The sequence below is a fragment of the Mustelus asterias genome, chromosome 9, assembly GCF_964213995.1.
Source record: "Mustelus asterias chromosome 9, sMusAst1.hap1.1, whole genome shotgun sequence".
Classification (NCBI taxonomy): domain Eukaryota; kingdom Metazoa; phylum Chordata; class Chondrichthyes; order Carcharhiniformes; family Triakidae; genus Mustelus; species Mustelus asterias.
The window spans coordinates 95,555,930-95,628,018 of NC_135809.1; the positions used below are offsets into that span (position 1 = coordinate 95,555,930).

Sequence of the window (72,089 nt, forward strand, 5' to 3'; positions counted from 1 at the left end):
ATTATCTTACCCATACCCCACTTACAATCCATCCCACAATCTCTTCTGATTTACAAGCACAAACCTCTTGCCTTCCAACCCTCCCCTCACTACAACCTGATCATTATGCTTTTCTCCTTTTCCATACCTAAGAACCTCAACCATCCCAAGCAGTGGTGAAAGGGGGCGAAAAGCAAATAGATAGCGATGAAGAAGAAACCCTGTCAGTCACTCTCACATTCTCAGCCACCAGCTCAGATACTGACATGGGACATTTTTTAGAGGGTAGCTTCGAGGCAGGATCAGCTGATAGCGAGATACCAGACATGAGGTGGCACAGTGGTTAGCACTGCTACCTCATAGAGCCATGGATCGGGTTTCAGCCTTGGGTGACTGCGTGGAGTTTGCATGTTCTCTCCATATCTGTGTGGATTTTCTCCGGGTGCTCCAGTTCCCTCCCACAATCCAAAGATGTGCAGGTGGATTGGCCATGCTAAATTGCCCCTTAGTGTCTCAAGCTGTGTAAGATAGGTGGATTAGTAGGGTAAATATGTGAGGTTATGGGGATAGGCCCTGGGTAAGTTGCTCTGTCTGAGACTAGGTGCAGACTAGATGGGCTGGATGACCTCTTTCTGCACTATGGGTATTCTATGATTCTATGAGTGGCAGGGGATAACACAAGTGCCGATCACTGGAGGGCAAGGTCACATGCCAGTTTGGCTTTTACGGATTCAGATGAGTTGGATGATGTACGGAGGAAGTCTGATGTGCATGCACAATGAAATGTTTGGTACCTTGGCAAGTCTGTCAAAGCCCGCTGTCAATGGGAAGAAACATGGAGGAGTCCCCCATCAACTTGGAACTCAGAGCATAAGCAGATGGCTGCATTAGAGAAATGGAGACTAAATTCACTTCTGAGTTTCCACAGAAGTTTCCAAGTTAATACCAAGGCTGTAGTATTTTCTGTTTTCCTTTTAAGAGTTCCAGTATCTGCAGTAGTCATACTATTGCAGACATATTTAGATATGGTGTGAGGATAGGGACAGGATCAGGATTGGCTTTAAAGTTGACCCAAATTGAAATCACCTTGTATGGTTCATAGCATCAACATGAGAGGCGGCCAGTTTGGGTGATGTGGCGGAGGTCCACTTGCGCTACTGGAACAATTCTGCAGAGAGAGGGGCATGTGTAGGTGAGGGCGTGTATGGGTGGGGCATGAGAAAAATGGTGGGTGAGAGGGCAACGCCACTTGCTACAACCAACATAACACACTGCATCAAAGCATTGCCTCACACCTCATCCTGTACCAATTCACTGGTAAAGGATGATTCCCAGCCCAATGTTGCATTTGGAAAGAAATTGATGTGATTTTGATAATTTGAGCAAGGTGATAAGGAGTGACCTTGGAATCAGGAACCCAACTTCTTGGGGAACAGCAGAAAGGAATTCACTGAGTGTTAACAGATTGTGTTGGTGAGTCAGTCACAGGGAATGACAGAAGCAAGATTTTCATTTGAAAGAGAGGCAGACAGGGAACCATCTGTTTATAAAGTTACCCACTCTAGTGATTTAACAAATATAACTAACAAGAGGCTTGTGCATACTTGACATCATTTAATTTAAGGCTCAAAAAACATTGTCACATTAGCACTGGTCTCAAAAAACATTGTCACATTAGCACTGGTCTCAATAAATTGAATCGTGATGCACTTTACTTCTTGTTGGGTCGTGATTTCATGCATTCTGTCAAATCTGAATTGTAAATAGTGTCATCTGTTTGAGTAAAGTGAAGCTTAACCTTTTGGTGATAAGGGAAGGGTTTGTTTAACCATTTTAAATATTGGTTGCAGAAAGTATTCTGAGATGCACTGTATGCATTTATAACGCATCCCTTGCCACCTTATGCTACCCTGAATAGAATTAGGTAGAAAAACAGATGTAGTGACTCCACTTTATATGTTGTCAATGGAATCAGGTTGTGAGTGTGATTGTGTCATCCTGCTATCCTGGTAAAAGTTACACCTTTGATCAGATAGCAGAAGTATGCAGCTTTAAGCTTAATATTCTTTCTCCCATATTCTACCCTGCCCTCTTAAAAACACTGACTCATCTGGCACAGTTCGATAGGCAGCTTCAACCTTCAACTATTCACATGCTCAACAGGTTATTTGGCAATGGGGAGGTATCCCTCCGGGCAGTCTCAGCCTTAGCCAACATCCTGCAAGAGCCCCGTTGCATCTGTACCACACATGAAGAATGGATACTTAAATGAAGAACCGCACTATAGCTGATGGTGTGGTTAGCAATCAATAGTAGCAATGCTGCTTGATTTCTTCCCACAGCTTTTCCTCAGCTAGAAACATTGAAGACAACTGTAACACTACAGTTGTTGCCCAGGTTTCAGAACGGCCAATTCAACATAGGTAAGTGTGGAGCTTTAGTTATCTTTTGAATGTGACATACCAGGCATTAAATGTGAAGCCTTCAAAAGAGCTACATGTTTCTTTACATTTAAACATTATACAGATAACTGCAACAATATTTGGCAGTTAAAGAGACAGCTGTGTTCATACAGTAGGTTAATAGAGCTCCTGTGCTGTGTGATTTTTCAATCTGTCACCTGTACCTGTGATTAATCTTTAATTGTCTCAAAGATACACAGCATATGTTGCAAAATAGGTATTCTACTCGTTTCCCAGCGCTGGGGCTGTCATGGGGGAAAATCCCTCAGTCTGTACCCCTATTTCAGTGTTAATATCTGCCTATTTAAATCCAACACATCTGGAGCTGAAGCATTCTAAATCATTTGGGATTACTACTCTCCATGGACAGACATTTTACAGCAGGCTCTAGTGCCATCTACTGAGAAAGAGGTGTACATCAAACTAAAAACACTATCCTCTAAAACAATTCTTATATTTACATTAACCAAAGGCAGCATCTTTTTGTTGCTTTTTAATAAGCTTTCTGAAATTCTGTCTCCGAAGGCAATAACTCACTGAGATATAGGCCGTGATTCTCCCAAAAGCACTGAATTGGCGGGAAAACTGTTATGGATCCCGACTGTTTTGACAGTTCAGCTTCTCCCCCGAATCTCTGCACTCTGTGCACTGCAGAGGTCCCAGTCATGAATCTCATTGAAAAGCACAGAGGGTGGGGCCTATTCAAGCCAGAGTTTGACAGTTCTGGAACACTGCGCATGCGCAGTGGCCTCGATCTGTCAGTCTCCCCATTTATTGGCCAGCTCAAACGCTGGCCAACCCGAGACCCCTGCAGTGCTGCCTCTCCAGCACCCCTCACGGCCCGATCGCAGCCCCCGACAACGATTCCTGGGCCAGCCCTGACCACCCCCCCCCCCCCCCCCCCCCCACGGTCCCGGAGCGCTCTGATGCACAGCCCAACCCCCCCAGCAGTGGCGATCCTCTCCCGCTGACCCCTTCCTGGGGTCAGACCCACCGCCCCCGCCCCCCCCCCCCCCCCAGAGGCAGGCCCCCCTGGCAGACCACCACCACCACCCCCTCCCGCCCCCACAACCCGCCCCAATCACTGCCCTCGCTCCATCCCGAACCAATCCTGTATGCAGAGTGGCAGTGGGACCCCCCACCCCCACAGATCACCCTAGGCCCCGCCACAATAGGCCCCACCTCCTTGACACTGCCCGATGCCTAATGGGCAGTGCCAAGTTGCCCCCTGGGCATGGGCACTTTGCCCCTTGGGCAATGCCAGGGGCAGGCTGACACTGCCAGGGTGCCCATGTCCAGAGGCACCATCTCCCCGCCGCCCAAACCCCTGGGGAGCCCCGATTGCCCCCCTTTCATTCCAGCAGGGTCTCCCACTAGTTCCCCAAATGTGGGGACCTAGTCTGAACTCCACTGGAATGAAGTACTCCTGCCGGGATGGGAGATTCAATTGGGACCCAAAAGTTCCCGATAATCACATTTAAAATACATTCAAATTACTTACCTGCCTTCCCGCCGGTTTTCAGCATGGTCTGACCGGTAACTGTTCGCCAGCTCTGGGAGATGCGCATGCATTCCCAGCGCATGCGCAAATCCCGGTACAAGGCCGGCAATGCGCATCTCCCACCGCAACCTGACAGAAAAGTTGCAGGTCACGATGGGAGAACCGCAGCCATAATTTCCCAAATACATTGCTAGCCCAAGTAGTTATTGTGCAACTTTGAACCTGTGCGTCGGCAGAATATTCAACGGGAATTAGAGTCAAACCACAGTGGCACAGTAGTTAGCACCTCTGCCTCACAGCGCCAGGGACCGGGGTTCAATTCCGGCCTCGGGTAACTGCCTGTGTGGAGTTTGCACATTCTCCCCGTGTTTGCGTGGGGTTTCCTCCGGGTGCTCCAGTTTCCTCCCACAGTCCAAAGATGTGTGGGTTAGGTTGATTGGCCATGATAAATTGCCCCTTAGTGTCAGAGGTATTAAGAGGATAAATATGCGGGTTTGCAGGGATGGGACCTGGGTGGGATTTTTGTTGGTGCAGGCTCAATGGACCAAATGGCCTCCTTCTGGCCTGTAGATTCTATGATTCAAATCCTGCCCTCGTAGGTGTCAGTCTTGGTTCAGCGGTAGCACACTTACCTCTGAATCAGAAGAGTGAAGGGTGAAGTCACATTTCAGTGACATGAGAATATCAGCTCACCTGCAGGAAGGTTACACTGTTGGGGTGCCATCTTTCTAAATCAAGGCCTATCTGTCCTCTCAGGTGAACTCGTTGAAGAATCAGAGTAATCCTGGTTAACATTTATCCCTCAACCAACAGAAGAGATGACCTAGTCGTTTACCTTCCAGCTCTTAGTGGCATTTTGTGGCATGCAAATTGATCCTTACATTCTAACAGTGACTACACTTCAAAACACTTAATTGACGATGAAGTGCTTATAAACATCTTGAGGTCAATGAATGCAAGTTCTCTCTTTGCCATTGACTGCACTGAAGTCACCGGCATTTCGACTGATACAGAATCTGTATGAGGTCTGTAAATGTTTCCATTGTATATTTCTCCAGCAGAGGTTGCTCTGTATCAAACCCTTTTACTCTTAATTAACAACATAATTTACCATTAACTAATAGGACAATTATTTTAGTGCTAGCATTAAAATCGGTGTGGTCATGGCTTTTGAGCAGGTTGTATCTGTCAGCCTGGCTCACTTCATGTGACTGTAACCCTGAAGTTCACCTCTTTTATATTCATGAAATTGCGGGTGTTTATCACTTAGCAGAGGCAATATGTACCCTCTTCTTAAAGGGACACCACTAATCAAATATTGCGAACAGTGAATACTTAAAGACAACCACTCAAGGGGACCATTGCCAAGTCAAAATAATTTTGAATGTTTTATTAACCAATAATGATATGTTTTGAATCAAACATTTTGGAATAAAACAGAAATATTGACCTATAGAAAATATGTCTGCCCCTGATGTTTTGCTGACTGAAGTTACATAAATAATTCTATTTTAATCTTCCGCAGATGACAGCAGTTCAGGATGTTCCTTGTCAACCTTATTTAAGGAAGGATGTAAATGCACGGGAAACAGTTCAGAGAAGTTTTACCCGACTAAAACCTGGAATGGATGGATTGTCTTAAGATGTTAGACAGGTTACACTTGTTTCTGTTGGAGTTTAGAGGAGGAAGAGGTGACTTGATTGAAACATATAAGATCCTGAGAGGTTTTGACAGGGCGGATATGCAGAGGACGTTTCCTCTTGTGACCTGACTTGTCTTCGATCTCATTCCAAAGGTGCCGCCTCCTTCACACACATTTCCAAGGAGGCAATCCCATGACTCCAGTATCACATCACAACTTCTGTAATGGAGTTTGCTGCTCCTGCCATCTCTCGGAAGGCATGCTGCGGCCTGCACCACTGAACAACATGAAGGACTCTCAGGACATTGAAACAAAATCATGATTTGTATCTTTACCGGAGTTTCAAACAAGGAACATAATAGGGTTGCTACCGTTACGCAAAAACAATACATAACACTGATGAAATAAAAGAATGTCACCCATGATAACCCCATCTTGTGCTGATAGTGCCTTAAATTTACACTTCGAGTGTTGCTTTTTGGTGGTCCCCATTCTCACTGACAGCGACAGGTGACCAACTCTGTTACTGTGTTGACCCTGATGACCGTGGCTGTTGCCCTCTGGCTAGCGCAGCCGTCCCAGGTACCAGTGACATTACTGGTCACTCTTCAGTCCTCATGACCTCAAAATATGTCACAGTGACTGGCAGAAGGGTGGAGAAGCTGCTGCCCTTGTCCAGAGCGCAGTGAGAGAAGCCCACAGTGAGAACAGGCAGCTCGTTGCCCAGTGTGAGGCAGGTCTGGACCTCCCAGCTCACTATTAATAGACGGACGCCTAACAGAGAGACTAGGTGCCTCATCCATCTCTCACACTGTCAGTGACCTCCTGAGGTCATTGCCTGTGTGAGAGTTTGCAGGTCTGAACATGATTACAGGAACCCTGATCCTGTTCCAGGAGCTATCTCTCCATAAGAGTCGCCACTTTCTCAGTGGAGAAGGCCATCCGCTTGGTCAGGGTCAAGGCAAAGCTCAAACTTCACATGGACTCCTACAACACAGAGACTATGGCATGTGGAGCCTCAGGAATCGCCACCAGATCCTCCGGAATCTCCACCAGATCCTCCGGAATCTCCACCAGATCCCCCAGAGGCTCACCATTAACTTCGGGCTCAGTTTCATCCTGGGCTTCACTACTCCTCCAACTGGACACTCCCAGCCTCCGCCAGCTGTTCAAATGAGTGTACCATGCCCTCCCCACAGTTCACTACCAGCTGAGGCTACAAACTAAAGCCCACTGATGGGCTTGTATCTGAGCTGATGCCTGGTAGCGAGAGAGGATGTGATGTGGGGGAATCTATGTGTGGCTCGTGCTCCCGTGTCAGTGGGGAGTGTTATTTCATCAGTGTTATGTACTGTTTTGGGCATCAGGGTTCCGGTGCCTCTGGAGGATGGTTCATCTAAGAGAGGAAGACAATTGCCAGAATTATACCGCCTCGAGGCCAACAGAGAATGCTGTTCCGCGAGCCTCGCCCGCCCCGATGCCGGGGCAGGTGGGGCGGTAAAATTCCGCCCAATATGTTAAGGATATCTATCATCACACTGTGAATGCTAGGTGACCTGGTGAGACTGTGGACCACTGTATCATCGTGGCGTCATCATTGCTGGATCATTAAAGTCTCTGGCTTAGAACCTATCTTTTGAGATGACAGGACCCCACATTGTTTGTAGAATATGCCTGACCCACAATATCCACTGGACTCTTACCTTTCTCCGAGGCACTTGCCTCTCTGGAACCTGACGACCTTGGCGTGCTCTCGCACTCGAGCTCCAGGGTGTCCATCTCACATTTGCTGAGGATGAGCAGTTGGCTGCCCTGCCATTCTTGTGCGCTCACCGGCATTGTGTTTCCTCTTTTCCTGTACAGGCAAAGATGCATTCATTACTCCACCCTCTACCTGAAACATCATACTGTACTGGCACTCTCTCACCAACCTCAGGAACCAGGTTGAGGTGCCCATCAGATTTGCACACCTGACCCATATATGATTCCACGGCTACCAGTCTGATCTCCCAGTCTTAGCAGGCACAGGTAGATGTGCCTCTAATACTCCCCGAAGGAAGGCTTTTCCACACAGCACCATGCCAAATCGGTACTCATCCTTGCCATGCACAAAAAGACAAACCTTCATTGATGGTGAATTGTTTCAGGCTGCCTGAAGACATTATGCAGATGTAAGTTCTTTAACTGCTCTTATGAGTAAGAAAAGATCTCGTTATTTGGAGTGTAAGCAATTGAAAATACACTGCACTTGATAGTTTTGATATGGTTACAAATTACCAAACAGTTTTGGAGAGTACAAGAAGACTTATGGTATAAGTTCAAGAGGAGCTTGGGGAGATCCCTCATGTGGATATCCCTCTGATGGGATGTAGGAGGTAAAGCTTCTACTTCTTTGGGTTATCAGTGACTATTAGTGGGCACCCTCTTAATATGAGCTCCATGCAGGTATCCGTAAAATACTCTCTATATTATCTGTCTCTATATTTGTTTATTTTTACCCCAGCTTTGTTCCCGTCTCCTGATACTAAATTATGGATCCCCAGTATCATCATCCAAGTGGACAGTTACCATGTGTCTGCTATTGATTGTCAATTTGGCATTACAGTCAAACACAATTCTACCTTCAATCTGTATCCGTATACACGTATATTCTCGCAGGGGTTACTGGATGGCAATATGAAGCATCAACACTGGTTAATTATTCCAGCCTTCCTAGTAAAAGGGCACCAGTGTAGTACGCCATTTGCTGCCCTGGTTGAGAGAAGTTACCTCAACACAAACTGGTGAATCAAATGTGTGTCCATTGTGGTCTGATGGGATTTTGTCACTGCATGTCACTCCTGATGTCTTAACCAGAACTGTGCTCTGCTTTCTCTCTTTTTGCCCTAAATGGCCCGGAGCCTCCGTGAAAGAGTCCATTCTCCTTATGACATACAGATTTAAAAAAACAAAACTTTTACCCTTACACACAACTGCACAAAACTAGCGAGTACCATTTTTAAACGATCGAGAACTGGGTGCCACAAAGTTCTTATGCGCCGCTGACTTTATATGATGTTACAAAGTTCTAAGCAAATGAGAATTCATAGCATGCAAATGTATTACAAGTAGGAAACTGCCACTGACCTGCTTAATGCTCGGCACTCTTGCAGGCACACCATGGACTTTATCTCAAACTACCATTGGGAGTTCTAAATTTCCCATCATGCCTAATTAAGTCGCCAGCATGCCATGTTTCTTGCCCTTTGTAGCCCCATTAAAATCATTCTCTATGTCCTAGTTACCCATCAGGCGCTGCAGTAAATTACCGAGCCATGTGGTGAGTTTAAAATTGCTTTCGACAGTGCTGTAAGAAATATTGAGCCTGTGCTGTATGGAAATCCTTGCTGAAGATTACACTCAAACTACTGAGGTAGCAAGTCTAACCGTTCCCATTTACTTCTCTGCCTACTTCCTTCTCCTCCTTTACGACTCTGTTTCAAACCTATCTTTTTACTTTGACAAAGCTTTTGATCAACCATCCCTAATGTCCTTTTGTGCGTTTCGGTAACGACTTTTGCTTGATAATGTTCTTGTGAATCACATTGTGCCCACAATCCATTAAAGGTGCCAAATAAATGTAAGTAGATGTTGTTTGGTTCATGGTGGTTGCCAAATTCTCAGATGAGTCGAACAAGCAATATATCACTGCAATAAAAAATGTACAGAAGCGCTCTGTTTTCTGGACGAGATTAATGTGTGATAAATAAAGAGACAATGTTACATTACGCCTGAGGGTAAAGTAAAGTTTCAAAATGATAGAAACAAAATAAATTATGAAAATCCAATTTAGAAGTGAAATATGAGGAGGCTGTAGATTACACTCCTGTCATCTGACTTCTTGTTTTCTATTTACTGTGATTTTTTTCTGGCAATTTTCTCTTATGTTTTACGATGACTCATGTTCGAGTCGAGCAGAATGTGCAGCAACAACTCTGAAGTAGCTCGTCCTGGCAACAGTTCTTCATGTGCGAAGGAAGGGTGCATGGGCGGGAGAGGAGGAAGAAGAGAAAACTGTTCGATTGCTGAAACATTGCAACTCAACTCAATCCTTTATCCAAAAAAACACTCACAGTTTCTAACAGTGGCACAGGCACAGAAAGACCCCACATCCACCATCCCACATCCATCAAAGGCTCTGATGAAGGGTCATCTGGACTTGAAACATTAGCCCTGTTCTCTCTCCACAGATGCTATCAGACCTGCTGAGGCTTACCAGCATTTTCTGTTTTTGCTCCACATCCACGATGGTTTGTCACCCATTGATTTAAGCAGCTTTAACAAAATGGAAGGACATTCATGTGCCACATGCACACACACACACACGCACACTGCTGCCTTACAGTGCCAGTGACTTGGATTCAATTCCCAGCTTGGATCACTGTGCGGAGTCTGCATGTTCTCCCCGTGTCTGCGTGGGTTTCTTCCGGGTGCTCCAGTTTCCTCCCACAGTCCAAAAAGACGTTCTGGTTAGGTGCATTGGCCATGCTAAATTCTCCCTCAGTGTACCCGAACAGGCGCCAGAGTGTGGTGACTAGGGGATTCACTGCAGCGTTAATGTAAGTCTGCCTGTGATACTAATGAATAAACTTTAAAAACACACACACACACAAACACAGAGTAATCTTATTGGTTTCTTTCTATAGCCTGGAATCACTGGAAAATATAGGGAAAGATTGCCCTATCACTCCAAAGATATAATTACGTCAAATTTTAAGCATTGCTTTGTAAATTGGCCTTTTGAATTATTTTCCAGCCAATTGAAAGGTGGTGTTTGAGTAATTTGGATCTAGGATTAGCAGCCTTCCAGGATTGTATGGCAACATCCCAGAATTGCTCTGCTGGCATGGCTACCAGCAACCCTGAAGAAAAATAATTAGCATTTTCCAAGCTTCACGTTTCAGTGCCTCAGCTGTGATGGCTGGCCCTCTGGCACTTTGCTGTATTTTTTTGGCTGAGTTAAGCCATAGAATGGGGCCAGCAAGGAGGGAATTTCCTGTCTGCTTTCACTTGCATGAATCTCAACACTGTTCCCCAACTCACCGGGAGATTCAGGATCGACAACTGAATCAGGAAGAGCAAGGGTGTATAGTTACAGAATCTTGAAATTTTGTTTAAGTCTACATTAATAAGCTGAAGGCCTCAGAAAATATATAAAAATACTTCATACCTAAATTAAATACATGACACAACAGGAAGTTATTGCAAGGCCAAGAGTATGTTGTTGGACTTGCTTCCCTCTTCATGAATGCAGTATACATAATACAGTAATTCTTGCTTTTATTGAAGATTTTCAGCATCCACAATATTTTTCTCATGTTTTTCCATATGGTTGTAGCTGGACTGTACCTACCCCTACCTTTCACATGATGCAGAGCAGAAGGTACTTTAGAACGTTGTGTTTATAACATAAAGTATTAAAAACATTAACATTACATTGTATTGCTTTTGCAGCATTGAAGTGGACTCTTAAAAGATATCCTGAGGAAGTCGAGAAGTCTTTGGAAATGCCCAACAAGATAAAGGCTAGGTGGAATGAAGATTTGGAGGGATGTCACGAACAATTCTACACCCCGTGCCAAAGAAATCTGGGAGCACCACATCCCCTTATCACTTTCATGTTGTGCTCATGCTTGGAGACTCTTGGACAGTTTGGTTTCAAGGGTGGATCCCAGGTCGTTTTAATTAACTGACAACAAGACTACAGACACTTGTTTTTAAATAGCATCCTTCACAGAATATGAATGAGCTAATTTTATCTGTCCTTATTTGAACTGCAATTTGTTTTAAAGGCCTGCTTGTGTATATATATATATATATGGAGCTCTGTATCCTTGACCCATGTGGTGTTGTATTAAACAGAAGGCAGAATCCTGGGGTGGCACGGTAGCACAGTGGTTAGCACTGCTGCTTCACAGCTCCAGGGCCTGGGTTTGATTCCTGGCTTGGGTCAAGATCTAGGTAGGTTCTCAGCCCATTTTGTTTTGTTGTTTTAACTTCCCTTGGATAAAGAAGAAAGTTCAGTTGAGGATGAAGCAGCTTTCTGCAGTATAAGCTGCATTATAACAGTACAATTTCTCTTCGCCCTTTCAAAGTGCTGCTATTAATTCTCATTAAATTCCACATCATAGCAGTTAACCCACTGAACTAACCTTTAGCAAATGCCTTTCATTATTTTGTAGGGGAGAGTCTATTTGCTTGCACTTTCTGCTTCTCAAAGAAAAAAGCTTGGAGATCACCCAAGGGGATCTGGAGCAAAGAAAAAATAATATTTGAAACAAACCAGCTCTCCAGATAAGTTTGCTTTATTTTATGTGAAATGCCATCAGGTTAGTATTTGCACAATTGAAATTCTGGCCTGTTAAACTCTAAACTGTTGACAGTTCACAGGTGTTCACCTTTCTTCCACTTTCAGCTACTGGAACAAACATTAATATTACAACGATAAGTTGCTCTAACATCTGAAAAAGATTTTAGTATCACATGTGGATCCTCAAGTAGTAAATTTAGGGGAGGCAGTGCTGTAGCGGTATTGTCACTGGACTAGTAATTTAAAGACCCAGGGTAGTGCTCGGGCACACCTGGGTTCAAATCCCACCACGATAGATGGTAAAATTTGGAATTCAATAAAAATCTGAACTTAAAAGCCCACTGATGATCACAAAACCATTGTCGATTGTTGTAAAAACCTACCTTGTTCACTAATGTCCTTTAGGAAAGGAAATCTACTTTCCTTACCTGGTTTGGCTTACATCTTACTCCAGGGCCACAGCAATGTGGTTGACTCTTAACTGCCCTCAGGAATGGGCATAAATGCAGCCCTGCCAGTGATGCCCACATCCCATGAATGAATAATAAAAAAAATTAAATGCCATTTTAAATCAAAAAGAGAACAGTACCATTAATTTTGCTTCTCCTTCCCATATTCCAGCTAACTTATTTTAATTTTTGCTTGGATTCTGAATTGAAACCCAGAAGGGAAAAGGCATCAAGATGTATTGCCTTCAATTGGCAATAATAGCAGATAATCTTCATAAACAAAAAATTAAAGTCACCTATGCTGTTTACCATTGGTAGAGTGAGAATAGAAACTGCATGTCACTGTGACACTCAATTCTTGTCCCAGGTTTTTCGAAGTCTGATGAGATTGTTAGAATGGTTCACCTGTGAATCTCTTTTGCTCTCTTTTGTAATTAGAGCAGTTAGAATCATAGAATCCCTACAGTGCAGAAGGAGGCCATTTGGCTCACTGAGTCTACACCAATTCTGTGACAGAGTACCTTACCCAGATCCTCTCCCCTGCCTTATCCCCATAACCCCATACATTTACCATAGCTAGTCCCTCCAAACTACACATTTTTAGACAATAAGGGACAATTTAGCTTGGCCAATCCACCTAACCTGCACATCTTTGATCTGTGGGAGGAAACCGGAGCACCCAGAGGAAACCCATGCAGATACAGGGAGAACGTGCAGACTCCACACAATCACCCAAGACCAGAATTGAACCTGGCGCTGTGAGGCAGCAGTACTAACTACTGTGCTACTATGCCACCCCGATACACCACTGTGCCAACTGTAGCACAGAACATCATTTGCCCAATCTGAGGCGATTCTGAAACTGTCCGATATCATCCATGGCCACCCTGTGACAAGTAAGAATAGAGAATTTGGCATTCCAGCCAAAATTCCATTCACTTTTAGCAGCAACTGAGAACCCCAGCCGTGAATGAGGATGGAGATTTTCTCTCCAGATTTTCAACGTAAATCTGGAAATGAACCACAGTAACTAGTAACCAAATACAGATTTGCTCATTATTCATCTTATTGCTGTTTGTGTGATCTTACAAAATGGTTGCCAGGGTAAGTCATTGTAGGTGGAGCTCTTTGGACATTTTACCAGAAGGTTTGAGCAGAGACTGTATAAATATAAATCCCTTCTCTTCTACAACTCAAAATACTCTCATTCAGACTACACTCTTTTTTGTGTTAGACTTCACCCCAATTATTTTAGTTTAAACTCCATAGATTTATATTCAGCAGTAAATTGATGGTTGTCTCTCTCAAACTCTCCAATTAGTTATTATTCTGCCCCAGCAGTAGAGAACAGTAAGAAATGACACATACCTCATTTGGAAATATTTCTGTAAGGAAAAAAAAACACATGTTCTGAAAACTGATAAAGATTAACTGAAGTGCCCAGAGCAAAACTGAAAACATTTTGTAGATTAAACATGTAAGAACTTTATATGTTCACTTGTTTGGTGCATTAGAGCTTAACCCCAGCCACCTATATGTTACAAGCAATTTACTTTAGTACTCACATACCTTGCTTTCCCCGGGAGCAAGTTAGGTCCTGTGCCACAATTTAATTGCCAAACAATGAAGATGGGTACGGGTTGATCTGGATGTGCAGTAAATAATTTACATGATTTATGAGAATTTGAGAGGTGGTTATGAACTGCACTAATAAAAGGTGCTGAATTTGTGTGCAGTTGTTAAATGTTTGGAGGTGTTGTTAGTCGGGGAATTTCTAACGTTATTTGAAGGTGTGTGATTTTCATTCTGTCCTTTCTCAGCACAGACTTGTTACTGCTCCAGCAAGATTGCGCACAAAAATGCCTCAAACTATCATGCTGGTTTGGACTTCGAGGGTCCTGTTTCACCTTCAGAGGACTCAGCCAAAAAGATTCTGGTGAGGGCTAACAATTAGTGGGTGAAAAAGAACAAGTTTTTGCCTTTGTTAAATTATTTATTGCTGTAAACATTGCACACAGGGCTACAGGGATTTTTAAAGTTAGACCGAAGTTGCATCTCAATCTAACTAATATCCGCAACTCAGTATGAGACAAAGATTAGAAATGCTTGGTATGCGAGGTTTGATTGTTCAATTATATTTGGATGCAGACTCGTCCAATGGGTAATTCAACAAATTGGCACAAATCAATATTTAAGCCATCCTTTATATTTGAACAATGCTAAGCTGTTCAAAAATAGTACATTTCAAGAATACATACCATTATGCTGGACTGCTGATGGAGACCACCAGAATTTTACCACCTCGCCCATCTGAGACTCGTAAGATCCCACCCGGGGCCAAAGGAGAATGCCATTCTGCGAGCCTCGCCCACCCCGATTTGGAGTAAATCTGTGAGGCATTGACAGTCATTGTAGGAGAGTTGGTGGACATTCTGATGGAGTGAAAGCTAGCTAATGGAGTTTCCGTATTCAAAAAGGGAGACAGATACTTAGAGCTAGAGACAAGTTAGTTGCATTTCAAAATAATGGCATTAAATATTAGAAGCATGATAATAAACCAAATAGCAGAAGTGCACATTGGTGCACAAAGATCCTGCCTCACCAATCTTGACTTAAGCGTTTCCTCTCACAGTCCAAAGATGTGCAGGTTAGGTGGATTGGCCATGCTAAATTACCCCTTAGTGTCCCTAGATGTGTCGGTTAGGGGGATTGGTGGGGTAAATATGTGGGGTTACAGGGATAGGGTGATGGGTTGTGGAGAGCATTGGGCCTGGGTAAGATGATCGGTCAGAGAGTCAGTGCAGACTTGATTGGTTGAATGGCCATCTTCTGCACTATGGGGATTCTATGGTTACCCTTCATGGAGTGATTGCAGAAAGACCTGAATTGTGGTGGAACCAGAACTTTGAAATGAATTTTGCAAAGTTCCACACAAATTATTGTATGTAAAGCTACCAGGGCCTAGGGTAAAGCTTGGAAATGAATAAGAAATGTGCTGAAGGATAGAGTAAAGCAGTGTCCTTTTGTGGCCAGGGAAATACTGAATGGGATGCTGAAGAGTTCAGTGTTGAAAGTATGTTTCCAATTTACGTACATGATTTGGTTTCAGAAATTCAAGGCATTGGAACAGACAAATTACAGATTGAGGAGATGAAATATGTGACCTGGCTAATATTTATCCCTCAATTAATATCGGTAAAACAAGCTTTCTGGTCACTATCACCTTTTGTTTTTTGTTCTATGCTGCCCTGTTTCCCACTTTATAATAGTGATTGCCCATCAAAAATTCTACATTTGCTATCAAACAATTTGGAATGTTCTGAGGTTGTGAATGCACTATATAATGAAGATTTTCTTGTCAGTGTGTAGGGCACTGGCAAGTAAAGTTTAACACAGTAAGTTTAACAACACCAGGTTAAAGTCCAACAGGTTTATTTGGTAGCAAAAGCCACACAAGCTTTCGAGGCTCTAAGCCCCTTCTTCTGGTGAGTGGGAATTCTGTTCACAAACAGAACTTATAAAGACACAGACTCAATTTACATGAATAATGGTTGGAATGCGAATACTTACAACTAATCCAGTCTTTAAGAAACAAAACAATGGGAGTGGAGAGAGCATCAAGACAGGCTAAAAAGATGTGTATTGTCTCCAGACAAGACAGCCAGTGAAACTCTGCAGGTCCACGCAACTGTGGGAGTTACAAATAGTGTGACATGAACCCAATATCCCGGTTGAGGCCGTCCTTGTGTGTGCGGAACTTGGCTATCAGTTTCTGCTCAGCGACTCTGCGCTGTCGTGTGTCGCGAAGGCCGCCTTGGAGAACGCTTACCCGAATATCAGAGGCCGAATGCCCGTGACCGCTGAAGTGCTCCCCAACAGGAAGAGAACAGTCTTGCCTGGTGATTGTCGAGCGGTGTTCATTCATCCGTTGTCGCAGCGTCTGCATAGTTTCCCCAATGTACCATGCCTCGGGACATCCTTTCTTGCAGCGTATCAGGTAGACAACGTTGGCCGAGTTGCAAGAGTATGTACCGTGTACCTGGTGGATGGTGTTCTCACGTGAGATGATGGCATCTGTGTCGATGATCCGGCACGTCTTGCAGAGGTTGCTGTGGCAGGGTTGTGTGGTGTCTTGGTCACTGTTCTCCTGAAGGCTGGGTAGTTTGCTGCGGACAATGGTCTGTTTGAGGTTGTGCGGTTGTTTGAAGGCAAGAAGTGGGGGTGTGGGGATGGCCTTGGCGAGATGTTCGTCTTCATCAATGACATGTTGAAGGCTCCGGAGGAGATGCCGTAGCTTCTCCGCTCCGGGGAAGTACTGGACAACGAAGGGTACTCTGTCCACTGTGTCCCGTGTTTGTCTTCTGAGGAGGTCGGTGCGGTTTTTCGCTGTGGCGCGTTGGAACTGTTGATCAATGAGTCTAGCGCCATATCCTGTTCTTATGAGGGCATCTTTCAGTGTCTGGAGGTGTCTGTTGCGATCCTCCTCTTCCGAGCAGATCCTGTGTATACGGAGGGCTTGTCCGTAGGGGATGGCTTCTTTAACGTGTTTAGGGTGGAAGCTGGAGAAGTGGAGCATCGTGAGGTTATCCGTGGGCTTGCGGTACAGTGAGGTGCTGAGGTGACAAACACGGGACACAGTGGACAGAGTACCCTTCGTTGTTTGTTTTGTTTCTTAAAGACTGGATTAGTTGTAAGTATTCGCATTCCAACCATTATTCATGTAAATTGAGTCTGTGTCTTTATAAGTTCTGTTTGTGAACAGAATTCCCACTCACCAGAAGAAGGGGCTTAGAGCCTCGAAAGCTTGTGTGGCTTTTGCTACCAAATAAACCTGTTGGACTTTAACCTGGTGTTGTTAAACTTCATAGAATCATAGAATCATAGAAACCCTACAGTGCAGAAGGAGGCCATTCGGCCCATCGAGTCTGCACCGACCACAATCCCACCCAGGCCCTACCCCCACATATTTACCCGCTAATCCCTCCAACCTACGCATCTCAGGACTCTAAGGGGCAATTTTTAACCTGGCCAATCAACCTAACCCGCACATCTTTGGACTGTGGGAGGAAACCGGAGCACCCGGAGGAAACCCACGCAGACACAAGGAGAATGTGCAAACTCCACACAGACAGTTACCCGAGCCGGGAATCGAACCCAGGACCCTGGAGCTGTGAAGCAGCAGTGCTAACCACTGTGCTACCGTGCCGCCCTTCTTACTGTGTTTACCCCAGTCCAACGCCGGCATCTCCACATCAAGTAAAGTTTAATGCAGACAAGTGCAAAGTGCTGCACAAGAAAGTAAGTACCATAGTTATTTTGTGAATGGTGTTGGAATAGCTAAGTATCAACTGAAGAAAGACTTTGTGATCTTAGTAAACTGAGTGTGCAGTGTGTTAATTCAATGCTGAGCACGAATCAAAAAAGTCAATAAAATATTGAACCAGAATAGTAAAATCCAAGGCAGGGTAAATTGTGAACAAACTGTACACTTTATCGTTGTGGTTGCCAATTAAGTAGCGAGAGTGTGAGAAGAACTGAGGCCTCTGGTATCAATGCAAGGAACTACAATGAAAAACTGAAGGAATTTCTGTCTTTTCAGCTAGAAATTAGACATCTGACAGGTGATCTAAGAGGTATATGAATTAGTTAAATGACATGGAATAGGTAAATCCACAACATTATGGTAAGGTAAAACGTAAGAATACGAGGAAAGGATACAGATTCAAACTAGTAAAATGTCAGTTTAAGACCGATGTCATGAAATTCCCCATGAAATAAATACTGATCAACATTCAAAAAAGATTTTCAGGAACAGAACTGTATACAAAAACCCGAGAATTTTTAACAATTGGATGCAGAAAACAGGCATTAGGATCTGTCCAATTGGATGAACTAAAGTGAATTGAAAGGATTTCCTTACAAACCGTTTTGCGATCCCAGCTGATTGACATCCTGGGATAGATATCAGGCTGGTTGGATCGGTGAGATGAAAGGGGTAATGATTTTTGGAGTCGTTATGACATATCGTTCTGGGGTTTGGTGCCTTCAATTGTGGCAGTCCAGGCTCCTAATGCTCAGATCAGGAATCTGAAGCCAACAGGAAGATTGGGCTAGTCAGTGCTCTGCGGTTTAACTGGGTAAGAAGAAAGTAATCATGTTTCAAGGATCAATTGTATGTGGCCAAGTGTTGTTGCTGCTTTTTAACATCTTGAGGTAAACGATAATCATCATAAGCACCGTAAATAAACTGCTCACATTGAATGCTGTTTGATGTTCAATAAATTTGTCTTTTTGGTTTATAGTCTGAAGCTTGTGATGATATCAAATCAGCTTCAAAGATAAAAGAGGCCATGTAGCGATGCATGATGTATCGCAGTAAAATAGAGTGACAAGGCATCTCTGTTTCATCCCTGCATCTCACTCCAATTATGCAGTGGCAAAATAAAGACACACTTTAGTTCATAAAGAACACATCACTCATGAAAGTAGTCTTTGATGCTGAATCCAAGTGACATATTTAACATTAAATCACAAGAATGCAACAAACTGACTCTATTTATGTATCCTTATTGCAATGCTCGCTTTATATAATGCTGCAGCACCTGATTTTAAAAGTTTATTTATTCGTGTTAGAAGTAGGCTTACATTAACACTGCAATGAAGTTACTGTGAAAAATCCCCTAGTTGCCACACTCCAGCGCCTGTTTGGGTACACTGAGGGAGAATTTAGCATGGCCAATGCACCTAACCAGCACGTTCTTTTGGACTGTGGGAGGAAATCGGAGGAAGCCCACACAGACACGGGGAGGATGTGCAAACTCCGTGCAGACAGTGACCCAAGACGGGAATCGAATCTGAGTCCCTGTCAGAGTGAGGCAGCAGTGCTAACCACTGTGCCACCATGCCAAGTGCAGTGGCTTATTACTCATTGGGGCCGATTTTACCAAATCGGCTTTAAGGGCCGGGTGCGGTCGTAAATCAGACCTGCGCCCAGCAGCCGTGCTCCAGCGCCCCCATATGCCTTTTTTCGGCATGGGTCCAGTGGGCGGGGCCTAGTGCATTTGCATCTGTCAGCGCGCCCGAGCGCAAAAGTCAAAGGCAGCGCTGACAGCACTGCTGTCTGCGCTGCCTTTGACTTTCCCTGGTGGGGGTTGGGGGGGGCGGGTGGGATGTGACTTCTCTTCCCTGAGAGGGAGGGATGTGACGTCTCTTCCCTGAGGGGAGGCGGGGGCGGTGGGGCGGGGGCGGTGGGGGGGGGGGGGGGTATCTGACATCTCTTCCCTTGGGGGGGGGGGGGATCTGACGTCTCTTCCCTGGGGGGGGGGTGATGTGATGTCTCTTCCGGGTTGGGGGGGGGGGGGATGTGACGTCTCTTCCCTGAGAGGGGGGGAGGGGGGGGGATCTGACATCTCTTCCCTGAGGGGGGGGGGGGGAGTAGGGGGATGTGACGTCTCTTCCCTGAGGGGGGGGGGAGTAGGTGGATGTGACGTCTCTTCCCTGGGGGGGGGGGGTGGATGTGACATATTTTCCCTGAGAGGGGGGAGGGTAGGGGGGGGGATCTGACATCTCTTCCCTGGGGGGTGGGGGGGGGGGGTTGTGGGGGGATGTGACGTCTCTTCCCTGAGGAGAGGGGGGGTGGGGTGGCTGCCGGGGTGGTTCGCAGGGGTGGTCCACAAAGGGTGGTCGGGGGCGATTCGGCGGTTCAGTTGCTGAGTTGCAGCCCTATCAGACTTGAATTCAGCAACACGGTAAATACGCGGGCGCCAATCGGATCGGAGCCTCGTAATGTGAGAATCCTTGGGTAAGTTGGGTGCGGGCTTCATTATGCTGATTTAAATGCATGCAAATGCATTTAAATCGGCCCGCTGGCCAATTCGGGCACGCGCCGGATCAGCCATTGGTAAAGGTGTGATTGGCCTTGGGTGGGGTCTGGACCGCGTTTTAGGCCCCACGCCCAACTTTACCAAAACGGGTGTGAAATTTTGCTAAAATCGGGCCCATTGTCTTTTATTAAACACTACAACCGTTCTCGGCCAGCAATGTTCCTAAAACAATGGATAAGATTAATAACCAGTTAATCTGTGTTTTGCATTTGTCTTTATTCCTATTGGCTCACTGGGGCTCTGCTGTACTAATGTATGGACCGGAAATGATGTAATAGACCTAGCATGGGAAACAGAGAGAAGAAGCAGCCTTGGCAGAGATCACACCATAGATAAAGCTCCGTTCAGTTTTAACCAAAACCTGTCTTGTGTATCACATCTCCAATGCACAACAATCTGTTTCGACATTGTTGGCTAGGGAATAGGGACAATTCCTTACATTCTCTTCCAAACCAGCAAGTTGGTCCTCAGTTTAACTTTGCATCTGAATGACAGCGGCTCTGATGATCCGATTCTTCCTGTAACTCAAGCTTCGCTGTTCCCAACCTATCCCACAGAATAACAACATCCTGCATATAAGTGTATATACATGCAGAAGGAGCAGCTTCAACATGTAAGGGGCAGGTTTTTCAGCCACGCTCACCTCAAAACTGGAAAAGCCGGCCCGAGTTCAGTGGACCTTTGCATGATCTGCCCCTCCACCCATGGCGGGCAGGATGAGAAAATTCCCCCCAGATGTCTCAATGCATTTCATAGTTATGGACAAAATTTGAAACTGAGCTACATAAGGGAATGTTAGAGTAGATAACCAACAGCTTAGACAAAGAGGTAGGTTTTAATAAGTGTTTTAAAGGAGAAAGAGAGAGAGATGGAAAAGTATAGGTGGAGAATTCCAGAGCTTAGGGTCTCAGTAGCTGAAAACCCAACCAGCAATCAGAGAATCATAGAAACATACAGTGCAGAAGGAGGCCCATGTGGTCTGCACCAACCACAAACCTACCCAGGCCCTATCCCCATAGCCGCATAGCTAGTTCCCCTGACACTAAGGGGCAATTTAGCATGGCCAATCCACCTAACCCCTACATTTTTTAAATGATGGGTCAATGAAAAGTGGGAATATGTAAAGTGCCAGAATTGGAGGAGTGCAGATATTTTGGAGGACTGTAGGGCGGGAGGAGGTTACAATGACAAAGAGGATTGAGAACATGGACAGATTTGAAAACAAGGATGAGAATTTTAAAAGGAGGTGCTGCTCACCAAGAAGTGAATGTTTTAAAAAGTTTATTTATTAGTGTCACAAATAGGATTACATTAACACTGCAATGAAGTTACTGTGAAAAATCTCCTAGTCGCCACAATCTGGCGCTTGTTCGGGTACGCTAAGGGAGAATTTAGCATGGCCAATGCACCTAACCAGCAAGGAGGAAACCGATGCACCTGGAGGAAACCCACGCAGACATGGGGAGAATGTGCAGACTCCGCACAGACAGTGACCTAAACCAGGGATCGAACCCGGGTCCCTGGAACTGTGAGGCAGCAATGCTAACCACTGATTTGATTTGATTTATTATTGTCACATGTATTAGCATACAGTGAAAAGTATTGTTTCCTGCACGCTATACAGCATACCGTTCATAGAGAAGGAAATGAGGGAGTGCAGAATGTAGTGTTACAGTCATAGCTGAGGTGTAGAGAAAGGTCAACTTAATGCAAGATAGTCCCATTCAAATGTCTGAAGGCAGCAGGGAAGAAGCTGTTCTTGAGTCGGTTGATACGTGACCTCGGACTTTTGTATCTTTTTCCCGACGGAAAAAGGTGGAAGAGAGAATGTCCAGGGTGCGTGGGATCCATAATTATGCTGGCTGCTTTGCTGAGGCAAAGGGAAGTACAGACAGAGTCAATGGATGGGAGGCTGGTTTGTGTGATGGATTGGGCTATATTCACAACCTTTTGTAGTTTCTTGCGGTCTTGGGCAGAGCAGGAGCCCTAGCAAGCTCTGATACAACCAGAAAGAATGCTTTTTATGGTGCATCTGTAAAGGTTGGTGAGAGTTGTAGCTGGGTGGCATTGTGCCACCATGCCACCCAAATGTACACCAGGGAGCACAGGGTGATGATTAAATGGGACCTGATGTTAACCATGAAATAGCTAGCAGAGTTTTGGATGAAGTTCAGGCTATAGAGTGTGGAAGATGGGAAGATGGCCAGGTGTAAATTGGAATAGTCAAGGCCAGAGGTAGCAAAGGAATGAGTGAGGGTTTCAGCAATAGATGAGCTGAGGCAGAGGGGAAGACAAATGGCATTATAGAGGTGTAAGTATTGGCAATGAAGCTCATCTCAGAATCAAGCATGACATTAAAGTTGTTAATAGTCAGGTTTCATCTCATGGTTACCAGGGAGAGGGATGGAATTGTTGGCTAGGGAACAGAGTTTGTGGCAGTGATTGAAGATAATAGATTCAATCCACCCAATATTTAGATCAGAGAAATTTATGATCATCCAAGATGTCAGACATGCAATGTGACAAATCAGAGACAATGGAGAGGTTGAGAGAGGTAGTAGTGAGGGAGAACTGGGTGCCATTGTGTTGTTACACATGTAAAGTGACATTGTGTTTCCTGAAATAGTCATTGAGGGGTAAGATACAGATCAGAAATAAGACAGGACTAAGGATAGATGCTTGGGGGATACCAATGTTAATTGTGCATGATTGGGAAGAGAGAAATTATAGAATGATAGAACACCCACAGGGCAGAAGGAAGCCATTCGGCCCATCAAGCTGGCACCGACAACAATCCAACCCAGGTCCTATCCCCGTAACCCCACATATTTACCTTACTAATCGCCCAGACACTGAGGGGCAACTTAACATGGTCAATCAACCTAACCTTTGGAGTGTGGGAGGAAACCAGAACACCTGGAGGAAACCCATGCAGACACAGGGAAAAGTGGAAACTCCATACAGTCATATGTGATTCTCTGGTTAGAGTGGAGAAATACAATTGGAACCAGGCAATTCTAGTCCCACCATGCTGGATGACAGAGGTGTGGGAGGAGGATACTTTAGTCAACTATGTCAAAGCCTACTTGAACCCTATCACAACTTGCTTCATTTCTGTACCTTGCCAAAACCCTGTCAATGCTGTGCACTGCGTACTTTGACAGAATTATGGTAATACTGATCTATCTTAGCAGCCTCTGGTAGGCTCTGTTTACCTTGGCATGGTCTAAAGAATACTGCTTTTGGTAAAGCTGACAGCTTGCACAGTGTACTAATGTGAATGGACAAGTTACCTATGTCTGTGCTCTTTCAGTTATTGCTACAAGACAGCATTGCAAATATTTCACAACAGGTGTTGTCAAAGCCAAAATGACCAACAGCAAAACCGGATTAAAATCTGAATGTCTTACTATCACAAGATTAATAATTTCAAGGGGCTAATAAACATCTTATTAACATGATGAAAATGACAAAAGTCCCAATTTTAAGCTGAGGCATGAGTTGATCAGGTGATGAATGGGTCAAGCAGGCAGCCCAATGCTCTGAGGCCCTCACTTGTATTTATTCCCAATCGCATTGAGAATTGGGCACCTGACCTACAGTATGTGCACCTTTTGCAGAAGCCACTTGAGGCCTATTCAGAGCAGCAACAAAAGCAAGTCTGCACTCCATACTGCAATTTTCAACTCAGGAACAGTGGAAATATTTGTGGCGCTGGAAATGAGTGGCAGGGATAACCTGTTTTCTAATTCCTCCCCTGGAGGAAGAAAGAAGCTGCAGCATTATTCCCAGGGCCATTATGCAGCAGGCCCAGAAGGAGGTAGGTGGCAGCTAGGCCCAGTGCACGCTGAATCTACGACTTGGCTTCAAAGTAGGGAGACGTTCAAACACAGCAGAAGAGCAGTGAAATCAAATCCAGCCTTTTATCTCTCCAAACCTCTGGAACAATCAACAACATTTCTTGCACCCCACTCTGCTGGACAGGCATATTCACAAGGGCGCATGACAATGCCTCATCCGTCACATAGCAGCACCAGGTGTAGCCTCTAATAAATCTGTAGCTAAAATATCCATTGGCTGCAAGTATTGGAAACATGCTGTTACGCACTCTGTTGTTATTTTAATCACTGACCTGTTAAAAAAATCCATTAAAACTGAGGCTATATATTGGGCCTTAAGTGTGGTTTATAGATTTTGAGTCTAACTTTTCCTCTCAACACTGAGAATATTTGTATTAATAAATTGTCCAGTAGAGTGTAGTCAAAGAGTGAGGACACTGAGCATAGAAGAATTCAGAGGTGGCATTTTTGAAGGATAGGCTTGCAGACCACGAAGGCACAAACAAACAAGAGCTTTATTGGAAAGGTGTTTGCTCTACAGGCTGTTAGGGTAGACTGTCCGTTTGCCCATAAAAATGGCCAATGATGTCATTAGGATGTCATCTGTTCGGTCCCTTAAAGTGCCATTGTTCCAACAAGGAACAATGTGAATACACAACATTTCCCAAATAACTTTCATAGCGAAGCCCATCCCAGTTGGGCTTCTCCAGAGTTCCCTGCACCTATGAATTCTGATCTCTGTTTGGACTAATTAGATTTCTGTCCCCCTCTCCTTCCACCGCAGGTGACTCTCCAGTTTGGAGACAGAGGATTCACAAAGTAAAGAGGGGAGAGTTCCGATGGGGTGGGAGGAAATGGGGAAGAAGAGAGGATTGCTGCAGGATATAGATACATTCATCTTTTCTGTTCAAGCAACTCTGGATCAATGGAACACCAAATTGAGTGAACAGCCGGAAAGAAGTTGCAGCCAATGGTGAGGGTAAGGAACTATTGGTAAGCGGCAAAACAACACCTTCAATTTTCTTAATGTTCACCTGTATGAATTTCTGGTTCATTCATCACAATGCTAGACTGGCAATATGACAGCACAGAGATGAATGTGGTGGTGAAATAAGTGTTGGAGAGAGATGAATCAATTAAAGACCACCCTAGTTACTGTCACAAAAAGGCTTGTTCATCCATCACCAATAATTTCTACATAACTCAGGCACGAGTGGCTTATTCAACAAGTTTTTGTATATATTGACTCAACTCCTGTCTGCAGTATACATGAAATGATAAGGAAGAAAATTACATGCAAATAGTACAAGTGCAGAGTAATCAGTTCCAAATTTCTAGGTGAACTTCCCAAGAATTCTGACACTCAAGAGTTGAAAACTTTATCTGTGCACTAAACAGCTGCTATCTGGAACTAAGAATCTACTGATGACCATGAAACCGTTGTCAATTGTTGGAAAAGCCCATCTGGTTCACTAATATCTTTTAGGGAAGGAAATCTGCCATCCTTACCTGTTCAGGCCTACATGTGACTCCAGAACCACAGCAATGTGGTTGACTCTCAACTGACTTCAGGCAACTAGGGGTGGGCAATAAATGCGGGCCAGCCAGTGACGCCCATGACCACGAATGAATTTTTAAAAACGGCTACATGTACTCAACTCCCATTCTTCTAGCCATGTGCCATCATTCCATCTCTGCTGTAGGTGACTGTGGCCACACCCCTCAGGAATGCAAGTAATTATCTTTGCAAGTCATGACCTTCAATTCAAAAGTTTCCCACGATGGATGTGTAGGTTTCCTAACAACCAGCATTCTTATCTAGGTAAAAGTCTTCTCTTGACATGCACGTTACACCTAAGGGAACTTCAGCATTATCTGTTGCGAAGCTTCTGTTTCTCACAAGTACCGAGAAGAAGCTTCCATCCCCACTCCCCAATCCTCCAGATTCCAGTCAGAGTCAGACAGACATGCCCAAAGAAGTGGAAAATTTAATTGAAAGTCCAGGGCAAAATCCATTTTTGTTGGAGAAGACGTCTCCTCAGATTCAGGCTCTGGTAAGTCAAAGTCCTTTGCCAAGATTTCAAAGTTTGGGTCAGGAATTCTCTTAGGAATTAGAAACCAGTGGTAAAGTTGGATTTGGAAATAAATAAAAAATGAGAAATGTATGTCAGTTGTATGGAATTTGAACATTGTGGCTGGAATTTTACCGCCATACTGCTCGCAGAACGGCATTCTCTGTTGGCCTCGGGCGGGATCTTACGAGCCTCGGGTGGGCGAGGTGGTAAAATTGCAGCATGTGAGTTGGATTTTCATTGGGATGATTTGGGAGCCCTTTAAAAATGATGGCCGGGACCTGATTCCTGCATTTCCGGAGTTTACAATTTTTGAGGATGCCTTTTAAGGATGCTCAGCCAAATCTCCATTCATTGCAGCAGGACTGGAGAATTCCAGCTGCGGGCAAGGTGGGAGAATTCTGGCTATTGTTAGCATTGGTGCAATTAATGACCTGAGGGTCATATGTCAATGGAGTAGAGGGGAGACAATATAGTAACATGGAAAATAGGAGTATGAGTAGGTCATTCAGCCCCTTGGGTCTGCTCCACCATTCAATATGATTATCTCAATACCATACTCCCCATGCCACTTGATACCTCGATTGTCTAGAAATCTATCCATTTTCTTCTTAAGCATATTCAGTGACTCGTCCTCCACAGCCTTCTGTGATACAGAATTCCACAAGTCCACCATTCTCTGAGTGAAGAAATTTCTCATCATCTCAGTCCTAAATAGTCTACCTGTATCCTGAGACCGTGATGCCTTGTTCTAGACCCCTCCAGAGGAAACAATATCTCTGCATCTGCATCCAGTCTGTCCATCCCTAACAGAATGTTATACTTTTCAATGAGATCCCCTCTCATTCTGCTAAACTCCAGTGAATACAGGCCTAGTTGTCCCGATCTCTCCACATACAACAATCCTGCCTGCCCAGGTATCAGTCTGGTGAACCTTCGCTGCACTCCCTCCATGGCAAGTATATTCTTTCTTAGGTAAACCAAAACTGCACACAATGCTCTAGGTGTGGTCTCACTAAGGCCCTATACAGCTGCAGTAATACATTCTTGCTCCTGTACTCAAGTCCTCTTGCAATGAAAGCCAATATACCATTTGCCTTCCTAACTGCTTGCTGCACCTTTATGTTTGCTTCAGTGACTGGTGTTCAAGGACAGCAGGCCCCTTTATAGGTCATCATTTCCCAATCTATCACCATTTATATAATATTCTGCCATTCTGTTTTTCCCACCACGTTACTACATCTGTCATACTTTTGTCCACTCCCTCAAATTGTCTAAAATGCCTTGAAGCCTCTTAACATCCTCCTCACTACTCACATTCCCATCTAGTGTTGTGTCATCTGCAAATTTGGAAATATTATATTTGTTTCCTCATTCAAATCATTGATGTATAGTGTGAATAAATCAGAGCCTAAGCACTGATCTCTACAGAACCCCACTATTCACCAACTGCCACTTGAAAAAAGACCCATTTATTCCTACTCTATGTTTCCTGTCGCTAACCAATTCTCAACCCATGTCTATATAATACCCCAGTCCATGTGCCTTAATTTTGTACACTAGCCTCATTTGTGGGACTTTATCAAAAGCTTTCTGAAAATCCAAATACACCACATCCACTGGTTTTCCCATATCTATTCTGCTCGTTACATCCTCAAAAAGTTCCAGGAGGTTTGTCAAACATGATTTCCCTTTCATAAATGACTTTTTCTAATCCTGTTGATATTTTCTAAGTGTCCTGTTTTAACATCATTTATAATCGACTCTAACATCTTCCTTACTCGTGATGTTAGTTATCAGTTATCAGTTACCAGTCTGTAATTCCTTTTTTTCTTCCTCCCTTCTTTTTTACATTTGTCACCCTCCAATCTGCCAGGATTGTTCTAGAATCTATAGAATTTTAGAAGATGAGAATCAATGCATCCACTATTCCGATGGCCAACTCCTGGGATGTAGATTATCAGACCCTGGGGATTTATTTTTTTTGGTCCATTAATTTCAGCAGCACTATTTTGTATTTATTCTAATTTCCTTCAATTCCTCCTTCTCACTATGCACTTGGTTCCCTTGCATTTCTGGAAAGTTATTTGTATCTTCTTCCGTGAAGACAAAACTAAAGTAATTGTTTAAATGCTCTGTCAATTCACTGTTCTCTGTTATAAATTCTCCTGTTTCAAACTGTAAGGGACCTACATTTGTCTTCACTAATCTTTTCTCTTTTTACACACCGATAGAAGTTTTTACAGTCCCGTGCTTATGTTCCTTGCAAGTGTACTTTAATTCTCTATTTTCTTTCCCTATTAATCAATCTCTTGGTTCACCTTTGCTGATTTGTTCCCAATCTTCAAGCTTGTTACTTTTTCTAACAACTTTATCTGATTCCTCTTTGGATCGAATACTATCCATAATTTCTTTTGTTAGCCAAGGTTGAGTCACTTTTCCTGTTGTGTTTCTGTGCCAGAAAGGAATGTATAACTATTGCAATGCATGTGTTCATTCCTTAAATATTTGCCATTGCCTATCCACCCTCATCCCTTTTAATAAAGCTCCCCAATCCATTGCAGCCTACTCACCCCTTATACCTTCATAATTTCCTTTATTTAGATTTAAGACGCTCATTTTAATGTTTATTTATTAGTCACAAGTAGGCTTACATTAACACTGCAATGAAGTTACTGTGAAAATCCCTTAGTCGCCACACTCCAGTGCCTGTGCGGAACACTGAGGGAGAATTTAGCATGGCCAATACACCTAACCAGCACATCTTTCAGGAAACCAGAGCACCCAGAGTAAACCCACACAGACAGACTCCGCACAGTGACCCAAGATGTGAATCGAACTCGGGTCCCGGGCACTGTGCCACCATACCGCACATTGTGCCACCCAATCGTTTTGGATTGGAATACCTCACTTTCCATCTTAATAAAGAATCCCTGCATTTTCTCTAAAGGCGAGTCACTAAGCAGCTGCAGGACGGGGAAAAGGTGAATAGCCAATGGTCCTGGGCCATATCAGTACCAACAACATAAGGAAAAAGAGGGATGAGAAGCTGCAAGCAGAATATAGGGAGCTAGGAAATAAATTAAAGGACAGGACCTGAGAAATATTAATCTTAGCAAGATGAAGAATAGGAGAATAGACAAGATTAATGTGTGGCAAGAAAGGAGTTGTAGGAGGGAGGGATTTAGATTACTAAGACATTGCGATTGATTCTGGAGAGGATGGGACCTGTACAAGCTGGACAGGTTGTACCCCAGCAGGACTGGGACCAACATCCTCCCAGAGTATTCGCTAGTACAGTGGGGGAGAGTTAAAACTCAAGTGGCGGGGGGGGTGGGAATTTGATCAGAGAAACACAAAAGAGGGAAACAAAGATAGAAATGAAAGATAAAAAAATAACAAGATCCTTGTTATATTCTAGGGCAGGAAAACTGGAGGAAAAGTCTTTGCTGGAGGTGTGCCCAGTATATTGAAATACGCAGGAGTGGAGCCACAAAAGGGCAGTATTACCAGCACACAACACACACACACACACACAAAATGCTGAAAAATCTCAGCCGGTCTGGCAGCATCTGTGGAGAAAGAATAGAGCCAACATTTCGAGTCTGGATGACCCTTTGTCAGAGCTGCGAGTACCAGCAAGTTGGGAGAAGAGAACTCACTGGTTGTAGAGAAGTTTAAAAGGATAGGGAGGGATAATTGACGGCCAGTAGCGGAGCTACAGTTGGACTCATGGTTCAAAAAAAAAAGAACCATTCACGATCCTTTATCACTGCCCAGTGTCCCTTGCTGAAAAGTCAAAGTTTGTAGGATGCCAGTTGCGAACACAGTAAAACTCAAGGGAAGGCAGTAGATGGCAACACCCATTGTACCCATATAGGACAAGGCACTAGATGGTGGCCAACTCCCATGATACCCACACAAGACAAGGCACAAGTTGTGGTCTACACCCATGGTATCCATACAAGACAAAGCACTAGATGGTGGCCAGCACCCATGATATCCATGCAAAACAAGAGGCCTGCACCCGTGGAATCATGCCAGCAAGAGTCAGCATGTTCAGGAAAGCAGAAAGCTCAGACATTTTCCCCAATTATGATGAATGCAAGAAGTAGGCTGGATTAATTTTCTCCTCGACACCTTGTTTAACTTTAATTAATATTAATTACAAACCTTTTATCTTTATGAAGTCAGTCTTTAATATAACATGAGAGTGAGGCCAACAGAATGATAATGATTTAGATGATAATAAGTTAAACATCAGAAAATTAATTCAAAGCAGCAGTATTTATAACCAGCCTCCAGAGAACATGGAGGACCTATTGTCCTCAATGATTTGTCTACAATCAGACACCATTATAATGTCAGTCTTTTTAAAATGCGTCATTGGTTTACCTGATGTTATTGTGAAGGGTAACTTTCTCCTATGTCCCAAAATGTGCGAAATCCTATTTTTCAGACACATGATCCTGTCTTTAAAATTACAAAAGTCTTAATTGCAAATTTGTTGCAAAATTGAACATTAACAATTCTGCTGCCAATACTGGAAACATGAAAATACTGATGTACAACAAGCAGGAATCAGCAGAAATAATTGTGGCCTGAGCAAAGGAAATTTACTGTATCTTCATTCTGTGAGTCTCTGTTTGAGCATCAAGCTGTTATTTAATCATGTTAGGATCAACAGGTTTAAGGAAAAGCTATTGTGGATGTTTTTCAATTTTGGTGCAAATCCTTCTGATGCCAGCGGTCAAAGGTACAAAGAAAATATTGTCCATCTCAGCAAGAAGAAATAAATGAAACCTTAGAACAAAAAGCATCGCAAATTGGTGCACCCAATTTTATGGCCTGGAGTAATGCAAATACAGAAAGTTAATCTGAGTTGGACTTTTGCAGTTATCTAGTGGCCGAGGTTTGGTGGAAATTTACGCGTGGGATAAAAAAGTCCAAATTTATTGAATTTTGTATACCAGAAATTGGCATTAAGCTGATTTTGTTTTGGTGCATGTGTAAAGGAAAGTTTGGGTGACTATATCAGAGATTAACTCTTAATAATGCAGTAAACTTTGCATTATTCTACAGTCTACCAACTGGAATTCTCTACCAACCAGAATTTCTGATGTTGCCCGGAAAGAAATCAAGCTGGAAGCGACGACAAAGTTGGCCAGAACCCAAAGATTTCCCAAGTGCTGCCATCAGACTTTTGAATGGATCTACATTATATAAAGCTGATCTTTCTCTACACTCTAGCTATGACTGTAACACTATATTCTGCACTGTCTTCTTTCCTTCTCCCCATGTACTCTATGAACTGTATGCTTTGTCTGTATAGCATGCAAGAAACAATACTTTTCACTGTATACCAGTGCATGTGGCAATAATAAATCAAATTAAGTCAACTCAAATCAAATCAAAATCACCTTGGAATGGCTCGCCAAGTTTCCAGCGAAGGCACTGGTTCTGTAATTTCTACTTTTGTTATTGTTTGAATTATAAGCCCCATCCTGCAATTAAGATGTCCAATAAACCAAGGAAAAGCTGAGGTGAGAAGTCTAACTGAGTTGCATTGGCACTAAGGCAGAAAATTTGCATCTGTAGACATACTGAAAATGACGAGAATCGAAACATTTTGAAGGATGAATATAATGTTGACTCATCCACTATCATTGAATCATAGAATCCCTCCTTCAGTGCAGAAGGAGGCCATTAGGCCCAGTGAGTCTGCACCGATAACAATCCCACCAAGGCCCTATCCTTGTAACCCCAGATACTTAGCCCGCTAATCCCTCTAATCTATGCATCCCTGGACACTAAGGGGCAATTTAGCATGGCCAATCAACCTAACCTGCACATCTTTGGATGGTGGGGGGAAACCGGGGCACCCAGAGGAAACCCACGCAGACACAGAGAGAACGTGCAAACTCTACATAGACAGTCACCCAAGCTGGGTTTCAAACCCAGCTCCCTGGAGTTGTGAGGCAGCGGTGCTAACCATTGTGCTACCGAGCTGCCCCGATATACGATATCAGGAGTCAAAAAGAACAACTGATGAAGTTTTTCGCTAGTTCTGAATCGAATAAAGCTGTTGAAGGAAGCCACATTCTACATGTGCCTATGTTAGAGCAGCTGGACAGTGTTTTGTGTGAATAATTCTTGTTGAAACATTCAGGGGATGCCCCTCTTTCCTGCCCAATACTCATTGAAAAGGCAAAAAAATAAAATTTCATGAGGAAATGAAGTCGACTGAACCGGATAGATTTTCTGATGGACTGCCCTCAGGTTTTAAACTTCAGCATGGCATTATAGACTTAGATGGGTCCGATGAATGAAAATCAATTGACCATGAAGCTGTAGAAAAATAAAATCTAGCGAATTTTTAAACAAATGAATTACCGGACATGATCTCAGCCCTTGATTAAGATTATAATGCAGGTGAAACTGGCTTATGTTTGTAATGTTAGTTGAATTCTAGCCTGGCAGGTGCAAGTGAATCCGGCTCTACTGGTTTGAAGCAGAATAAAGATAGAATTACTGTGCTTACGTGGGTAAATGTTACAGGCGCACGTACAATAAATCTTTTAGTGGATAGAGGCGTCCTTGGTTCTTTCAACATGTTGCACAATTACCTGTAATTTACAATGCACAGAGTAATGTACGGAGGGAGAATGACTTTTTCCATGAATGGTTTCATCATGTTTTTGTACCCAACGATGAAAGAACATTTTAGAAAAACAGACAAAGCTGAAGATAACAAAGCTGAACTATTGTGAGACAACTGTCCAGCTCCACCCTTCATGAATCTGAGATATTGATCATGCTGAAACATTTTTACCTGTCTCCCATTGTAACCTTACTCATTCAAACAGGGTATCATCCAGAATATGAAATGCTATTTCAAATGAGACTTCATGCAAATGTTAATCAATCATGAAGGCACTATACAGAACTTTCAATCTATTTGCAGCATTAAAGAGGCAATTGTTAACATGGCCTGGACCTGAAAATCAGTGAAAAGTGCAACATTGAGAAGGGCACGGGAAAATGTTGCTGCCCCAGGGTTATGTTAGTGGAAGGATCTTCTTCTGAATAATATTTTTAAGGATGTAATTAAAGGCTGAGAACAAATACATTACTTGAAATTAAGTAAATGTTAAATGACATTCCTGTCAGCGATGCAGAAATGATGGAGAGTATTGTGAGTCTTCAAAAGCCAAAGGAGACTGGAGAAGCAGATTTCGAGTGAAGGGGAGAAAATAACTTGGGCTACTGCTCCTTTGATATGTTGATTAAATTTGCTGAAAGGCAGGCTTGTTACCTTGCACAAGAAGCTATACAACTGCACTACATTCATACGGAAAAGGCAGAAAGCAGATAGGCAAGCTGATATCAAGGACTTATTCAATAAAGAACATCCAATGTTTGTACTATGGCCCAATTTCCTACCCCATCTACATCTTCAGAGTTATAAGAGATGTTAAGGGTTAGTTCTCTTGAGTACCTGTATACTGTATAATTTAATATTTTAATTTATGTTTTAATGTACTGTTGAAGACTAGAAGTAAAAAGAATACTGGTCTTTACTTTCTGGGTACTTGCATATTGGTTCATGCAATAAGTATTGCGCCATATTCTGCCAATAAATGGAAGTTTTTTAATTTATTGGTCACAAGTAGGCTTACATTAATGCTGCCACGGAGTTCCTGTGAAAATCCCCCAGTTGCCACACTCCGGCGCCTGTTCGGGTACACTGAGGGAGAATTTAGCATGGCCAATGCACCTAACCAGCACATCTTTCAGACTGTGGGAGGAGGCCGGAGCACCCGGAGGAAACCCATGCAGACACGGGGAAAACGTGCAGACTCCGCACAGGCAATGGCCCAACCCGGGAATCGAACCTGGGTCCCTGGTGCTGTGAGGCAGCAGTGCTAACCACTGTGCCACCGTGCCACCCATTCTTCATTAACTGGCATTTCTGATTAATCGGCACCACCTCCCTGTGCATGCTGGAAAATGAAGATTTTACTGCAAATAAATTATTTTAGTGAGGATGTGAGACTATTTCATTATTAGAGAGGATCTGGCAGGAAGGGTGATGTTGGTCATAGCCAGTGTGATCGACATCAAACGGGCTATTGCTGGGGTTAGCTTTTGCAGCATTTGTCTGTCTGCGAGAGTGAAAACTGTACGTTTTGTGTTGAATTGTTTCGAGTGTACAGCTTGGATCAATGTGGTCTCACAGCACCCACTGGTGGACAAATCTCAGAGCTACAATCATGTGTTTTTTAAAAATAAAATATTTGCATTTAGATTGCACGTTAGCATACCATCAAACGTCAGAAAAGATTTCCCACAAAAAATAATTTTTGGAACTCCTGCATAGGAAAATATGACAGTCATTCAAGGTTCCACAAACATCACCCAAATAAATGACCAGCTAATCTGTTTTCTCATAGGGTAGGTTGAGGAAGGAAATATTGGCCAGGACATTGGGACAACTCTCTGCTCTTCATCAGATAATGAATTTCCACTGGGGTGCTCCAGGTTGTCCAATAGAACTATGGTGAAAGTGCTGGGCAACTCCACAAATCCTCTCTTTTTGCCATAGTTCTGGGGTTTCTGCAAAATCTTGGCTAAATTTCTGGGCCTCTTCTGAGCAAAGCAATGAGAGATCCAGAGAGAGTAAATAGAGTCAGACTGGTCCCATTGGCAGGAGGATTGAGAACCAGAGGCCGTCAATTTAAAGTGATTGGCAAAAGAACCAAAAGCGCATGAGGACAAAAAAAAGAATTGAAGGGTTACGTGGTTAGGATGCGGAATGCATGGTCTGAGAGGGTGATGGAGCCAGATTCAATTGTGACGTTCAAACGGGAATTGAATAAACGCCTCAATGAAAATAAATTGCAGTCCCGTGCTGAAAGGGCAGGGGAGCGGAACTGGCTACATTGTTGAGGCATGGTACATTGGGGAAACCATGCAGACGCTACGACAACGGATGAATGAACACCGCTCGACAATCACCAGGCAAGACTGTTCTCTTCCTGTTGGGGAGCACTTCAGCAGTCATGGACATTCGGCCTCTGATATTCGGGTAAGCATTCTCCAAGGCGGCCTTCACGACACACGACGGCGCAGAGTCGCTGAGCAGAAACTGATAGCCAAGTTCCGCACACATGAGGACGGCCTCAACCGGGATCTTGGGTTCATGTCACACTATCTGTAATCCCCACAGCTTGCCTGGACTTGCAGAATTTCACTGGCTGTCCTGTCTGGAGACAGTACACATCTCTTTAACCTGTCTTAATGCTCTCTCCACTCACATTGTTTGTACCTTTAAGACTTGATTAGCTGTAAGTATTTGCATTCCAACCATTATTCTGTAAATTGAATTTGTGTCTTTATATGCCCTGTTTGTGAACAGAATTCCCACTCACCTGAAGAAGGAGCTTAAGGCTCCGAAAGCTTGTGGCTTTTGCTACCAAATAAACCTGTTGGACTTTAACCTGGTGTTGTTAAACTTCTTACTAAATTGTTCTTGCACAGAGCTATCACTGTCTCAGTGGACTGAGTGGTCTCACACTGTGCTGTAACCATCCCACCATTTAATGAACTTTCAATGGGCAAGTGGGAGAATTTCTGCAAAGGTTTATCCAGGAAATTTGTGACCACTGGTTCCAAATTGCCTCGGTTTGTTTTCCAAAACAAAAAGGAAGCAATTATGGATTCAGCTAACAGCCTCCTCTTCTCTCAGAAGAAGGATGATAGAAACTTGATGGAGGAGGTGCTGAAACCCACAGAACAGTGGCAAAGTAGCTTCAAACAATTTGACATGAATAATTCAGAGACCTCCCTGTTGAATCTTAGCTGCTAAAATTTGGTTCACTTCTCCTTTCCTGCTCCCACTCCCTCTAGGTTTAATCACAAGCGCTTTGTGTGATAGTCTGCTCTCTCTCTCTCTACTAAGGTGCAAAGCTGTCTGAGCACCAGAATTACTGTCACACCTCAAAGCCTGCCACTGAATAATTGGGGAGCTGATATTAATGGAAATAGAAATGTCCTAAATTGGGCAAAGCAGGAGGGAATTGTAATATGTATACACCATAAATAAATTTATGCATAGTGAATTTCATTGTTATTTTCTGGCACAGTTTTTCCAAAGCTAAGAACGCTGACAGCTGTGCTTGCTGTAGGCTCTTGTTGGTTCAGTTTGCCACTTGTTAATTTGTCTCCTTTGGCTATTGCTGAACCACATTTCCTACAGGAGCTGCATACTTTCCGCTGCCTCAGTGATCCTTCATCATTTGAGATCTTTGACATTGATTGGTCATAATTTCTTTTTGCCACAGAAGCATCGCAGGAGCACCAGAGGAAAAGCACACAGACACGGGGAGAACATGCGGACTCCGCACAGACAGTGACCAAGCCGGGAATCGAACCTGGGTCCCTGGCGCTGTGCGACAGCAGTGCCTCACTGGGTTGATCCTGCTCCAAACCAGTGCTGTGGAGACGCCGGCGTTGGACTGGGATAAGCACAGTAAGAAGTCTCACAACACCAGGTTAAAGTCCAACAGGTTTATTTGGCTGCAAAAGCCACAAGCTTTCAGAGCGCTGCCCCTTCATCAGGTGAGTGGGAGTTCTGTTCACAAGCAGAGCATATAAAGACACAAACTCAATTTACAAAATAATGGTTGGAATGCGAGTCTTTACAGGTAATCAAGTCTTAAAGGTACAGACAATGAGAGTGGAGAGAGGGTTAAGCACAGGTTAAAGAGATGTGTATTGTCTCCAGCCAGGACAGTTAGTGAGATTTTATGCTCAATCTTATGCTCAAATTCACTTCCGAGGTGGAGCAGTCTAAAGTGTTCATTTTCCTCGATTTGCTAATCAAGAAATCCACTCATGGGTTCTCCAATATTGTGTACCACAAGCCTACCTAAACCAGTCAAAATACATGTTGGGATTCATATAGCTCCACGTAATATTAAATTGCTGTTATGAGAATTCTTGCAAACAGGGTGCAAACCATTTATACATCTTGCTATCTTGGCACATAGCTACAGATTCACGTGCTTACTGGAATCAGACCTGCCACCCCCAGAAACAGTTCAGAGGCAGCCACAGGGACTGCTGGGTGAGGAGGCGGTGGTTGAAAGGCCTGACTGGGTACTCTGAGATTTCATCCTAGCTACATTAAAATCAATAAAACAGAAAACAGCCCTCTAGCCCTCACCCTCATCCCCGCACTCTACCCACACCATCTCCATGCCCAATGCATGCCACTTCATGGTCCTTCACCCATTCCCAATTGCCCCTCATGAACTCTCCACTCAACTCCCATGGTCACTCATGCCCACGATGCCAACTTTTGCCCCATCCCCCATGTCTCCTCATAATCTCCATGCCAAACTATGACACTTCAATGCCCATTTACCTTGTGTTTTCTCTGGATGAAACCAAAATCCTATAGCAATAATGTCATAAGTGAAAAAGCTTTAAAAAAAAGTTATTCACTCATAACTTTCTCACAAAAGCTCCTTTTTGCAATAGCCATATAAAAGTCTCAATCAACCAGCCCTTTAAAATATTAATCGCAGAAACACTTCACCTATTTTATCTTGTGTAAATAAACTTGAGCAATTCAGAAATTGATGTAAGACAGAAGGCTGTCAATCAAGCAATGCTTTGCCTTGGGTGCAGCTGTCTCAACAAACTAATGAATGTCTGGGCTTTCAGCCAATCTTCATTCTGCCTTCCTGGTCCTGTCATGATGATGTGTCATGTCCATGTGTAATATTAATCTTTAACTTCATCAGCTAATCAGATATATATTGAACTGCTTTAAAAGGGCTTTTATAAAAGTAAGCCAAGACACTGATTTAAGATGGCTGCTCCAAGTCACCTGACATCTGGTAGTACAAGTTGACCAATTCCTCGAAGGTTCCAATGTGAATTACAATGATTCCAAAACATTCCTCTGTGGAATTTTACATCTGCTGATATCAAGAACTACTTCAAAAGTTGAACTGAAACTTTTTGGGACTTTGCCATTTGCATTTCTATAAAGCTTCCTTTCAGGCAGAGACAGAAAGTCTACTGGGATGATGGTTACCAAGAATGTGTTCTCCTTATCTCACCGAGATGGATGATGAATCATTCAGGAGTTAATGGCTGAGACATTACAGAATCTAATCATCTAGGCTATAAAACAATAGCCATGGTCTATCCCGACATGAGGTAATCAATTAACTTCTGGTATCATTATGGGGAGAGAGGTCATGTAACTAATATAACCATTTTTAAATGTCTTAAATTACAACACCCAAGCTGCTAAGAAGAGGTCTCAAAGAAATTTGTCAATGGAGCAATAATGCCAGTTTCTCTCTCACTATCTCTGTTACAGTTTGAATCCAAAACAGCGATTGAGCACTTCCATCAAATGGAATATCATATGCAATATCATCAACTTTTGGAAAAGTACAATTATGCTTAAAAAAAAAGACTGTGTCCAGAAATTGCAGTTTACATCGGCTTCAACTTCACTGAAATTTCAAGGCTACTGTGGAAAAATTGTGCTTGGCCCTGATTTTACCATTATATTGGAGCAAAAACTTGGTAAAGTCAGGCGTGAGACGATTATTGCAATCCGCGCCAGCGTCTGTGCAGATGCCCACTTTACCAAGGCCTGAAAATGGCCGCGATCCGAACCGTGCCCGAACCGTGCATGCATTTAAATTGAATTAATGGGCTGCCCACCCAACCTTACCAGCATTTCTCCCTTTACCACCGCCTCCGTGCGTCCAGATTCGGCACGAAACAGATCTGCTCGGCAAAGGTCTGTTTCGGGTGCTCCAGCTTCTGAAGAGGAAGGTTCAGAGCTTCCAACGGCTCTCTGACTCATATCGGTGGTTGGCGACGGGGGCGGGGGGGGGGGGGGGGGGGCGGTGTTAGGGAGGGGGGGTGGGGAGGGAGGCGGATCAGATCATTCCCTGGTGAGAGGGAGAGAGGAGGGAGGCCAGATGGTTCCCTGGTGGGGGGATGGAGGGAGGAGGGGGGGCCCAGTAATTCTCTGGTTTGGGGAGGGTGGTGGAGGGAGGAGGGAAACCCGATCATTATCTGGTGGGGGGGAGGAAGGCCCGATCATTCTCGGGTCGGGGGGGGGGGGGCAGGGAGGGAGGCCAGATGGTTTTCTGGTGGGGGGGAGGGAGGAGGCAGGTGAGTCAGATGCATCTCTGGTGGGGGAGGAGGTGGGAGGCCCAATCGTTCTCTGGTGGGGAGGGGGGGGGTGAGGGGGCAAGGGCAGGGGGGACCGCTGCCACTCTGCGGGTGATCGGTGGGGGGGAAGGGGGGGCAGAGGGTCGCAATCGGTCTGCTAGCGGGGGGGTGGGTGGATAAGAGGGATAGTTATGTTGTGGGGGTGGGGTGGTATCTGTGGGGGCCATCGCTCCCGCTTTTTGCGGCCTGGGGGCAATGTGATAGGGGCACGCTTTTTCAATTTTTTTTCTCACTGCGCATGCACAGTTCAAAGCTCCAATCGGAGCAGCAGCGTTTCGGGTATGATAAGCCCCACCCACAGCGTGATTCAGACTTGCGATTTTTTTTTCAGGCTGAGTGCGTGTGGGGATGCCTGAGAACAGATTTCCAAGTCGGATCTGAATTGCACCCAGATTCAGCACTTAGAATCAAAATGGTAAAATCGGGCCCACTATTTTCCCCCTTTTATATTTTTACCTGAGTGTGTTCTTAGCTCAATAAAATGACGAAGCTCTTTGTATTTTAAACTCAATAAATCTTGTCAGACTGGTTTCTTTGCCATCAGCATAATGGTTAAGGACAGACATTTATGCATCCTTACAAACTGACAAAAAAAATCCCTGTTATTGTCAGACTTGAAATAGGGGAGCCATTTTCATCCCTCTTCACAAGGGACAAAAGTACATGGAGTCTCCACATCTCTGTGAAAATCCAACCCTTTATGCCTGTCTTCACTGTGGAAGACACAAGAATCATCCTAAGAGTACATGAAAATCGAGAAGTAAAGGAGAGGGAGCAACTTAAAACAATCACAATCACAAGGGAATGGGTACTGGGAAACCTATTAGAGCTTAAGACTGACAAGTCCCAGAGACCTGCTGGCTTTCATCCGAGGTTTTTAAAACAAATGGTTGTTGAGATAGGAGATGTGTTCTAAAATTCTCTAGATTCTGGAATGTTCCCAGTGGATTGGAAAACTGTTAGTGTAACATCTTTATGCAAGAAAACAAAGAGACAGAAAGCAGAAAGTAGAGACCAGTTAGCTTAACATCTATCAAAGGGAAAATATAAGAGTCCATTATTAAGCCGGTGATAGCTGGACATTTAGAATGTCATAAATCAATTGGGCAGAGTCAACATCGCATCCATTCCTGGTATTAGTCGAACAAACCTCTGAATTGCTTCTAATGCATTTACATCCTTTAAATAAAGAGACCAATACTGTATACAGTACTCCAGGTGTGGTCTCACCAGTGTCCTGAAGCATAACCTCCCTGCTTTTACATTCAATCCCCTGCACACTAAACAATAACATTCTATTTGATTTCCTAATTACTTACTGTACATGCATACTAGCCTTTTGAATCACAGGAATCACTAAAGGTTATTATGCAAGTTCAGCAAGTAATTGGGAAGGCAAATAGAATGTGATATTTACTACCAGGAGAATCAAGCATAAAAGTAGGAAATTGTCGCTGCAGCTGGAACAGAGACCACATCTGGAGTATGTTTTGGTCCCCTCACTTAAGAAAGAACATTAGAAGAATATTAGAAGAAATTCAGAGAATGTCCATTTGGCTGATTCCTGGGATAAAGAGGTTAACTTGTAAGGAATGGTTGTGCAAGTTGGGTCAATACCCATTTTGGAAGAATAAGAGGCGATATTACTATGACAGATAGAGAACAGGGCGGATGCGAAGGGAATGGATCCCCTTGTTTGGGAGTCTAGAACTAGGGGGCATAGCTTAAAAAGTAGGGATCGTCCATTTAAGAATGAGATGAGGAGAAGTTTTTCTCAGTGGGTCATTCATCTGTGGAATTCTCTTCCTCAGGGAATAGTGGACGCTGGCTGGGTCATTGAATATATTCGATGGATTTTTGATTAACAAGGGAGTCAAGGGTTATGGCAGAGAGTCAGACAGGAAAGTGGAATTGAGGGCCGCAATCAGAGCAGCAATGATCTTAGGATTTAGGCAGCTGGAGGAACAGTCAACGAGGATGGAATAATAAATATGGGGGATATACAGCGATCTCAAAGGCTAGAGGAGATTACAGAGATAGGAAGCAATGAGACAATGGAGGGATTTGAAAACAAGCGTGAGAATTATAAATAAAAGCAAAACGCTTCGGATGCTGGAAATCTGAAATAAAAAGAGGAAATGCTTGAAAAACTCAGCAGGTCTGGCAGCATCTGTGGAGAGAGAAAGAGAGTTAAAGTTTTGAGTCCACATGACTCCATATGGCTCATCTTCAGAGCTGCAATGGGAATTATAAAATTGTGTTGTTGGCCGACTGGAACTAACATAGATCGATGATCACAGAGGTGCTGGGCGAATGGAACCCGGTGTGTTAAGATATGGATAAAATTATTTTGGATAAGCTCAAACTTTTGTAGGGTGGACGATGGGAGGCCAACCAGTAGATCATGGAATAAAGTCATACAGTACAGAAGAGTTCCTTCGGCCTATCGAGTCAGGTTTAGTCAGGAGATTTCAGCAGCAGGTAAGTGAAGGCTCAGATGCAGACACTGTGGAAATAGGTAATCATAGTGATGGAGTGTATATGTGGTCAGAAAATCATCTCAGTGTCAAATATGACACCATGGTTGCAAACAGTCTGGTTCAGTCGTGGACAACTGCCAGGGGGAGAGAGGGAGAGCTAGAAACAATGGCCAGGAAACAAAATTTGTGGTGGTAGTCTGACTACAATTGGATAGATACGAATGGCACCCAGCTAAACCACAAGGAAAGACATTGGAGGAGGGTGACGTGGTCAATTGTGTCAAAGGCTGCAAACAGATCTAGAAGGATGAGGAGGGATAATTTACCACAGTCAAATAAGATGTGATTCGTACGATTTAGCCCGACGGCAGCAGCCGAAACAGGATGTGCAGGGATTCAAATATGGACTTCCAGCAATATGGGACTGGAAATTGCCGAAGCAACATATGTTGCCAGGTGCCCTTTAAATATGGCACCCAACTTCCTGCCTGCCCCACCCCGCCCTGCCACGAGACTTGATGCAGAATGCACACATGAATAACTAATGAGGCAGGGAGTGCACGACTGTGTGTAAAAGCCAATTTGCTCTGTGGTGGGAATTACTGCCATTTTCTCATCCCGTCACCCAACTCATGGTGGGAGTGAAATATTCCACTCTGGATCTAATGAGAGCTCCATGTGCAGTTGCCTGACCTTCCAGTAGGTGGACTGATAGACACACTTTTGAAGATAAACTATTGAGACAATGGTCAATTATAAGCCAACAAATGGATTAATTCTGTATGCAATATAAACCAAACACTTTCAAGCTCATAATGGATTTCAATCTACATCAAATACTCCTTGCATGATTAAAAAAAGCAAAGCACTTTGTTCCTTAGTAACAGACTAAGTTTATTTTATTGAGTGACGAAAGTCTGAAAATACTTGATTCACCTGAAAAATCAGAATTGACCCTCTGTGACTGTTACCACCACACATAACAGTAAACTGTCTTTTAACCATCTCCCCATGTCAATGTTTGGCCAGTTGCGCTGCTTGTCAAATTTATTATCTCTTAGCTGTGAGCTCCTGTGGCAACCTACCAAACTCCCCACACCAACAACCCTCTCCAACTTGTTGAGATCAAATTAAATTTGTGATCATTTATTATTTATTATAATTATTATATATTATTAAAGGGCGGCACGGTGGCACAGTGGTAAGCACAGTGCTAGGGTCCCAGGTTCAATTCTGGCCTCAGGTGAGTGTGTGGAGTTTGCACGTTCTCCCAGCGTCTGTGTGGGTTTTCTCCAGGTGCTCTGGTTTCCTCCCACACTCCAAAAATGTGCTGGTTAGGTTGATTGGCTGTGCTAAATTGCCTCTTAGTGTCAGGGGGATTAGCAGGGCAAATATATGGGGTTATGGGGATAGGGTTGGGACGGGATTGTTGTCAGTGCAGGCTTGATGGGCCAAATGGCCTCCTTCTGCATTGCAGGTCTTCTATGAAAGGGTAATGAATCCCAATGTCCCAGACTGATAATGCATACACAAAACACCATTTTAGACACTCAGACTGAATCGAATCTCATACTCAAAGAGGGTTTATCTTGCGCAAATTTAACCTTTTGAAAGCTGAAACTAATTTGATAGAATCACATTAAATGCATCCAAAAATCCCTCTGGAGCCAAATCGTCTCAACTCTCAAAAAATGATTGTCATACTGGCAGCAAAAGACGAGAGGTCATCTGCTGGAATTACAGCCAGAAGGTGAGTAATTAACAGACAAGGCAAAAAAGAATAAGGCCTGAATTTTTCATCCATCGGCGGGCGGGCATACTTGGCAGGCCTGGAAGTGAGTGGGAAACATGCTTCTGGCAATTTCACGCTGGCTGGCCATATAGCAGGCAGATGGTGTGAACCATGTGCTGGCAAAGGCTCAGTGCTACCGGAGAGAGTGGAAAGAGTGTGGGTGCTGAGCAAGGGAGGGTGTGGGCTGGTGCTTCGGATGTGTTCCCTCAGGGGTGCAACCGCTATGGAACTGTCTCAGGGAACTGCAGACCTGTTCAAAATAAATTGCAATGGAGGAGAATGTACAGGCAGTACATTCTAACACAGACCTCAGTCCCGAGAAACCTTTTTCAATTTGATTTCGGCCCAGACATTTCACCTACCCTGGATCAAGGATGCATTAAAATGAAAAGACTGCCTGGCCATTTGGCCCATCCCCCACAACCGTAAAAACAGACGGGCCAGGTAAAACTGCAGGTCATTACATTTTACAAAGAATTGAAATGGCCACAAGATCTGCCCTTCAGTTTTGCTTTATATTGGGAACTCAACTGCAATTATTGCTCATATACACAGCAAGTTTTGAAAGTGGTGTATCATTAATCAAGTTTGGAGACAAGTCTGAATTAAAAGTATTGATTTAAACATGTATGTACAAGTAGAATACTTGGGTATAAGTGCCATTGGATAGTTGTTTGATAAAGAAGGGATGATGAAAATTAGTTTAACATTTTCTCAAATTTTGTATAGTTCTGGATGTCCATAAAAAACCCAAACTCAGAAGAGTGGAAACTCTAATTGTGGCTCCCATATTCTAATGAGAGATATATTTAGTTACCTTGTGTGGTGAGTAAAGAACGCACTATTCATCCTCCAGCAAACAATTAAATGACATTTCCCTGTCCCTGGGATCTTTTTCAAACTTATTCGCAATCTTTTGATTGAGGATGTGGAATTTTGTACTGAGAAACTATTCCCACTCAGCATCAAGAGCTAGGGGGCACAGATGCAAAATAATTGGCAATGGTGATACAAGGAAAGATCTTTTCACTCAGTGGTTGGAGTCTGGAACAAACTTCCTGAGAAGGTGCTGGAGGCAAGTTCTATCAAGGAATTCAAAGGGAATTTGATTGCTACCTGAAAAACGGATGTGCAAGGTTACAGGGATATGGCAGGGAGTGGGATTCGATCTTTCAGAGAGACAGTGCAGCATTGATGGGCAAAATGGCCTCCTTCTCTGGGTACCTTCCTCTTGAAACGCATAGTCGCTGAGCAGAGACTGATAGCCAAGTTCCGCAAACATGAGGACGGCCTCAACCGGGATCTTGAGTTCATGTCACACTATCTGTAATCCCCACGACTTGCCTGGGCTTGCAAAATCTCACTAACTGTCCTGGCTGGAGACAATACACATCTCTTTAACCTGTGCTTAACCCTCTCTCCACTCACATTGTCTGTACCTTTAAGACTTGATTACCTGTAAAGACTCGCATTCCAACCATTATTTTGTAAATTGAGTTTGTGTCTTTAAATGCCCTGTTTGTGAACAGAACTCCCACTCACTTGATGAAGGGGCACTCCGAAAGCTTGTGGCTTGTGCTACCAAATAAACCTGTTGGACTTTAACCTGGTGTTGTGAGACTTCTTACTGTGTTTACTCCAGTCCAACGCCGGCATCTCCATATCATGGTGACCCTCCTCTTGATAGGGAACAGTGCTCTGTCTGGCACAGGAGATTCAATACAAAGAACAAAGAACAAAGAAAATTACAAGACAGGAACAGGCCCTTCGGCCCTCCAAGCCTGTACCAACCATGCTGCCCGACTGAACTAAAACCTCCGACCCTTCCGGGGACCATACCCCTCCATTCCCATCCTAGTCATGTATTTGTATTTATCTCCCACTGCCTGTTGGATAGCCTATAGTAAACCCCCAACATTGTGACTACACCCTTCTTATTCCTGAGCTCTACCCATATTGCCTCGCTTGTATGAGGCCTCTGAGGTGTCCTCCCGCAGTGCAGCTGTGATATTCTCCTTAACCAGTAGTGCATCTCCCCCACCCCTTTTACATCCCACTCTATCCCGTCTGAAACATCTGTATCCTGGAACATTAAGCTGCCAACCCTGTCCTTCCCGTAACCAAATCTCTGTAATAGCAACAACATCATCGTTCCAAGTACTAATCCAAGCTCTAAGTTTGTCTACCTTACCTGTTACACTTCTCGCATTGAAACAAATGCACTTCAGTCCACCAGACCCTCTTTGATTAGCAACCACACCCTGCCTGCTCTTTCTCTGAGTCTTATTGGCCCTACTCTCTGGTTCCCCTTCAGTTAATTCACCTTTGCTTTGGTTCCCATCCCCCTGCCAAACTAGCTTAAATCCTCCCGTATGACACTAGCAAACCTCCCGGCCAGAATATTTGTGCTTTTCCAGTTTAGATGCAACCTATCCTTATACAGGTTCCATCTGGCCCGGAAGAGATCCCACTGGTCCAGATATCTGAAACCCTCCCTCCTACATGTTGAGCTGTAAAATAGTGAAATACCAATTTATTTATTCATTTCTAATCAATTTTCTTCTCTTTTCTCTTCAAGATGATGACTGACCCTGGAATATGGTTCTATCGGCACTGATTACAATCCGTTGTCTGAATGTTAATTCTTCAGGAAGAATAAAACTACTTTTTCTCTTCCAGGACCCTAGAACATTACCTGAACAGGCGCCGGAGTGTGGCGACTAGAGGATTTTCACAGTAACTTCATTGCAGTGTTAATGTAAGCCTGCTTGTGACACTAATAAATAAACTTAAAGTTAAAAAAAAACATTAAGAGCAACTCTCACTCCCAAACAGTTCAATTTGTGCCCGAATCTGCAAAGTGTTGCTTGGACAGAAGTGAAAGAGAGATAATGAAGCTAAATTTAGGAGAAAGATTTCCCTTGATGACGAGAAGGCCTTTTCTACAAGAATTCATGGAAACACAAGGAGCTGGAATAAAAACAGAAAATGCTGCATAAGATCAGCAGGTGAGGCTGGGCATCAACCCAGGCGGAGGAAGGGAGCGAGAGTTGTTTGGAGATCAGAAAGCTGAAAGGGATTTCCCAAGGGCCCTGACAAATTTAATGGCGGGACCGGATTAACATCTTATGTCCCTGTTTCCCAGCAGCAGCCAGCCGAATTCAGAGGTGGAATGGCTGTCTTTCAGGCAGGCCCTCAGCACCAGTGCAGCCAGGGAGCAGAGAGGAAAGAGAGAGGGATCAGAAAGGCTGGAGGGAGGGTGGGAAAGGAGTTTTAAAGTTTATTTATTGGAGTCAAAAGTAGGCTTACAATAACACTGCAATGAAGTTACTGTGAAAATCCCCTAACCGCCACACTCTGGCGCCTGTTCAGGTACACTGAGGGAGAATTTAGCATGGCTAATGCACCTAACCAGCACATCTTTCAGACTGTGGGAGGAAACCGGAGCAGCCGGAGGAAACCCATGCAGACACAGGGAGAATGTGCAAACTCCACACAGACAGTGACCCAAGCCAGGAATCGAACCCGGGTCCCTGGCTGTGTGAGACAGCAGTGCTAACCACTGTGCCACCGTGCCGCCCCATTTACTAAGTGCCTACAGTTTCTTAATCTTACTGACCCTCCCACTACGTCTAGGTGTATCCCCAGGATCTACAGCTGAGATTGAGGCGACCTGCTGACTACCATGCTCTTTTTCCTGAGATGAGTTTGGTGGGCATCCGTGAGGGGCTGGGACCTTTTGGGTCCAGGCCTGCGTTTAGGCAGCATGGATGTTTGACTGCTTCCTTTCTTAGTGTCAGGGGCTGGAAGTGTGTTTCTCACAGGGAGGGGGGTGCTAGGTGCGCTGGAGATGCCCAGGGTCCCCTAGCTGGAGGGCTCCAGGCTGTACTCCTGCCTATTCACTTCCCTTTGGGTTCCCGGGGACCCCTGTGCTTCTCCATGAGATCCAGAAGCACCACCATCTTCTGACAATGACATTCGTGGATTCCCACCAGTGCCTGCACCATGCTGTCCAAGCCCTGCACCATGGTGTGGACATCTCCTGCTCGTCCTGCATCAAGGTCTGCAATGCGGATAGCACCTCGCAGTGTTGGCCTCGGTGCGCTGCAGTGATGGCACCGTATCCTTGGATAGAAGGCAATGGGACTCCTCCAATTGGCCCTGCAATCTGATGAAGGATGCAGTCAACCCTTCCTGAGAGTCACAACTCTACCTTTGCAGCTCCAGCAGCTGTGGGACCACCAGGCTCAGGGAAACATCATCAGCCAGGGGCGCAGCAGAGTCCTGGGCTCCAGCGTCCCTCCGAGTGCCAGTTCCCTGCCTCCACCTGCTGTTAGCCGTCTGCTGTGAGGTGCTCAGCAGTGAGTGACCCAGAAGCCTGACGACTGAGTGAACCCACCGAGGTGTGAGTATGCTACGTGTATATAGAGCTCCCCAGTGCACGCAGCTGTTAAGTCATTCCGCAGCAGGTGAATCAGAGGGAACGATGGAGCGGCATGAAACTCATGAGAATAAAAATTAATAATAATGAGCCTAAGATTCGGTCTGAAAACACACTGGCACCGTCTACAGGAAACACTCCATTTTTCATGCCACAACCAACACGCTACCATTTTTTGGTAATATTATGCCCATCGCCTGCATGTACTCAAGAGAGGATGTTACCTCAAGTGGCAAGTTCCGAAGTGGCAAGTTCCGAAATGGCAACCCTGCTGTTAAAACAGTGCGAGTTGCTGACTGGTGTCGCAATCTGCTAATGTCCCTTGCACATGCTGATAATTCCGATGCTTAAAGACCTCATTAGGATAGTGTTGGCCCCACCCAAAGTGAGCGTGAGTAGCGGGGACACCATTTTGTTATTTAAATGGCGCCAGCAGCACTGAGCCTCCTGGTTGTTTCTGATTTCACCGGATTCTCTCATTTCTACGGTTATTCGGTCTGCAATGGACACACTCAACTCCAAGGCAAGTTTAGTTTTTCTCACATAGGCAGCAGTTAACTCATAGCATTCGTATGCTGCCAGTTAAACATATCATCATAGCATTCGAGATGAGACCCGTCAGAAACAAAATGTGAACTTTAAAAGCAGTTTCTAAATGTAAATCATAGTGATGTCCGTAGCATGTGAACCTCATTATTAGTCAAACACGCACTTAAGCCACTTACTTGTTCCAGATGTCACATTGAATGGCAGTTGACCTTCAATCCAGATCGGATTGCCTTTTCAGTCGAGAGTCATTCTGTCAGCTTATTGCTCACAAGATGAGGAATTCTAAAGGGGAGTATTTCTAATTTAATGCTCTTCCAAAATCAATTATTGCAATCATAACCCCTCCGCTTAAAAACAATACCGATTTCCATCTTGGAGGCGTCTGGCTGCATTGTCTCATCAGTGGCTCCATCCATTTTGACAGAGATCACAAGTTCAGCCCAGCTTTCACATTGGTTCAGCGCAACCAAACGCCATGAAATCACGCCAGGGTCTTGCCAGTGATGTTTAATGATTATTATTCATAACGTACATGATGCTTCTATACATCAATTATGTGATAGTGCGGCCCCTTTAATGGGAGAGACTTCACGGGTCATATGCCCGGGCCAGGACCAATGGAGCGCGAGCGGGCGAACCTGGACCAAGCAGGAGCGAGGGTGCGGGCGTTGTTGGGAGTAAACCTGTGTCGTTGTGCTTTTAAACCTTTAGTTTGTGAAATAAGTCTTTGGAGGCAGAAGTGCCTTCACCAAGATCCCTTTGTTCACAATTCCAACAGCAGTACATGGAGTGCTATCAGTCAGCAGTCTATCTTTGGGAGCCAGAGGAATTGACACATCCAGTTAAATACAATGAAAAGGCTCCCTGATTGGCCCATCAATTGACTCCTTAATCAGGAAGTTCATGTTCCAATAGGCCAACCTCAATGGTCTGATTGAAGTCATTACAGTTTGTTCCGAGCCACATTGAGTTACTACAATTTACATTGAACCTTCTGCGATGCTCCCAGCTTCACAGGCAGCAAGGAACAGATCAGATGCTCGAGGAGTATAAAAAGTGCAAGAAGCTACTTAAGAGGGAAATCAGGAGGGCTAAAAGAAGACATGAGGTTGCTTTGGCAGACGGAGTGAAGGAAAATCCAAAGAGCTTCTATAGGTATGTTAGGAGCAAAAGGATAGTGAGGGATAAAATTGGTCCTCTTGAAGACCAGAGTGGTAGACTGTGCATGGAACCAAAAGAGATGGGGGAGATACGAAATGGTTTTTTTCGCATCCGTATTTACTGAGGAAACAGGCATGGAGTCTACGGAAATAGGGCAAACAGGTAGGGAGGTCATGGAACCTTTACAGATTAAAGGGGAGGAGGTGCTTGCTGTCTTGAGGCAAATCAGAGTGGATAAATCCCCAGGACCGGACGGGGTATTCCCACGGACCTTGAGGGAAGCTAGTGTTGAACTTGCAGGGGCCCTGGCAGACATATTTAAAATGCCAGTATTCACGGGGGAGGTGCCGGATGATTGGAGGGTGGCTCATGTTGTTCCGTTGTTTCAAAAAGATTCCAAAAGAAATCCGGGAAATTATAGGCCAATAAGTTTGACGTCGGTGGTGGGGAAGTTATTGGAAGGTGTGATAAGGGATAGGATCTACAAATATTTGGAGAGACAGGGACTTATTAGGGAGAGTCAACATGGCTTTGTGCATGGTAGGTCATGTTTGACCAATCTATTAGAGTTTTGCGAGGAGGTTACCAGGAAAGTGGATGAAGGGAAGGCGGTGGATGTTGTCTACCTGGATTTCAGCAAGGCCTTTGACAAGGTCCCTCATGGGAGGTTAGTTAGGAAGGTTCAGTCACTGGGTATACATGGGGAGGTAGTAAATTGGATTACATACTAGCTCAATGGAAGAAGCCAGAGAGTGATTGTGGAGGATTGCTTCTCTGAGTGGAGGCCTGTGACTAGTGGTGTGCCGCAGGGATCGGTGTTGGGTCCATTGTTGTTTGTCATCTATATCAATGATCTGGATAATAATGTGGTAAATTGGATCAGCAAATTTGCTGATGATACAAAGATTGGAAGTGTAGTGGACAGTGAGGAAGGTTTTCAAAGCTTGCAGAGGGATTTGGACCAACTAGAAATATGGGCTGAAAATGGAATTTAACGCAGACAAGTGTGAGATATTGCACTTTGGAAGGACAAACCAAAGTAGAACGTACAGGGTAAATGGTAGGACTCTGAAGAGTGCAGTTGAACAGAGGGATCTGGGAATACAGGTACAGAATTCCCTAAAAGTGACGTCACAGGTGGATAGGGTCGTAAAGAGTGCCTTTGGTACATTGGCCTTTATAAATCGGAGTATCAAGTATAAAAGTTGGAGTGTTATGGTAAGGTTATATAATGATGTGGAGATGCCGGCGTTGGACTGGGGTAAACACAGTAAGAAGTTTAACAACACCAGGTTAAAGTCCAACAGGTTTATTTGGTAGCAAAAGCCACAAGCTTTCGGAGCCTTAAGCCCCTTCTTCAGGTGAGTTATACAAGGTTATATAAGACATTGGTGAGGCCAAATTTAGAGTACAGTTTTGGTCACCTAGTTACAGGAAGGATGTAAATAAGGTTGAAAGAGTGCAGAGAAGATTCATAAAGATGTTGCCAGGACTTGAGAAGCTGAGTTACAGAGAGAGATTGAATAGGTTGGGACTTTATTCCCTGGAGCGTAGAAGAATGAGGGGAGATTTGATAGAGGTATATAAGATTTTGATGGGTATAGATAGAGTGAATGCAAGCAGGCTTTTTCCACTGAGGCTAGGGGAGAAAAAAACCAGAGGGCATGGGTTAAGGGTGAAAGGAGAAAAGTTTAAAGGGAATATTAGGGGGGGCTTCTTCACGCAGAGAGTGGTGGGAGTGTGGAATGAGCTGCCGGATAAAGTGGTAATTGCGGGGTCACTTTTAACATTTAAGAAAAACTTGGATGGGTTCATGGATGAGAGGGGTGTGGAGGGATATGGTCCAAGTGCAGGTCAGTGGGACTAGGCAAAAAATGGTTCGGCACAGACAAGAAGGGCCAAAAGGCCTGTTTCTGAGCTGTAATTTTCTATGGTTCTATGGTTCTAAGGCTCAAAATTGTTCAAAGTTCTGCTTGGTTGGCTAGTTATCCCGGGATTATGTCAGTGGGCGGGCATCCAGTCCACGTAATTTTCAGGGTATGATTGTCTAGGGCAGCATTCTCAACATTTTTCTTTCAAGGATCCTCCGCTCCCATGCTGTAAATTATCCAGGAACCCCTGTAACACGATGATTACGTTGGTACTAAACCTCAACACCATGGTGCAAATCAGCGACTTGGAATGATCACAGCTATAATGGAAGAGAATATATGCGAAATGGTGAAATAAACAGGGCCCTGAGTCATTTTACCCCACCAAGTATGACACCAAGACTGTGAACAAACGGACTGTTACTAGGGAAAGGCCTGTATTCTGTCGACTGGGAACTGGTTCTGGAGTGTGAACTGAAAACCATGGCTTCAGTCTTCCCACTATTTAATCGGAGAAAAAGAAATTGTGCTCATCCTGTACTGGATGCAAGGAAAACATTCTAACAATATAACAGTAGTGGAGGAGTTAAGAGAGGTGGCGGTGAGGTACCACTGGGTGTCATTAGTGTGCGTATGAAAATTAATACATTCTTTTGGATGATGTTACTGAGGGGCAGCATTTGGATGAGAAATAAGAGGAGGTGAAGGAGATCAACGAGGGACACCAGAGATGACGGTGTGGTGCAGAGCAGGAAGGGAAGCCAATACAAGTGATATGGTGTATATAATTAGATAGATACAAATGGAACTAGCTGACAGCAGCTGCACTCAGCTGAACAACAGTGTAAGAGGACTGTGGATGGCTAAACCAGTTGTCCACCATATCCATTCCAGTCTACATCCCCTGGACTGAAGAGAGCAGAGGAAGGGGCTATACTGGCAGGATGGCCCAGGTGAGAGAGAGTGATCATTTCACTGGGGACTAGAGCATTAAAGCTGGAGCTGAGGGTGAGATTGAGCAAATCAGTAGCTGCAGAAATGTTGTGCTGAACCAAAGCCTACCCAGTTGGGATGTTTGAAAGCACAGTTGTAAGTGAATTGAAGGATAGATTTTTTCCAAGAACAGATACAAAAGGGGGTGTGGAAGGGGATGCAGATGGATACAATGAAAGTGATTAGAGATGGCCTTAACTCTGATTGATACAATGGGTCTGGCAAGTAAAATGGCAGATTCAAGGGGGCAGCCATGGGGACAGGCTGAGGAGGTTACACGAGGGGAGGATAAGTGGGCATTGAACTCAGAGAGAGAGAACATGATCAGTTGGAGGTTGAAATCACTGAGGTTGAAAAGTTGTTCAGTGCAAAGATGAAGGGAGGAAAGCCTCCCCCACTCGGCTCCGCCCTGTCAGACCTTGCCCCATCAGGCCCCTCCCCCTTGGGCCCCGTCACCTTGGCATTGCCCAGTGACCATTGGCAATCAGGCATGAACCCGTTTTTTTGCCTCTCGCTCATATTTCCTGCCCCGCTACACTACTCAATTAGCGTAGTGGGGTGGAAAATCCCACCCATTGGATACATAAAGGGTGGAAAGAGCTGATCGACTGGTAGAGTCTGTATGGTCAGCAGTTGGAGGGCTGAATTTAGACAGGAAGCAGGTTGACAAGATTGGACCCCAGCAGGAGTATGGGGTGGGAAGAGTGGATGCAGCAATTGGGGGTTACTGCTGGTAATGAGCTAACCAGTGACAACCTGTCCTGGTCCCCCCCTTGCCGACACTATAGTTAAGAAAGACCACCAACGCCTCTACTTTCTCAGAAGACTAAGGAAATTTGGCATGTCAGCCACGAGACTCTCATCAACTTTTACAGATGCACCATAGAAAGCATTCTTTCTGGTTGTATCACAGCTTGGTAAGGCTCCTACTTTGCCCAAGTCCGCAAGGAACTACAAAAGGTCGTGAATGTAGCCCAATCCATCACGCAAACCAGCCTCCCATCCATTGACTTTGTCTACACTTCCCGCTGTCTCGGCAAAGCAGCCAGCTTAATTAAGGACTCCACACACCCCGGACATTTTCTCTTCCACCTTCTTCCGTCGGGAAAAAGATACAAAAGTCTGAGGTCACATACCAACCGACTCAAGAATAGCTTCTTCCCTGCTGCTGTCAGAATTTTGAATGGACTTATCTTACATTAAGTTGATCTTTCTCACCCGCGCTATGGCTGTAACACTACATTCTGCACTCTCTCCTTTCCTTCTCTATGAACAGTATGTTTTCCCTGTATAGTGCACAAGTAACAATACTTTTCAAAGTATGTTAATACATGTGACAATAATGATTCAAATCAAATCAAATCAAATCCTATCAAACAAGGGAAAGCAAGGGGAAAGCCGGAGCCAATGAAATGTTAAAGGCACAGCCAGTTTTATAGAAAAGCCTGAAGCAAACTGAAAGTTTTCTGGAAAACACAACAAAACTAAAAGAAGGAACTAAGGATGCAAGTCAAGGAAAGCAAACCAATATTGAGATTGTTCTTCAGTTCAGCTCGAAACGTAAAGCACAGATATAAGTCAAGAACGTTCAGTTGAGGTGCAGTACCACTGCCAGCCAGTTGATGTCATTAATGCATCGAATGACAACCTTGCCCTAGCTGTTCAATGTGACAGCAACAGTGGCCGCAATTTGCCAATTTCCTTTGGCAAAGTGTTGTCTCGGGTGGGAAAATCAGAGGGCAGCCCGCTGCCACAAAACATCCCCCCCCCTTCCCCAAGGAACTCTCCGTACCCCCATGGAAAATCAACTCCCCACACACAGAATTCCCCCTTTCCCCCGGCACCGTGGAGACCCCCTCACCCCCTTCATGGACATAGAACCCACTACCCTCATGCAACCTACCCCCACAAAACACCCTCCCCCTGGGCACTGCCCCGGCACTGCCCTCGGTATTGCTTCCTGTGCTTCCACACAGTTGAAGATCTGTCTGTACAGACACTATGGTAATGCTTCTGGTGGGACTGCACTGTTCCACTTCCATCAGAAACTCTGGACATGTTTGAATGATGTCCAATAATTTGAATTATTTACAAAGGATTAGCTTCATTTTTAGAGCAGTGGGGATTAAATAATAATATCCATGATTATTCTGCCAACTATGCCCAATGAAGTTATTATCACTATTTAGGCTGAACTAAAACTCTGTTGCCTGTAACCCAGCAGACACCATGTTCTGTTCATTCACTTCACATGCCCTTGATGTGCAGCTACAATTTTTAAATTCTCATCCCACGTTTACATTCTTCACTGGTTCCCCTCCCCTCCCTCCCCATCTCTGTAACCTTTGCAACTGGGATATGCCTGGACTCTTCATCCTTCTAACATCACCCCCTTGCATATCCCCCCCTTCCTTCAGTCTGCCACTGGATACCACATCCTTCAGCCGCTGAGGCTTCGCACTGCAGAATTCCGTCCCTAAACCTCCTGCCTCTCCACCTCCTCCTCCTCCTCTCTGGACATTTCTTCAAATAAACATTTTAAATCGTCCCTAATAATACCCACATCTTTGACTAGCTGTTTATTTTTCCTCTGTTAATGGCTCTGGGAAAGATTAAAATGGAAGGTGTTGTTTTGGGGTTTTGTTTCACTATTTTCCTCCCTGTTCCTCTGCATTTTGTTGATGCACGGGTTCCACAAGAACAGCACAACATCCTGAACCCAGCCACTGGCCATTCACCATATGTAAAAAAAGGACAAAGGACAAATTCATCTGATTCATGAAGGTCGAAATAAGCCAAAGGCATAAAAATGAAAAAGCACGGTCACATCGAGAGCCACAGGCAGTGTTTCCGTGCTCTGATCTTAAACTGCAGTTGTTGAGAGAAAGAAAGAAGATATGCCTTTCACCAAAACCATGCATTTGGAACTTCTTTTACAAATTATTTGCAAAGTATTAGCTTCATTTTTAGAGCAGTGGGGGTTAAATTGGAGATAGATTTCATCAGCACTACAAGGCCAGTTAAGGGCCAGGAGTTCAGGGGGCAGAAAGGGCCCTGCCATCAGAGTACAGAGTGTGAGGCGACCAGCAGTAACCCATGGCTCCATCTGAGTTAAATTTCAATTCCACCGGCTGCTAATGGTGGGATTTAAACCCTTGCCCCCAGGGTGTTAGTCTCTGGATTGAGCTTTCAGTGACATTACCATTGTACTACCACCTCCCCGGGGCTACATGCTATGGGAGCAACCAATTAAGTGGCTGCCACCACCGGGCCTGTCACCCTGAGAATAGCAGCCTGCCCTAACCAGCTGCCAGCCCAATCGGAGTGCCAGCTGCTCAGCAGCCTCAGTGGTTACTGCTGGGGCTGCATTTGGAGAAAGAGGGCGCAGTCATGGTATCTGCCATCCCCCCCTCCATCCAATGTCCTGCCGTGCAATCTTGCCAATCTTCCCACCTCCGAACTCAGCCCCAAAGGCCCTGTAAAATTTGGTACAAGTTTTCAAAATGGATTTTGAGATATACATGCATTCCATCTGGAAAGGTGCAGGATAAAAGGGGTTTGCATCCATGGGCTTAATGACCACTGCTGAGATCAGTGTGCAGCACAGTTGATTTACAGACAAGGCTAACTCCAGTCAACACACGATTTAACCTTGGGGAACCCTTCCACCAGCGCCATTTAAAAGGTTCATATGCAATTTACACGTTCGTCACTCAATTATTACTTTTGGTTACTAGGGGGGCAATTGTACTTTGAAATTTCCTGTACATTTCTAAAGTTTGAGTACTCTGTAAGGTGTTGGCCTGACTGTTTTTATGAAGTACATTTGTTTTAATCATATAAAATGTTGTGCTGAAAGGAGTTGCTTCCAGAGCTAGTTGTCCAGGCCTTCCTCCACATTACTGGGAAAATAAAGGAAGACCACGAGACGAGCTGCTGGGAGGCGGAAGAGGAGATGAGAGCAAGGGCTCTCAGCAGGGACGATATCCACTCAAGTTCTTCAGAGCAATTATCCTACCTCAACTTTAGCTGGACCAGTGCTTGGTTCAGGAAAGTGTTGTCTCAAATCTCTTAACACCTGCAGCTTCAAATCAGGGCAAGGGAAACACTGGCCAATGATGTAACCATGGTTTTTAATTTTTATGCCTTTGGCTTGTTTCAACCTTCTGTTGGAAATATTTGCAATATCTTACAGTGCAATGCTTATTAAGATTGAAGCTCTTTCTGCATATATTTCATTCTTTCTTACCAGATAGAGTAAACAGGAGCGTTTGCACAGATTGCTGACTTCCCCATGGTGCAGATACCACTGACTCCACACATATCACCTCTTGTGCTCCTCATCTGAGCTCAACTATTTTCACAAACCATACGATTACACTCCTTCACTGTGGAGCTAGTACATGACCACAAGCAGTGTATCACCTAGCTCAATGCCCAGTATCCGGACAATAGTCATGATTCTATCGATCTGTTGCAGTCTCTGCTCCACCTACAGTTGAACCAGCATGGCAAGCCAGAGAATGTCTGCCAGACAACAAGGGTTATCCTGTCATGAGATTGAGAGCCATGCTGTAACAAGGAATATTTCAGAGCAGACTATCAACAATGTTAAGCAATGCTTCTGCTGTCTGGACTGCACTGGGGGAGCCCTGCAGTATTGAACTCATGGGGAGAATTTTCCTGTCCTGCCCGTCACGGGAATCATAGCAGGTGATGGGGGCACGGACCGTGCAAAGGTCCGTTGACCTCGGGCAGGATTTTCCGGTTTGCGGCAAGCACAATCGGAAAACCCGTCCATTAAGTGTGAAGATCTGCAATAGCTGAGGAGTAGCAGCACAAGGAGCAAGAGGAAATAGTTACGACTGAGATGGGAGCAGTGGGCTGTTTATCTAGCCCCACTACTTTGCAGGTCGCACTATTAATTCAAGGATTAATTCAATCACCAAAATGGCCATTTTACCTTCACTGCTGTTAGTCCCAGAATAAGAGGGACTTTAACCAGGCTTCTTTCAAGAAACTCAGAATGATTGATTTATTATAATAACAAAGCTTCCTTTTTTAAAACAAGTTGCAAGAAATTGTATACAAATTAATGTACCCTGGAAGTATAACCATATTTCCCTTATTAGTAATATCTTGGCGCACACTCACACACACACACGCACACATGTGCAATGGACAAGCATGTGGGGTCTCTGCAGAGATGGGCTTTGGAGGATAGGCAGTATAAAATAAAGGATAAGGTTTGCAGGCATTCAATCGATTGAGCTGGGACTCCATTATGTGAAGCTGGCCCCAGTTGATGTCTTGAGATGCTCACTAATGGAGCCACAGTGTGGAGGAGAATATAGAACCAGATCAATTATTCTAGTCTCCGCTTTGCAGGTTTCCAAATGCAGATGGGATTTTCTGGCTGTGGGTTGATAACCACACACGGAATTTAAAACAAGGCAGGGAGAAAGCCTCCCTTCTCGGTTTATTCCACAAAAACAACAGGTTCAAACCTTAAAGTTGCTCGGTCTGGTGATTTCCAATAAACCATCAGACCTTTGCCTTTTAACTAATTTTCTCCAACAATTAAAATAACAGTAGTTCAAACAAACAGTGAGTTCTCCCCTTCAAAGGCTATGCTGATCAGGTAGCTGAAATCATCTGATTTACGAGGAAAGGCAAGGTTGTTGACAATCCAAGGTCAACTTATGATCTTTTAAAAGAATCCAGGTGTTCAAATAATGCAATGTCCTTCCACATTTTAAAAGCAAAATACAGTTTGCTCCATCAGACTTCCAACATCATAGCCACGACTTTTCAGAATAGAAACTAAGCACTGCCAGAAGGGATTCAGCCACCTTTTGTTGGGAAGAAAATCCACAAAAGTCCAGCTTCTTTAAAGGATGCCCTGACATCAAAGTTAAGTGGCAGCCTCCCCCCCCCCCCCCACCCCCCGCCCCCACCAACACGGAAATGGCAACCCCCCACAGATGAAGGGAGAATCCCTAAACCTTCACACCGAGGAGCAACGTCTCTCCACCACTTCGAGTCATGAAATCATGGAGGTTTACAGCATGGAAACAGACCCTTCGGCCCAACTTGTCCATGCCATCCTTTTTTTACCACTAGGCTAGTCCCAATTGCCCACATTTGGCCCATATCCCTCTATACCATCTTACCCATGTAACTGTCTAAATACCCGCCTCTACTACTACCTCTGGCAGCTTGTTCCAGGCACTCATCACCCTCTGTGTGAAAAAATTGCCCCTCTGGACCCTTTTGTATCTCTCCCCTCTCACCTTAAACCTATGCCCTTTCGTTTTAGACTCCCCTACCTTTGGGAAAAGATGCTGATCATCTAGCTGATCTATGCCCCTCATTATTTTATAGACCTCTATAAGATCACCCCTAAGCCTTCTACGTTCCAGGGAAAAAAAATCCCACTCTATCCAGTCTCTCCATATAACTCAAATCATCAAGTCCCGGTAGCATCCTGGTAACTCTTTTCTGCACCCTTTCTAGTTTAATAACATCCTTTCTATAATAGCGTGATAGGTTACCCCCAGAAGCCAACCCCCCCCTTCCAGTCAGAGGCCTCACCTGCAGCTCCTCCCCACAAGAGTTTCACTGCCCAGGGTATCACTGTGATACTGTCAGTGCCAGGGAGTCAGTGTCAGGGTGTCAGTAGCAAGGTGTCAATGCCAAGGTGTCGGGGCATTGCCAGGGTGGCAGGGGAGTGCTGAAAGCTACCTCTAGTGCAGGTATGCTATTCCAAGCATGAGAGGTTGAAGAAGACTCACTCTGAAAAAGAAAGTGAGCCAAGATCTTCAGAACAAAGAACAAGTCTGTTTAAAGAATTGTGGTTAGAACCATCAGCTACTAACATGAGAAGACAAATCAGATCAAAGAGAAAGCCTGTTTTAAAAAAAAACAGCAGTTAGAAAGGAGGAAGCACTTCAGATTTAATCAACCGTGGAGGGAAACAAAAACAAAGCTAGTGCCTGCTGTGAAATAGCCTGGGCATGTCAATCAGCATGCTATTTAAATGTACTGGAGCATGAAATTGAAGGTAAGCAAAGCATTTCAAAGCGTTTCGGCTTTTCAGCATGGCCAGAGACTTGAAATAAAACTGCAGTCTTATGCAAATGGGGCCAGACTAAACCTATGTGGTCAAAGAGCTGTCAATCAATGCAGTTCAAAGTGATCAGGTAGCACCTAAGGCTCATTCAGGCTACAAAGGGGAATCCCCCCAGCGAAACTGACATCTCGTGTCAATCAGAGTAATTCAAAGGTGTCTAGTCACACCTACGACTTCCGAAATCAACCAAGGGCAATTCCGTCTGTAGAATGGAGTACTGCTGTGATTTTGAAAGCTTCCAAGTATTCAGGGGGCATGGATTTTAATGTGATCAGGCCACTTCAAAAGTTTCACAGAACATAGACATTAATGAAGACTATTACCAAAATGGTATGTGAAATCACCATCCTGAGAGTGATCACCACATTTTCCAGAGCAACAAGGAGTCCAGCCACAAGACCACCTTCACGGTGGAGACCCCCCCCCCCCCCCCCCTCTTCCCCTGAGGTCAAGCTTTTCCCCCCAGCCCAAGCTCACCACAACCCACAGCTCCCTTGAGGAACCACTCCATCTCCCGTCCCACAGCCTGGCAGAGGCAGAGGAGCCCAAGGCACATTTGGAGGCTGTATTTCTCTCCTTGACCCCCCTCATAATCCATGCTTTCAGATCCATGCTTGTCAGGACCTCTACTGTTTGATGCCATGGGACTTTCATTGGGCGGGGAGGGGGGGTGAACATTGCAAGATGGGGTTCAATTAAGCTTCTAGCCCACCAATGACATTCAAATCTATTTAAAACAGCTGACATCGGGTTCTCGTCCATTCTGGCCAAGAACCTGATTTTTGCAGGCACAGTAGGCCGGAAGACTGGGAATGGGATCGACATCCAGCAGGAATCCCAATTTGGTTCTCTCACTCGAGTCAAGGGGCCTTCAGATTCCAGGGGCTAACGGGTCCAGATTTCCAAATACATTTCAGCTCAGAGTGTACAGGAAAAATGTACAATATACAATATACAAACAAAATTCAAGCATGCTGTCACTCAGTCATTGACTGCTTTTACAGAGTCTGTACAGTTTTCTCTGACTTTCTTCCTTTCCAGATAAATCTACCAAAATTACATTCTTAATAATGCATCAGTCATCATATTATCCTTCCCAGTAATGTTAACAATCTTTAAGTTATAAGCCTGTATTAGCAAGCTCCATCAGAACAGTCTGTCATTCTGAGTCACATATTTTTCCACAAAGGCCAAGGGAATATGATCGGTTTATACTTGTGCTTTTTTTTTACAGCCATGATGAATTTTTACCTCAAAATCTTTTAGAGCCAGTAACAATCCGTGGATTTCTCCATACAGTATCTCTTTTGATGGCAATCTAATTTGTAAGAAGAGTGCCTCACTAGCTTGTCTATGCCTGATTCACCTTCTGGCAATAAAACCACACCCACCCCAAAGTCACGAGCACCGACAGCCACCTTAAAGGTCTTTGAGAAATTAGGAGCGGCTAACACAGGTTCATTAGGTAGGATTGCCTTCAGCTTCTCAAAAGGTGTCTGGCGCCCTCTTGACCAGACCACCTTTGCCTTCTTTTGCAACAAATCCATCAGTGGAGCAACTGAAGTTTGGCACAAGCTTACGACAGTAAGCCGCTCATACCTAAAAATCTCATGACTCCCGTTCAATTTTAGGAACAGGGAATTCCATCAAAGCCTGGACTCTCATTGTTCTTGGCAACACTAGCTCCTGCCCTATGATATGCCCTAGGTATGTTACTCGCATTTTGCCAACTGATGGTTGGCAAGGCTTATTACTAGACCTGCCAACTATAATTGTTTAAATGGAGCTTCCAATTCTTTTATATGATCTTTCCACGTGTTGCGAAACATCATCCAAGTAAACTACACAGTTGAAAACACTAATTTCAACTTAATTCATTAGTCTTCAGAAAGTAACTGGAGCACTTTTAGCTTGAAAGACATAACACTGTATCGGTATAGCCCATGCAGTGTGGCAAAAAGCTGATATCTCCTTAGCTTGTGATATTAAAGATACTTGCCAGTGTCCTTTCAATAAATCTAACTTATAAGGAATGTGGCACTACCAACCCTGTCAACACAAACTTCTAAATGAGGGATTGGGTAGGAATTCATTTTTGATAACTCTATTCTATGCAGAATCTGGTTGACACAGTAGTGTTAGGCACTAACACTACTGGGATACTCCAACTGCTTTGACTCGATGCGGTTAGGTGATTTTTGACATATATTAAACTTCTGCCTTAACTTGAGCTGTTGTTTTACAGGAGGAGATTTCCCAATATCATGCATGGCTAAAGTTATACACCTTGATTTATCCCTTCACATTCCTTCAAATTCTATAGGTAACTTCACACAATCTTCTCGGTGTCTGTCTCTAGGTTTGAAAATATGTTATCTAGTCTCCTGATATTTCAGTGTTAGCTAATGGAATAGTAGAAAACACATTGTAAACTGTCACACTCTCACTGTCTCTTACATCCTCGACTGAGCTTACAACCTGACATATCTGCTCTTTCTTATCCTACAATGGTATTGTTTTAACATATTGATGTGACACAGCCCATTCTTTTTATCGCAATCCAGAACATCTAACAAATAACTCACTCTACCAAACCTCTTAATAACATTGCACAAACCATTAAGCTATGCTTTTATAGGTCCCCCCTTTAAAGGCAATAACACCAACATTGCATCCCTTGGTTGTAATGTTCGGGTTACCACTGCCCATTCTCTCATCTTTGTTTGCAAAACTTTTAGGATGTCCTTGAGCCACTTTGCACCTCCCATGAGCCGTTCATGAAGCACAGACATATAATCCCAGGATGGGAGAATTCTGCCCTATGTACCATGGAGAGGCGGGAATGTGGAATGTTCTCTGCTGTGGACCCAGGTGTTTTGCACCCGGTGTTTTGCACTGTATTCTGTGGTGGGGCAGGCCGGATGATGCTTAGTCTGCTATCCTATCCGGGTACCATGTTGAAAAAGTGCCCAACATCACTGACCCACCATTGAAGAGAGAAGATGGACCTCCTGAAAATTTAGGTATAGGTCCACCAGAGCCACTCAGCTCCTGATTTCATTACAGGAGCAACAGGACATCAGGACATCACTGCAGGAGTTTCTTGGGATAGTGTCCTAGGCCCAACTATTTTCAGCTACTTCATCAATGATCTTCCTTCCATCATAAGGTCAGAAGTGGGGATGTTCGCTGAGGTATGCGCAATGTTCAGCACTATTCATGACTCCTTAGATATTGAATCAATTCATGTCCAAATGCAGCAAGAGTGGGACAATATCCAGGCTTGGGCTGACAAATGGCAACGTTTGCACCACACAAGTGCCAGGCAATAACCATCTCCAACAAGAGAAGATCTAACCATAACCCTGTGACAGTCAATGGCATTAGCATTGCTGAATCCCCCACTATCAACATCCTGGGAGTTACCATTGACAAGAAACTGAACTAGACTAGTCATATTGGGTTTCCTCCGGGTGTCCGGTTTCTTCCCACAGTCCAAAGATGTGCGGGATAGGTTGATTGGCCATGCTAAAATTGCCCCTTAGTGTCCTGGGATGTGTGGATTAGTGGGTAAAATATGTAGGGATATGGGGGTGGGGCCTGGGTGGGATTGTGGTCGGTGCAGACTCGATGGGCCAAATGGCCTCTTTCTGTGCTCTCGGGTTTCGATGATTTCTTTCTATGATATAAATCCTGCAGTAATTTACTCACCTCCTGATTCCCCAAAGACTGTCCATCACCTACAAGGCACACGTCAGGAGTGTAATGGAATACTCTTCACTTGCCTGGATGAGTACAGCTTCAACAACACTGAAGAAGCTCAACACCATTCAGGATAAAGCAGCCCACTTTTTTGGTACCCCTTTCACAAACCATCAATTTCTCCACCACTGACAAAAGATGGCCGTAGTGTGTACCATCTACAAAATGCACTGTGGGAACTTAGCAAGGCTCCTTTGACAGCACCTTCCAAACTCGCCACCTCTTTCACCTAAAAGGACAAGTGCAGCAGATACCTGGAAACACCTCCATTGCAAGTTCCCCTCCAAGCCACACCCTATCCTGACTTGGAAATGTATCGCCGTTTCTTCACTGTCTCTGGATCATAATGCTGGAACTTTTCCCCAAACTTTTTACCTACACCCCAGGGACTGTAGCGGTTCAAGAAGGCAGCTCACCACCACCATCTCAAGGGCAACTAGGGATGGGCAATAAATGCAGATGCCTGTGCCACATGAAAGAATTTTTAAAAATCAACTACGCCTCTGCATCCACTAACAGTCCAACACTCCTTACCTTTCTCTCTCACTTCAAACACAGCATAAATGCATTAAAATAGACTAACCGCCCCTGTATATTCCCTTACCGCCCATCTTCCACCTCTCCTGATGTTTTCCCTGTGGCTGCAGAATGAGAATTGAAAGGCTGCTGCCCATCAGTTGAGTGGATGCAGATGGCTTCAGAGGATGATCACAAGCAGCTCTGAGTGTAGACAGCAGGCGACAAATCATATAATCTAATCATGGCCTGCAGCGGTCCGGACTGCCTTACTGACAGCAACAACACTGGCAGAGTGCGGATAGGAAGGATGTCATCTTGAGAGGGGCAGCAGGGTCTTATTCCATGCAGCTACTGCTAGTCTGCTGTGAGAACACTTCAACATTCCTAATGATAGGTTGCAGCACAGATGGATGGAAGACTGTGACCTCCTGGAAGCCCTTTTCAAATCTAGGCCTAGTGAAAGGAGAAGCCTGAACATGCAAGGTACAACTCTTTAATGGAGGTTGTTTGTGCTGATATTAGTCATCAAACATGGCACCATGGCTGGCTGATGGAGTGACCATCCACACCAATCCCCGCCGCCTCCCCCCCACCCCCCACCCCGCACCCTGACTACTCCCTACCTTCCTACACTCAATCACCCAGCCATTCACCCACTCAATCACCACCCACTCTCTCACCCACCCATTCACCCACTCAATCGTCCACCCATTCTCTCACTCATCAGTTTACTCACTCACCCATTCACACAGTCACTCACCTACCCACTCTCTCATTTAAGCAGTCACTCACCTGCCCACTTTCTCATTCATTCACTCATTCACCAGCTCAATTACTCACTCTCCCATCCAGCCACTCACCCATCGAATCACACACCCACTCAGTCCACCTATAAGACCATAAGACCATAAGACATAGGAGCGGAAGTAAGGCCATTCGGCCCATCGAGTCCACTCCACCATTCAATCATGGTTGATTTCAACTCCATTTACCCGCTCTCTCCCCATAGCCCTTAATTCCTCGAGAAATCAAGAATTTATCAATTTCTGTCTTGAAGACGCTCAACGTCTCGGCCTCCACAGCCCTCTGTGGCAATGAATTCCACAGACCCACCACTCTCTGGCTGAAGAAATTTCTCCTCATCTCTGTTCTAAAGTGACTCCCTTTTATTCTAAGGCTGTGCCCCCGCGTCCTAGTCTCCCCTGTTAATGGAAACAACTTCCCTACGTCCATCCTATCTAAGCCGTTCATTATCTTGTAAGTTTCTATCAGATCTCCCCTCAACCTCCTAAACTCCAATGAATATAATCCCACGATCCTCAGACGTTCATCGTATGTCAGGCCTACCATTCCTGGGATCATCCGTGTGAATCTCCGCTGGACCCGCTCCAGTGCCAGTATGTCCTTCCTGAGGTGTGGGGCCCAAAATTGCTCACAGTACTCCAAATGGGGCCTAACCAGTGCTTTATAAAGCCTCAGAAGTACATCCCTGCTTTTGTATTCCAAGCCTCTTGAGATAAATGACAACATTACATTTGCTTTCTTAATTACGGACTCAACCTGCAAGTTTACCTTTAGAGAATCCTGGACTAGGACTCCCAAGTCCCTTTGCACTTTAGCATTATGAATTTTGTCACCGTTTAGAAAATAGTCCATGCCTCTATTCTTTTTTCCAAAGTGTACAACCTCGCACTTGCCCACGTTGAATTTCATCAGCCACTTCTTGGACCACTCTCCTAAACTGTCTAAATCTTTCTGCAGCCTCCCCACCTCCTCAATACTACCTGCCCCTCCACCTATCTTTGTATCATCGGCAAACTTGGCCAGAATGCTCCCAGTCCCGTCATCTAGATCGTTAATATATAAAGAGAACCTCCACTCACTCATGCACCCACCCACTCACCAACTCAACTACGCATTCTCCCACTTAACAGTTTACCAACTCACTCGCTCACTCACTCACTCACTCACTCACTCACTCACTCACTCACTCACTCTCACTCAGCCACTCGCCCATCGAACCATATACCCACTCAATCCCCCCACTCACCAACTCAATTACTCATCACTCACTCAACCACTTACAAAATCATTCTCCCACTCACTCATCTACAGAAAACCTTTGAGACCGTTAAAAACTATTGCTGCTGCTCTTCACCAGTGTTGCCAAAGGATAGCTGTGCTGAAGCATCACTGATGCAGTCAGAATCACAAGTTCTGGCTGGAAGAACACAAAATGGTAAGAGTGCAGAGAGCTTCGAAGTCAGTCGCAACTGTCCTTTCATCACCGCTTACTAGAAGCTCTGGGTTGATGTTTCCTCTCATGGCGGCATCTAAAACTAGGGGACACATTTTAAAGATAAGGATCTCCCACTTAAAATGAAGATGAGGAAGAATTTATTTTCTTAGAGGGTATTTGTAGTCTTAACTCCACTTAACTCCACTTTCCTGCCTTTAAGGAGCATTCCCTCAGGGTCACATGGTCAGGTATGTTGAGGTCGGAAGCTGAGCCAATTGAGTACAATGGCCCGTATCCCAGGTTGATGGGGGAGCCGCAGGTGGAGCCAGGGAGGAGTAGTGTACAATCGTATAGTTATTCTGTCTGATTTTGTTTATAGATATAGTTATTTGTTCATTGGCAATAAAGCCTTTTGTTCTTAAGCCTCATCGAGTCGCCATTGATTTATTACTTTTGGAATTCTCTTCTACAGAGAGCGGTGATGGCTGCGTCATTGAATATATTCGAAGCTGAGTTAGACTGAACTTAGATTGACAAAAGAGTCAAGGGTTATAGGGAATGGGCAGGAAAGTGGAATTGAGACGACAAATCAAACCAGCCATGGTCTTATTGAAAGGCAGAGCAGGCTTGATGGGCTGAATGGCCTACTTCTGCTCTTATTTCTTATGATTTTACGATCTCAAGCTGAAGATGATATAAACATTCACCTCTTCTTTCCTCCCCACTCCTTCCCCCCACAGAACCCTACCTTTGTGCCTTCATCCTTTTAGCTATCCAAGACCAGGAAGTGTGGCAAGGGAACCAATTCCAGGAGCAGCAGGAAACTGGTGATGATGAAACAGTCGCTCAATTTCATACTAGCATCCACCAGCTAAGATACTGACACCTTGCATCATATAGAGGGCCACATACAGGCAGGATCTTTTGAGTAACCAGATATTCGTGATTTGCGGCCAGGGCAAGGGGGCAAGGGTTGTGCAGGAACCAGCTCCCCCGAGGGTAAGGTTGCGCATGAGTTCTGCTGCAGAGAACTCGGATGAATTCTACATGAGAAAGCTGATGGTGTATGCACAATGAAATACTTGGTGGATTAATAGACTCGCCATAAAGCCTGCAGTCAATGTCAAGGAGCATGGAAGTGTCCAAAACCAACTTGGCACAGGGTTCTGCACAGACGTTGGAGCTCAAGCTTTCCAGCTTGGATTTAACTGGGGGCAAATCTGTTCAGTACAGGCCATGCCAATAAGAAATAATTAATTCCAATTGGCTTAAAGTTATTCTTTTAATGCTATTAGGTTTAATTTCATGGTGGCAACAGATTTTTTTTGTGTTTTGGGGTGTGTCCTATTGAGAGGTAAGTCTGGCATATAACTTTCTGTGTCCCTTTTACTTCATATAATATTTTCTCAATGGGTATTGGTATGTTATAAAATAGCACATCCCAACACACCAGGAGAAATTCACAAGTAACGCCTTAAATTTTATATAACTTATATAACCATACTCCATGCTATAGTAGACATAATATAACATTATATTAATAGTCTGCAAAGGGCGTGCATTTCCTCGAGTGAGACTTACTTCCTATAACACTTCCCTGACACATGTATTTCGATCTATGCTTATACTGTCAATGCTAGCTCCTACCAGATTTCAGCATCCTTACTCACCCTGCAGTAAGTATCGATGTTTTTGTTCCCCATTGCCAGCCTATTCATGAGAAAAACCCGATCATTGCTGTTGAGTTCAATTATTTGGTACTTATGTGTGCCTGTTGACTGTTGTCTGTGCTGTGCGCTACTGGTTAAGCCTGTGTGTGTAGTTACAGAGAGAGAGAAACTAAACTGGAACCAACAGGCAGCAAACATTTGTAGCATTAAATAAAGCTCCGTTCACACATAGAACCTGGTGTGTGTCATCTCTGCAAATCTCCGAGGCACAAAACACGATGGCCAGAGCTTTCCAGTGCAGGTGGTGACGCACCCCTGCCATGCGTTACTTGGCAGTGAGGGAAACCCCGTTGACAATGGCAGGACCAGAAGATCCCACATTTGGCTAATGGTAGGCCATCTCCAGCACTGCAAAACCGTGGTGGATTACACGGAAAATCCTGCCCATTTGATATCTGCAACTTTCTCCAGTCTTCCCACCCACCTCACTGCTATCCCAGTGCTGTTGTACTTCATGTACAGTACAAGCTACACGCAGTAGTCATTGCCCTTTCTCTGCTCATACACTTGGAGTCTCATCTCCCACTCCATGCATACTCAGGTTATGACAGCACTGAGACATTCCTAACGTCTCTTCCCTATTCCTATCAGGATGTGGAGATGCCGGCGTGGGACTGAGCTGGGCACAGCAAGAAGTCTCTCAACTCAAGGTTAAAGTCCAACAGGTTTATTTGGTATCACGAGCTTTTGGAGCGCTGCTCCTTCATCAGGTGAGTGGTCAGACTTGGTAGGCCTGCCTCAGTGCTTCCAAATGACCAGTGCATTAGTGTTCATATACCCCCCGAAGGCCCCTCAAGCCTACAAACATTGCTTACACCCTTTAATCAAAACACAACTTGATTTAATTAGCCACCTTAAATCATTAACCCTGATTAAAACATTGCAGATGACATACTGTTAAGCAATATTTCACTGTGAGAAAATGCCGAGGCAAATCTGCTACTGTTTTATACAACATAAGGAAGTTAGGTAGAATGCTAGTCATCGTGGTTGAAAAGCAAATGCAACACTCAGGTCCCCTGAGTCCCATAATCTGATTCTTCTGTTACCTGAAAATGGAGCATGTTATACAACAGTGAAAAGCTGAGAACGTTCCAGAATCACAGCAACTTCCTTAACAGATATGCCCAGCACTTCATGAATGAAGCATTTAATGAAATGCTTTTTACATTTTTGAAAACTGGCAGTAGAATCTATTATTGAAGGCAGTAAATGGGGTCAGTAGCTCTCAGCATCTTCCCTTAAATTCACTGACACAGGTCCTCTGTGGTTGAGATCAGAATACATTTCTGTGATTTGCCAGTGCTAAAGTTTTCATTAGACTAATTAATAATATTCAGCAATGATCCAAATACTGCCCTGTTTCAATTATTTTTTTTAAAAGTTTATTTATGAGTGTCACAAGTCAGGTTACATTAACACTGCAATGAAGTTACTGTGAAAATCCCCTGGTGGCCACACTCTGGCGCCTGAGGGAGAATTTAGCATGACCAATGCACCTAACCAGCATGTCTTTCGGACTGTGGGAGGAAATTGGAGCACCTGGAGGAAACCCACGTAGACACGGGGAGAATGTGCAGACTCCACACATACAATGACCCAAGCCAGGAATCAAACCTGGGTCACTGATGCTGTGAGGCAGCAGTGCTAACCACTGAGTACCGTGCCGTGCCATTATTGTAATGTTCACAGCTCTAGCATCATAAAACTGAGCATTTAAAAAAATATTTATTCTTGGGTTGTGAGCACAGCAGGCTAGGCCAGCATTGATTGCCCATCCATACTTGTATTCAGCAGGCAATGATGAGCCACCTTCTTTATTCACTGCAGTCCATGGGGTGTGCGTCCATTTTTATTATACTCTGAAATACCGAGCAAGAGAATTTGAAGGAAATTTAGTTACAAATGCTGTACATTTTCATTTTGCTTAATCTTCAATTCTTCTATAACCTGTACTTTAGCATCTGATAGCCATTTATTTTTGACTTGTCTGATCTTCTCCTCCACTCTTTTGAACCACGGTGCTATTATGGCCTTTCCCATGGATTTATCAATCTCAAATAAATAAATAATAAGTTAAAATAGGAACACAATTGATGGTGTTGTAGGAATAATTCTACACTCCCAGGAACAATCTGCGTACACATGTAAAGTGAGTGAGAAACAGGTGGTGCAGTAGCACAGTGGTTAGCACTGCTGCCTCATAGCAGCAGGGACCCGGTTTCAATTCCCGGCTTGGGTCACTGTCTGTGTGGAGTTTGCATGTTCTCCCTGGATCTGCATGGGTTACCTCCAGGTGCTCTGGTTTCCTCCCACATTCTGAAAGTTGTACTGGTTAGGTACATTGACCCAGAGTGTGGCAACTAGGGGAATTTCACAGTAATTTCATTGCACTGTTAATGTAAGCCTTACTTGTGACTAATAAATAAGCTTTACTTTACTCTCCAAACTTTATTTCTTTGCAAACACATCTCCTGATTGTTACCTGCCCTTTAAAAAATAACTTACTTTGACTGAACAAGTAACTGTGTTTCCAGTTATACAGTGCTCTACAAAGAGTAGAACCTTCAGAGATTTTGTTCGGAAGAACAAACATTTTAATGTTAGAATGGGGTCCAAAACTGCTAAATTGTAATGCAAGTGAAACCATTGTACATAGGCATACTTGTGGCAGTGATTTGATTGTCTGGTCTCTCTGAATTCTGCAGGAGTAACCTATTCTCTTCATTTGTAGTGGAGAAATATAGACATAGAAGATAGGAGCAGGAGGAGGTCATTTGGCCCTTCGAGCCTGCTTTGCCATCCATTACGATCATGGCTGGTCGTCCAACTCAATACCCAAATCCTGCTTTCTCCCTATAACCTTTGATCCCATTCGCCCCAAGTGCTATATCTAGCTGCTTCTTGAATACATTCAATGTTTTGGCATCAACTACTTCCTGTGGTAATGAATTCCACAGGCTCACCACTCTTCGGGTGAAGAAATGTCTCCTCACCTCCTTCCTAAATGCTCTACCCTGAATCCTCAGACTGTGACCCCTAGTTCTGGACTCCCCCACCATCGGGAATATGCTCCCTGCATCTACCCTGTCTGGTCTTACTAGAATTTTATAAGTCTCTATGAAAACCCCTACATTCGTCTGAACTCCAGTGAAAACAATCCTAATCTAGTCAATCTCTCCTCATACATCAGTCCCGCCATCCCCGGAATCAGTCTGGTAAACCTTCGCTGCACTCCCTCGAGAGCAAGAGCATCCTTCCTCAGAAAAGGAGACCAAAACTGCACACAATACCCTAGGTGTGGCCTCACCAAGGCCCTGTATAACTGCAACAACACATCCCTGCTCCTGTACATGAAACCTCTCGCAATGAAGGCCAACATGCCATTTGCCTTCTTTACCGCCTGCTGCACCTGCATGCTTACCTTCAGTGACTGGTGCACAAGGACACCCAGGTCCCGCTGCACACTCCCCTCTCCCAATTTACAGCGTTTTTGAAACATTAACAAGATTTGGAAAAAGGTCCAATGGCAATGCAATTTTTTGCAAGCAAATGATTCCGCAGGGGCCACTTCCCTTTTTGCTGCGGGTGGCTTGAAGGTTGCATTGCATAAGGTGCAGCAAGAGAAGATGTTCTCTTTGTTGTGGGAAGTCTAATTTCTGTCAAAACTAAGATTCAATTTTCTGAGGCAAATGTGGACTCAGAGCAAGTGCAGAAGATGGTTTTTGGTAACATCAATGCCAAGGTAAACATGCTGTTCCTCACTTCCTCCCCCCCCGCCCCGCCCCCTACACCACAGGAGCCCCAGGGACATCATTTCAATACGTTAGCATGCCATTAACAAGCACTCACTCCTGGACTTCACCCCTCACTGAATATTCAGCGGGCCAACACCAGTGTGACATCACACCCGCACTTTTTTCCACAGCTTTATAAAAACGGGAACCTGGTGACCTCATCTCTGAATGGGATTT

General features: G+C 44.4%; 1 long non-coding RNA gene across 1 annotated transcript; it reads left to right on the forward strand.

The window, feature by feature from the left end:
- The first annotated feature begins 20,065 nt into the window (after window positions 1–20,065).
- Window positions 20,066–32,114, forward strand: LOC144499171 (uncharacterized). Its single transcript, XR_013498789.1, has 3 exons — window positions 20,066–20,184; window positions 24,890–25,098; window positions 31,260–32,114. It is a non-coding gene; the product is annotated as an uncharacterized LOC144499171 (long non-coding RNA).
- Window positions 32,115–72,089: the final 39,975 nt, after the last annotated feature.